This window comes from Nicotiana attenuata, unplaced genomic scaffold, assembly GCF_001879085.1.
Source record: "Nicotiana attenuata strain UT unplaced genomic scaffold, NIATTr2, whole genome shotgun sequence".
NCBI classification, from domain to species: Eukaryota; Viridiplantae; Streptophyta; class Magnoliopsida; order Solanales; family Solanaceae; genus Nicotiana; species Nicotiana attenuata.
Window position 1 is genome coordinate 36,077 of NW_017673674.1, and position 72,089 is coordinate 108,165.

At 38.3% G+C, this 72,089-nt stretch overlaps 1 protein-coding gene across 1 annotated transcript; it reads right to left on the reverse strand.

Moving 5' to 3' along the window:
* Positions 1–41,897: 41,897 nt before the first annotated feature.
* LOC109217016 lies at positions 41,898–42,311 on the reverse strand. The gene has a single exon (XM_019381244.1). The coding sequence runs from the start codon at positions 42,309–42,311 to the stop codon at positions 41,898–41,900; it is 414 nt and encodes a 137-aa protein (XP_019236789.1).
* Between the last annotated feature and the right edge of the window lie 29,778 nt (positions 42,312–72,089).

Sequence of the window (72,089 nt, forward strand, 5' to 3'; positions counted from 1 at the left end):
TCAGTAGCTAAACTCTGTATTCCATCATGTTCAGATAATGAATATTGGACTGTATTAGAGTTCTCTCTGCCATGTAATTCATTGGGACTGTAATAGCATGATTTGTTGTATTCGAATAGTATTTTATTTCCTGAAGTGGATAACTAAATGTTTCCTAAGTAGTAGTTAGTATACAGTCATGTTGAATAAGGAAAATAGCCCAGGCTATTACTTTAAGAGTCGAGCTATGCACTGATTTGCTCCTGGTTTGCTTGTAAGCATGTTTAAGCTGGGATTGAGGTTTAAATTCAGAATTGTTCACCTACAGTCTCATAAGGTTTGATTTGCATCTGTATGTGTTGAAGAGGGGTTTAATTAGATTTGAAATCTCACATAATTGTCTAATGAGTTAGCTGGAGACTGATTTAAATCTGATTGCATGTACAGTGGTGTATTGTTGACAGCCAGTTGGGTTCATGTTGATAACCCTGGTGTTCTGATGATTTTGCGTGCCCTGGAGACTCGATCTCGAGTCCTGCACTCTGTAATCCTTAGCTCTCAAAGATTTGGGTCATTCTTTGGGCCGATAAACTATGAGGCCACCTGAAATGAAATTGCAGGCCTCATTATGCTTGAGCCTGCCTTCTTTAATTTCTCCTTTGATTGTTGTTGATGGCACAAGCCATTTGTTAAATAATCAGATCTGTTTTCATCTTTAACGCAAAGCCTTTTTTTTTAAGTTAGTACGAACGTTAGTTTAAAAATAAAAATCCCAACTCCTTTAGATTCCGTTAATTAGATTTGAGGCGTGTCATATTAAGTAAGATATAGTTTATGGCCCTCAAAAGCTTAGTTCAAACATCCTTTGAAATTAGAATCGAGGTGTGACATTAGTTGAATTTTCCATGGCCCTCGCAAACTTGAAACTGTGTAGTTGCTTTAGGCGCTCTATTTTAAGAAAATAATTTCCTAAACTCAGGTGTGCATTTCATGTGACCCAACTCCAATTCTCAACAACGTTAGATAAAATGTGCCGTGGACCCCGGGTGCATTTCATGTGATGTGGTTCAAGACTTGTTTTAAATAACGTTGAATCTTCCTAAAAATATTTAAAAGCAGTTTAATAAGTTAAAAATGCACCATAGGCTAAAACATGTATTAAAATCAGATAATAGGCCAATTATAATAGTTTAAGCGACCGTGCTAGAACCACGGAATCCGGGGGTGCCTAACACCTTCCCTCGGGTTAACAGAATTCCTTATCTAGAATTTCTGGTTCGCAGGCTTTAAAAAATAAAAAATTCCTCGATTTGGGATTTTAAAATAAACCAGTGACTTGAGACACCAAATAAACTATTCCAAGTGGCGACTCTAATAAACTAAATAAAATAATCCTATTTCGGATAATGTCACTTAAATTGGAAAAACTCCCTTATATCACCCCTCTCGGGTGGTAAAAAAAGGAGGTGTGACAAGTACCATGCAACCTGACTATTTCCTTGATATACAACTGAGCATATTGTTCTGCTGTGTCGGTAGATTTGACTGGCAAGAAGTGTGCTGATTTTGTGAGTCGATCCACAATCACCCAAATTGAGTCGAACTTGCGCGGAGTGCGCGGCAACCGCACCACAAAATCCATGTTGACCATTTCCTATTTCCACATTGGAATTTCTATGCTTTGAGCCAATCCACCTGGCATTTGGTGTTCAGACTTCACTTGTTGACAGTTCGAATACCTTGCTACAAAGTCCGCCACATCCCTTTTCATGTTGTTCCACCAATAAACTTCCTTAAGATCATGATACGTTTTTGTAGAACCTAGGTGCACTGAATACCTGGAAGTGTGAGCTTCTGCCATGATCCTTTCCCGAAGACCGTCGATATCCGGAACACATAGGCGGCCTTGGTACCGTAGGGTACCATCATCCATGCCAAAGGAAAAAGCTGTGGTCTTGTGTTTATGAATCCCCTCTTTCAGCTGTGCTAATAATGGATCATTGAATTGCTTCTCTTTCACCTCCGCCACAAGCGACGATTCGGCTCTATTCTGCACAATTATCCCTCCTTCACTAGAGTCCGCAAGGCGAACTCCAAACTAGCGAACTGATGAACCTCCCAGGCCAACGGCCTCTGATATTCCTTCAAATGAGCCAAACTTCCCATGGACTTTCGAGTACGAGCATCTGCCACAACATTAGCTTTTCCCGGGTGATAGAGAATATCTATGTCGTAGTACTTGAGTAACTCTAGCCATCTTCTCTGCCTCAGATTCAACTCCTTATGTTTGAAAATATATTGAAGGCTCTTATGGTCCGTGAACACATCCACATGGACCCCATATAGATAATGTCGCCAAATCTTTAGCGCAAACACCACTGCTTCAAGCTCTAAGTCATGGGTCAGATAGTTCTTTTCATGATTCTTGAGTTGCCTAGAAGCGTAGGCTATAACCTTTCCATGTTGCATTAACACACACCCGAGCCCGATCCTTGAAGCATCACACCACAAACCCCTCTGTACCCTCTAGCAGGGTTAATACCGGTGCTGAAGTCAATCTTGATTTCAATTCTTGGAAGCTCTTCTCACAAGCATCTGACCACTGGAACTTAACTGCTTTCTGGGTCAATTTAGTCAATGGAGAGTCAAGAGTAGAAAACCCTTCCACAAAGCTTCTGTAGTACCCGGCCAAACCCAAGAAACTGCGAATCTCTGTTAGACTGGTAGGTCTAGGCCAATTTTTCACTGCTGCAACTTATTGAGGATCAACCATAATTCCTTCCCTGGAGACGACATGACCCAAGAACGCGACAGATTCAAGCCAAAATTCACATTTCGAAAATTTCGCATACAATCGATGTTGCCGAAGGGTCTACAAAACTGCCCTGAGATGGTTAGCATGATCCCCTCGACTCCGGAAGTACACTTGATTATAGTCAATGAACACTATTACAAAGGAGTCTAGAAAAGGCTTGAAGACTCGATTCATAAGATCCATGAATGCTGCCGGGGCATTTGTTAGCCCAAAAGACATTACCAGAAATTCAAAGTGCCCATACCGTGTTCTGAAAACTATTTTTGGAATATCCTGCTCCCTTATCTTCAATTGGTGATACCCGGACCGCAAGTCAATCTTCGAAAAACACATAGCACCTTGCAATTGGTCAAACAAGTCATCTATTCTGGGTAGAGGGTATTTATTTTTGATGGTGACCTTGTTAAGCTGTCGGTAGTCAATACACATCCGCAACGACCCATCTTTCTTCCTTACAAACAAGACCGGTGCGCCCCATGGTGACACACTTGGCCGGATGAAACCCTTTTCTAACAAATCCTTCAATTGCTCCTTTAGTTTCTTCAATTGTGCTTGTGCCATTCTGTAAGGTGGAATTGATATAGGCTGNNGCTCCGGACGAGAATCAGGCACGGTCATAGCAGGGCGATTATCCTCACCCGCAGTTTTAAATAGTGAATCATCGGCCACTCCTGGGATGGCACTGGCTCCTTGGCCAATTCTAGTTTTCTTCTTAGGTGCCATGTACTGAAAATTGAAGGAATGCACTAGTTGGAGGAGGAATAGTTTCACAATTGCCGCACGATCCAGAATATCAAAGAAGGGTGTTATTCCTAATGCCCAAGTAGCCCCCAACTTATAGATGTGGTCGAATTCACACCGATAAGAAGGACTCTACTAGACACGGCTCTGAGACGTCCTAGGACACTTTAAAACCTTTGGCTCTAATACCAAGTTTGTCACGCCCCAACCTCGGGAGGCGCCATCGGCGCTCAATCGAGTGAACCCAACTGAGCAAGCCTTATTGACACTTTCTAACCAACTCAATATGATTAAGGAATCCGGCTTTCGATTAATTAGACAATAGCAAACTTGAGCAGTCAACATTGTTAGTTCATTTTTATATCACAAATCTTAAATCATGGCTAAGTTTCCAAGATTTTATACAGTTACAATTTAGAGAAACCAGAGTTTAGAGTTACAACATAGTTTATAGACCCATCCAACACCCATACATATCCCCCACATACGTCTACGGAGCCTCTATGGGTACAAAAGACAAATTAAGACAACGCCGGCAACAAGGCCCCGGCTATACCTCAAAAGTGGAAGTCTACAACAAAAGATGTGCAACATAACCCCCTTGAAGGAAAAAGGGGCTCACCAATACTTCGAGAGGAGGACACTCCGCTATGCGCGATCGGCACTGTCTGCTATAGAGCCACCTACATTCATTTAAAAATGTAGCGCCCCCGGCAAAAGGGACGTTACTACCATGGAATAGTACTAGTATGTATAACTAAACACCATCTAGTTAGAAAGAACTTTCATACATTAAAAAGAAATCACAAGTATAACTCAAACGATCACCACATTATCAAATAAAAGAATCATACAACTTTCACATCATTTTTCCATAGCTTTTAGTTTGGGGCATTTCACACTATTCATCATTGTTCACAATACCACCGCTATCTTGAGCAGAGTCGGCTCTCGACCCGATCGGCTAGGTTGCCTCATTTGAGACATATACTTCAATCACAATCTCATTTTCCCTTTTTTCGAAATTTATTCACAATACCACCGCTATCTTGAGCGGAGTCCGATCTCGGCCCGATCGGCTAGGCCGCCTTACCAAGGCATTGTTCCCTTCTCATTAATCATTTTATTTCACATATATCATTTCATAGGCACTTGGGGCCACAACTTATCACATCATTCTTGGCACTAGGCCGCATTTTACATTGTTCCCAATTTCAATATTGGCTTTGCCATTTAGGACAGTAGGTGCACACAAGAGCAATTTAAATTGTAAGCATAGATAAGACTTCCTGTAGGTGGCACAACAATGTAACTTCAATCTAAATTTAAGGTCTAAGCATTTCAACGCATAATTCTTATCTTTGCCCCTTTCAAGTTATCAAGATAGCACGTTGATCATGTTGAGACACATCTTTCACGCATATAAGGTTACAACACCAATTCATGTAAAATAACAAGTAATGCAACAATTCAACTTTAATCTTACCATATCCACACAAACACCGATGAAGCTCAATTTCTAAAAGACGGGGTTTTAGCCATACATACCTCAATAAAGCTTTCCTTAATTCTTATAAAATTCCGGGACTCTTAGCACTTCAATCTATAGTATAAGAATTACAAATCGAACCAAGAATTAGAGACATGGTTAAGATTTTAGCTCGTTCAGGTATACTATCAAGCACCAAGTGTGCATTATAATCTTAGGTCCCTTTTTGAAAGAGATTTCTTCAATGTTATACTCCAATTGTTGTCTCTTTAGTTCTCATCCTCCCCATACCCCATTATCTCTTATGCATGCATGGTTATTTGATCTTTTTACCTAAGAACTCAATTGTTAATCACATAGTTTAAATAGAAATTTCAGAATTACAGATTATGAAACAAGTTCTTACATTTTTAGGGTGAAGACCTAGCAACTCTCTTGACAATCTTCAAGATTTTGGGGTAAGAGTTGGGTGGGATTAGATGAAGGTCACTCCCTCTCTCTCTAGAAGCTCCTTTTCTCACTCTAATTTAAGTAAACATAACATAGAGAAAGTCGGATGGGGTGTTTTTAATGGGATGGAGTCAGGTTTAAAAATTAGAAAATAGGAGCCCCGACTCAGATCTGCGATCGCATATGGGTGTTTTTAATGGGATGGAGTCAGGTTTAAAAATTAGAAAATAGGAGCCCCGACTCAGATCTGCGATCGCATATGCGATCGCATAGTGAACATGCGGCCCGCAGAATGGACCGCAAAGATGCTCCCCAAAAACTAAATAATCTGCCTGGGTATGCGACAGGAATGCAGTCCGCATACCTGTTCTGCGGTCACATAATGCACCGCAGAGCTGCCCCTTACAAAATGCCAAGGGAATTATGCGATGACTATGCGGCCCGCATATCGAGTATGCGATCGCATAATGAGCCGCATAGTTGACCTCAAAATTGACCAACACACTGCTTCACTCTGCGGCGACTATGCGGTCCGCATACCTATTATGCGACCGCATTCTGGACCGCAGAATCGCACTTTTCTAGAAAATATTATTCCTTGACTTTTTAATGCATAGGTCAGTCCAAAGGGTCCGAACCGGGGCGAGCAAGCTCTCCACGAAGAATTTTACAAATTTCGAACACATATTTCTAACTTGGCACTACGAGCTCTCGGGTTTTGAGTAGAAATTTTCACGGGGCCTTACAAGCAACTCTTACAACTGTTCTTTCCATTCATTAAACACTGCTGGAGCCATATGGTACAGTGGAATAGATATGGGTTGAGTGCCCAGCACCAAGTCAATATCAGAATCAATATCTTTATCGGATGGCATGCCCGGTAGGTCTGCTGGAAACATATCTAGAAACATCCTAACAATCAAAACTGACTCAATGATAGAAGTATCAGAACTAACATCCCTCAGAAAGGCTAAGTACGCCAAACACCCCTTCTTAACCATCTATTGAGCCTTCAGACATGAAAACACCCTACTAGGTGTATACCCTAGATAACCCTTCCATTCCAACCATGGCAACCCCAGCATAGCCAACATCACATTCTTAGCGTGACAATCAAGAATAGCATGATACAGAGATAATAAGCCCATACCTAGATACAAATAAAAATCCACCGTACTAAGCAGCAAAAGATTCGCATGGGTCTCATAACCCCAATAGTAACCAAACAAGACCGATACACCCGATCTACCATAAAAGAATCACCAACATGTGTAGATACATGAATAGGAATGTCACGCCCCAAACCTGAAGAGGCGTGGCCGGCACCCGGTGCTATACTCGGCCCAAGCCTACCACTCTGTAACAGTAAACTCTAGAGGGGTAACCCTCAACTTAGGTCGATGAGGCCATATTCTGAATCGTCTGAATATAATGCCCCTCTTATCTATGGGGTAAACATACCCAAAAGCTGATATATATAATTATGTAGGCTGACGAAGCCGCTATGAACATCTACTGATATACAAAATATACAAGACTCGTCTACAAGCCTCTAGAGACAACTGAACTGTACCATGGTCGGGACAAGGCCTCGACCTACCCATCAAACCTGTATATATAAAATGGACTCCAAGGTCTAGACCTGGTAACTCCGACAAAGTGGAGCATACCAACCAAGCTAATGTTTGACTCTGTCTGCTAGGAGGGTCTATCCAACTGTCAATGAGGACCTGCAGGCATGAAATGCAGCATCCCCGACAAAAGGGACATCAGTCCAAAATAATGTACCGAGTATGTAAGGCAACATAATAACTGAAAGCTGAAACTGAACTGATAATATAATAACTAAAAGTAACTGGGAGTCAAAGTTAATTTGAAGATATGCTTACCTTCTCATACTGACTCAACTCTCTCAATATGGTAAGTAAAATAGATGTCCGGCCTTATAAGGCTCGGTATGTGTAACTGCTCTATCGTAGTAGGCTCACTCATAGGCGCTCGGCCATACTAGGCTCTGTATCTCGGCCATTCTAGGCTCGCTCATAGGCACTCGGCCACAGTAGGCTCGGTATATAACTGACCATCTGATCAGAGGTTGCCCAATAGGGTCCTGCCCATCAATTATAGCTCAATGGTGGTGAAAATATTGTACTGTATATATATAGACTCTCTACTCTCTTGGCTGACAGAAGACAAAACTAAGCTGAATATGAAGTCCCGATAAGGGAAAACTCAACTCAATCTATCACAGCATAAGGAGATTCAAAATCAGTGCTGACTAAGGCTAAGTTCACAACTTAAACTAGTAGCTCATTTATGTAAATTTGGGCAGCATCTCCCCTGTAAAAAGGCCCTCCTCCAATACCATATACCAACAACACCAAGAACAAAACAATTACAACATGTATTCATCATTTTCCAACCTTATCTCCATCACAATATATCACAAAACAGCCCACACACCCTAATAACTTCATACATAAAACGACAAAAAAGTTGTGTCAAACAACCTAAAAATGTAATGGCGAATAACCAGCCCACCACTCCGTCATTATATGGTGTTTCTACACACCTTTTATCCTCCAAAACTCCACAAAACATCAACAAAATAGACAGACCAAAAGCAACACGAAACAGCCCACAAAACAGTCCACTACAAGTCGAATAACTCGAACTCACGGCTTTCGATCACCGTCCCGTGAGTTCTAACTATTAGGAAACAAATTAATAAACCTTCCTTGATATTTAAAGCTCAAATACAGAAAGTAGACGTTTTCTTAACTATAAAGTACCTTCCAAAACTCAAACTACAAAGAAAAAGAGAGGCGATATAGCGATACTTACGTCGTAGGGATCGTTCTAGTGTTATCGCTTCTTGATTTCGTACTCGGGATGTTAATATTCTTGGAAAACCTGGTCGTGGTATGTGGAAAAGTGATGAAAGAGACGATATAAGGCATATATATATATATATATACATATATATCCATTTTTGAAAAGTGAAAGAGGTGCTAGCTTGGCACCCTATTATTGGCTCTTCTTCAGGCGCTTAAATCATTTCATCCGGATGTCATATGAATGAACGGTTAAGAGCATTAGAAATTACATTACAAGACCTTCAATTTAGTATATAATAGTTCCCAAAACGACCTCATATAACACACAAAATGTATTTCTCAAAAAGCTTTAGTGGCACGCCTACTTGTCACCTATGCAGTCTACGCGGTCTCACGAAACTGCACATATCTCCCTACTCCTATGTCGTATCGAAGAACGGTTTAATGTGTTAGAAAATAGACTCATAGATATTCCATTTTGTAGGTAGATCCTCCCCTAATTCCAAGTATATTGGGATAAAATCGCATCTACATTTGACTTAATTTTCAGCATATTCATGAATGTAACTTGTGATGATCTTTGCCAACTTTTGTTCCACAACTCGCTTGACTTCAAAACATAACACAATACTATCATAAGACAAAAATAACTCATAACATAATCTCCTTATCATTTTTTGCACCCTAGTCTCACCTCAATAGTACATGTTATAACATTCCCAACTTGTCGACTTTCAACGAAACTTATTTTCTTCAATTGGTTTAGCTTCTAAGCCTTCCAATCCTCTTGGTACTTGCAGTCCATGATCATATATATTTGTAACCTCCAAGTTAACATGATTAACTTACTTTATGTACTTTCAAAGATGATCTCATTTCAGAGCTTACATCAATTGACTTACAACGTACTCTCACATACGAACATTCATCCTCGAATGTTGACTGATGCGCTTATTAGTCTCATAATCTATAGCTCTTACGAATAATTTAGTATTGTCCTTGACATATAGGCAACTATTTGTGAATAAATCCGAAGGCCAGGGCATTCCCCCTTTTAGGCCTCTTTCTCACACCACGACTTGTTGTCAGAATTCTTCCAATCTCGTAATTGTTGCGACCTTCTGTCATGCAGCATGTACGACTTTGTCCTTGTATGTGCGTGCGACTCTTCTGTCCTTTTTCCTCCAGCGTTTAGCCAATATCTAGGCCTCACTTTATGAACATATACAGAACTATGACAAGTTGTCCCTCTAGGCATCTATAGGTGTACTGAAGTTCTTCGCTCAGTACTTTGTCGAACTTAGGATTGTTGCTATATCTTGTTTCGTAGCCTTATCTATCCTTATGGCTTTACTACATCTAGGTAGTTTATACTATACCATAACACTTACTTCAGTTTATTATTACCGAGGTTTGCTACCCAACTCCAGGTTACTCTCTCGCTGTTTATCCTATATGTATAAATCTAAGTCCTTTAGTTCTTCCTGATTACTGTTCATCTTAAGAATGACGGCCTAATCTCATCTAATACTTTGGAATTTTTACCCGCCTATTGTTGATTCACCATATGTTGATCTATAATCTACCACTGATAACTTGAAACCTCTTACGTAATACATTATCATTAGGATTCACGTCTCATCGGGGAACATCTGAAGTTATTTGCCCGATCCACCTAGGGACGATATTAATCGTCAATAACCATATTTCATAGCATCCCAATGTGATTCATCTTATGGGGTATTCCAATCCCATGTAATTCATGAAATGAGTTCTCTTTGAATCATTACTCAATCGAAGGCCTAAATGTCATCCTCTATCATTTATCAGAATTACACCCTTATTCTACTACCAGGGTAGCATTCCCTCTTTTCTAAATTCTCCTAGACTTAAACTCCTCCGAGTCCGTTCAAGTTGTACTGAACTTTTTATAACTTACGGAAACCATCAGTTCTATTATTTCGACATGTTTAATCTCGAGGACTTACCTATTCTCGTCACCTTCTCACTCACCTTTTCTTATCCTTACTCCTATCTACCTAAAAACTTGTCGCTCTACCATAATTTAGCTTGCGACCTACTTATATTTATTTATACTACTCGTAACCTCCCTATTATTTGCTAGCACCACAGATTTCCTTATGTTATTCTGGAACCTCAAGCGAGACATCATATCGTCTCTAACTCTTCTTTACTCTCTTAACTAGACCTCTCTGTACCTGGAAACCATAGGCCGGAAAATATGTCATTGACGATACAACTATCATTTGTGGATACTGAATCACAGCGCTTCTAACCCTCTATTTGAAGTTTGGACTATTCACAACCTTCTGCACTTGAGTATCTCTACCTTCTTTACCTTTACCTTTCTTATCTGTAAATCTAGCATTGTATCTTCTGTCGCTTTCATAACCTTCCTTCCACATAGGTGGAATTCACGTCCACACCTTAACGCTCAACTATAGAACTTGCACCTCTAATGCATACAAATTCCGGCGGGAGCTTCATAGTGACTTCTTTGAGGCTGGTATCTTCTAGCTTCCTTTATCGTAGAGCCGTTATGGAATATGGTTGTTGTAACCTATGATATTAAGAGTGATTCTGCAATGTTCTGAATTACGATTTCTATAATTATCTAGATCTAATAATCAGACTCCTGATTTACTTAGCTGATGTAACTCTTTAGTTTCCTCTTCTCTCTCAGCCTTTAAGTAGGATTAAGCTTTCTTCCAATCTGTGGCTCAGGGTATTATTTATAACTTTCGCCTTTGGTGGATGCTATGGAACATCCATAATATAATCTTCTAACAATTCAAGCCTTTGTCTGTGAGGTGGACTCAATTCTTTCTTTTGACTTATACCGGAGTCTCCTATAGCTGCAGGAATGTCAACATATATGCTGCATGGATAATACTCCAAAATCTTAAGTGTGGTCATAACGTAACTAACTCCGGGTCGTAGATCGAATAATTCCTTTCGTGCCTTCTTAGCTTTCTTTAAAAGTAAGCAATTACTCCCCCTGGTCGTTCTGCCACTTGTTGCATGAATACTTAGCTTATCTTAATGCCAGACCTATTGGAATTTCGTGTAACCCATATGATCTCGAATATTACTTTTGATTTTACTTCTCTTTCCTTAGTCATGACAGGTGCCACTTTGTTATGGAGTGCATACACTGTCGTAGTGAGACTGTTGTTACAAGATCATTTCTTCTTTAGGTTACTATGCTTACGTTGAAGCCTTCTTCCTTATTTCCTCAGATAGCCTTTCGTGTAGTACTTAAGGAAGACCCTCTGACTCTTGTAAAGCTTCGAGCTTATTAAATTGTATACCCCACGAAATTTCCAATGTTCTTACTCGCCTACCATTATCCTTAGTTACTTACCTTCGCGCCCTTGTGCTCGTAGGTTGCTTCTAAATTGAAATTTCAGTTGTCTCCCTAGTTGCACTCTCTTTTATTTCCGTAACACTTATACTATACCTTCTACTACCCAACTCCTATCTGAATATTTCTCGAGGATTACGATGTCGTATCTGAGAGACTGAATTTCCTATGTTGGGTTTCACTAGGTTTATCTCGCATGATCGACTGATTTATCTGGGACCTCTTGTCTAGCCATAACCAAGCTCTTTCTGAATCAACTACTAACTACTCGCCAGTCCATGCTCATATTTATATTCCGTGTAACCTCTCTTAGGTTATGTCTTTTGTCTTAACTTGCCTTTCGCACTGGCTTCTAATGTCTCAAGTGTCCATTCACACTTATTTATCAATAACATCCTGGTCGGAACCCTTACTGCCTCTCCCCGACATCGTGCTTAAATAAATGTTATGGAGTCGTAACATATATGTAGGATCTTAATAAATGCAATCTTATTCCTTTTGCCCTTTTACTGTATTTTTTCTTTACTAATTCATAGCTACATGAACTACATCTCTCCAACTTAATACCAGATTACACGTCTTCCCCCCTTTAGGGGTGTACTAGCATTTAATGCTATGAAGATTTACCTCATCATTGGCGTCTTTTCATATCTTCACTGACTCTTACTCGCCTTGCAGTAACCCTTCTCTACCAGGGATAACTGAATTTCTTATGCGCGAGGGTGACACCAAGTGTAACTGGCACACTTAGTTCCTTAAGCTTAACTCTGCTCACAGTGCTTGCTTTAGGGAAGCATCTTACTGAATGACCTTTAAAGGTTATTCTTCTGTTGTCCATTATATCATTGCGGAAACGCGATCTCTGAAATTCTCACGATGATGACTAATATCATATCCTTCAGTCCCTAAATCATTCGGTTTTATCTTGTTTACTAGCCAATACTAATTTTTATTACTCCCGGGGTCTAACTTAGCCTGTTGGTAATCACGTGGGAGTCACTAGCTTATACTCTCTTATTGTCTCAAGGCCTGTCACCTCTTGTCTTTTCCTTCACCTGACTATAAGCTATGTCATCCTGTCATATTATGATTTGCCGTTATACCTTTTTATCACATCTTACTCGTAATGCTTCATTTACTCTCTTCTTATTCTCCTGCTAGTATTTTTGTCTATCACATTATTTTGAAAGCTTCAACAAAACCTTGTTTCGCTTTTAGCTCCCTGGCTCATTCCACCATTCTAGGTATCTCCTACCCCAGGTGGATCCTGATATCTCATAATTCTCTTAAACTATATATGTTAGCTTCCATTGGGCATAACTGATATGGGTGTGGCCAATTGTATATACTTCTATTACTGTTGATGGTAACTCACATACTTATATTTCTCTGCCTGAATTTTAAAAACTGATAAACTTCACTAACTGGGTACCTCATACCCTTCTCCACCTTGCTTCTATTATCTGTTGAAACTTATACTTTTACCTTCTAATGCTCTCACTGCATGCTATTCGCGGGGTATATTAGATATTCCCGTCTTAGGGTCTTAAGTAGGAAATTTGCACATCCGGTATGCACGATCGGGTAGGGCCTCAAACTGGGCCATACTGTCAATAATTCTCTCTCTACTAGTGCCTTACCTACTGTTGTATTAGCCCTCTAGCTAGCTGTAATTTTTCAAATTGCAAGCATCTCTATAATTAGCAAACATAAGTCTTGGCTCGAACTCTTATGACTCAGCTCTATAGCACGATGTGGATTTGAAAGAAGGGTAACATACTCCTAAATGCCTTGTAGCTTCCTGTTTATATAATGTGGTGCACAACACATCTATAAACAAGGCTCTACTAGACACGGCTTGTAGACTCCCTATGACAGAACTGCTCTGATAAGGAATATCAAGAGACTACAAGGCAAACCCAAATACGATATAAAGAACAATGGAATAAGAATTTGTAGAACCGGGATCAAATAGAACAGATGCATCCCTGTGACAAACTTAAACAACACCTGTGATGATCGCATCAAATCCTCCGCCTTGGTCCTGCCCGAAAATGCATAACCGTGGGACTGACCTCCGCCTCACTAACCTCCACATCTGGGGCATCCCCTAACTGCCTGAGCTCTCACTCTAGTTGGTAGGGCTAGTGGTGTAATAGCTAGAATTGGAGCCACTGTCTAAGAACCCTATTGTTATGCGCCTCTACCACATTTGGGAAATCCCTCTTGATGTGACATACCTCCCCACACTCAAAATAACCTCGAGCTGATAATGGTTGCTCAATTTGAGGCTACCTCTGACCCCGAATGTGCTCAGTCTTGCGTGTTGTATCTACAGCCTAAAGAAATGTAGTACCCGTCTCTGCCTCCCTGGCCACAACAATCTTAATACAAAAATTCAGCCCCTCAATGAACCTCATCACCTTCTCAGCCTTCGTGGGGATCAGAAAAGCTACATGACAGGATAGATCAGTAAATCTAATCTCATACTCGATCACAGTCGTGCGACCATGCTGGAGGTACTCGAGCTGACCTCGCATCTCCTCCCTCTGTATGAGTGGAATGAAGTTCTTTAAGAAAAGATGTAACGACCCGACCCGTCGTTACGGGAGTTACCGCCCCGTTTTCCCCGTTTTATGCTTCTATATGTTTCATTATATGTGTTTGGAGAATTTGAAGTAATTCGGATAGAGTTCGGTTGGAAATGAGACAATAAGTCTCTTTATGAGAAGGTTAGTTTGGAAAAGTCAACCGAATGTTGACTTATGAGTTAGAAGGCTCGGAATGGATTTCCGATGATTCGACTAGTTTCGGGGGATGATTTGTGACTTAGGAGCGCAATCGGAATTGAATTTGGAGGTCCGGTGTAGAATTAGGCTTCAATTGGCTAAGGTTGGATTTTGGCGAATTCCGGATGGTAGGTGAGATTTTGATCCGAGGGTCGGAATGGAATTCTGAAAGTTGCAGTAGCTCCGTTAGGTGATTTTGGATATGCGTGCAAAGTTTCAGATCATTCGGAGGTGTTTAGGTCGGGTTTTAGATCAAATGCAAGTTTCGGAAGTTTTAGTTTAACTTAGGCTTGAATCCGTGGTAATTCGATGATGTTGGTGTTTATGATAGTGTTTTTATGTTACGATCAAGTTTGAATGAAGTAATAGAACATATCTGTGCAATTGGTTGAGGTCCCGAGGGCCTCGGGGTGAATTCGGGTGGTTAAACGAGAGTTTTGAGGTGTAATTGCAGGTCAGATTTTTGCTGTCATTTGGTGTTTCCGCTTCTGCGGAAATGGACCGCAGAAGCGGGTACTTGGTCGCAGAAGCGGTCGTTGGCCGGCTAGGGAAATTTCGCAGAAGCGGAAGGTGGCTCGCACCAGCGGGTCCGCATAAGCGGACAAGGTGCCGCAGAAGCGGTCTTTGGAGGAACCGCAGAAGCGGACTTCGCGTCGCATAAGCGAAGTCCGGGCTTCTAAGTGAAAACCGCTTAAGCGGAAATGTGGCCGCAGAAGCGGTCCCGCATAAGCGAAAGCGGGACCGCAGAAGCGAAAATTGCTGGGCGACAGAAGGGTTTTAAAATAATATTTCATCTGCGACCCTTTCATATTTTTCCTCCATTGTTGACGTTCTTAAGAGCTTTGAACAAGGAAATTCGAGGGTTTTGACTGAGAATCACTTGGAGGTAAGTTCCTTGGCCTAAATATTCGAATTTATGGTAGAAATTACATNACGACGAAACCTAGAAATCGATCACTGATCCAATTTGAGTACCTCTGCAGGATAGACCTCAACAGAAAACTGAAGAGTAACGGCAGCAAGTGATTGAGTTCAGTAGTTCCTCATATAAAATTATTGACTCTAGAGATATAGTAATATGGAGAAGACAAAATTGTTTCAAGCACCGACAGAACCGGAAGCGCCCCTTCTTTCAAAGAGAGGAGGACGGGTTATTCACATTTCATTTGATGGTCAGAGGCGAATTGAAAGTTAAGCAGTGGGAATTCTAAAGATTCCCCGGGGGAAAAATAGAGATGTCTCCTACGTTACCCATAATATGTGGAAGTATCGACGTAATTTCATAGAGTCATTCGGTCTGAATGCTACATGAAGAACATAAGCCAGATGACGGAACGGGAAGACCCAGGATGTAGAAGATCATAACATGAGTGATTCGGCAGATTTGGATTCATATATATATCCACCCATGTGGTACTTCATTCTACGATATATATAAGATCCATCTGTATAGATATCATCATCTACATCCAGAAAGCCGTATGCTTTGGAAGAAGCTTGTACAGTTTGGGAAGGGGTTTTGATTGATCAAAGAGAATCTACTTCAACCGATATGCCCTTAGGCACGGCCATACATAACATAGAAATCACACTTGGAAAGGGTGGACAATTAGCTAGAGCAGCGGGTGCTGTAGCGAAACTGATTGCAAAAGAGGGGAAATCGGCCACATTAAAATTCTTCTTAATAAATTGGAAATTGAAAAATTAATTGAATCTGTTACGTGACTCATATGCATATTGTGGACTGAGTATGGATCGGGCTGCACGCTGCAGCGAATGATATGATTATATTGCGCTTGGGCTGAAGGAGCCCCTCCGGAGTCTGTACACACCCCCAGTGAGCGCCGTCGACGTTAAATGGATCGGGCTACGTGCCGTAGCGGTCATGTGCATTGCATTGCATCTTTACATTATACTTGTCTGATATATTTGAAGTTGTTCTGCTGTTAGTTCGTAGTTAGGTGTTGGACTGTTAGTTTTAGCTTTACTTTGTGGCATTTCGTGGATTTCTTATCTTCAGACATTTTATATGCTTATTACTCACTGAGTCGGTAGTACTCACCCCTACTCCCTGCACCTTGTGTGCAGATTCAGGTACACCGGAGGCTTAGCTGAGCAGTCTTTGTTTCCCAGAGCTTATCAGAGTTGTTGAGGTAGCTGCTTGACGTTCGCAAGACCTGACTACTCTTCCTATTTCAGTTTTATTTATATATACATTTCCAGACTTGAGTATTTTCGTTCAGAAATTGCTATTCAGATTGTTTTAGAGGCTCTAGACTCGTGACCCCAGGTCTTTGGGAGCGTTTTATCAGACTTCGTATTTCTCAGTATTATTCTTCGATAAATTATTGGATTATTATTCTAAGACTATTGTAATCTTTAGGTTGTCGGTTTGAGGTTTACGGTTAATTTGGGAACGATTGTGGTCTGGCTTGCCTAGCAATATTGTTGGGCGCCATCACGACCGGGTTTGGGGTCGTGACAAAAGATCTGAGAACTGACACAAAGTGAGTAGAAGTTACCCAGCTGGCCTACTACACTCATATGACTTCCACCATCTCTTGGCTGGCCCCTGAAGCTGAAAAGTAGTGAATGCGACCCCATTGGACTACACCAAACCAAGATTCCACATAATCTCCTGACATAATCTAAGAAATCATGCGCATCTGCCAAAGGATCACCATCATAACGTGGAGGACTCATCTTCCTCAACCGATCAAACCTCTTTTGTTCCTCCTCAGACATAACAACCTCCACTGCCAGCCTAACAACAGCTATGGGAGGACCTCCCCCAACTTGTACCCTTTCAGGGGCCTGATAACCAGCCATAACCTGCTCAGGAGTGTAAGTAGTAGGAGTTTGTGCCCCTTCCCGGGCTTGAGAAGTAGTCGATGCCACAGGAAGTATTCTGGTCTACGCTAGACCCTCCACAAGACCAACCAAATGAATAAGGGCATCCAGAAGTATCGGGGTAGCAATAAACCCTCCCAAGATGTGAGTTGGTCCAAATGTCTCACCCTGATTGAAAACCAGCTCCTCTACCGGAGCTACTTGTGGCTCCACGGTGGCACTGCCTCTTCCTCGACCATGGCCTTGCACCACCTTAGTTTGAGGAGCTAGTTCCTGACAAACTACTCCCAATGAACACATTCTCATCATCTACGAGAGAATCGAAAGACATGGATTCAAACTTCGGATCAATGAGTTGCACGATGAGTAATGAAAGAAGTGTAGTTTCCTAACATCATGTAGCCTCTCAGAGATAAGTACAGAAGTCTCCATACTGATCCAGAAGACTCTGCTGGACCTTCTCGTGATTTGTGAGACCTATGCAATCTATAGCTCTGATACCAACTTGTCACGACCCAAAATCCCACTTCAAGGCCGTGATGGCGCCTAGTCGAACTTTCTAAGCAAGACAACCCGAAGATAACGAATAAAGTCTATTTTTAATATTTAATAGAGATATAGCAATAAAATACGGAAATAATCTCAAAATCAATATCTGATAACACCATAATCAAGGCTTAAACACGGCCAATACTATACACCCACAAGACTAGGTTGCACAAAAACACGAGCAACTACAAAAAAGAGATCAAGTCTGTAAACATATCAAGTTGTGTGAAGTACAATAAGATAGAAACATAATAAGGAACAGGGACTTGATGATAGGCTATAATTACGTATTTTAGTCGATTATTACACTCTAATTTACTGCACTTTAATTGAGTTTGAGCTTTAATCGCTAGTGTTTTGCACTAATGGTGTGTTTTATGCCTTGTAGGAGTGATTCCGAGCTATGTAGATGATATGGAATGAATTCGAGTGATTTGGAACTTTAAAGTTTGAGTAAAAATTCAAGGAATTAAGCCGGGATCATGTTGGGGGTCAACGGATGATAGTTAGAGCGAACGAAGACTCCAGTAGGCATATTGCGCACTGTCTAGTAAAATAGATATAACGTTTTTCTCAGAAATCCATTTGGGCTGCACAATATACGGTTGGAAATCTAACTCAGAGGGCTACAACTTTCATGTTTTACGTTTTTCCAAATTCGAAACGGAACAGGGTGAAAAATGCGCGTCAATAGCGCAATCGCGCTCAGGTCGCGCTCGTCACGCAGAACACTGGGCCACTAGCGCGATCGCGCTAGTCAAACCCGGGAAAAATATCTTTTTTCACATTGGAGAAGGTATAATTGTTTGGGCCCAACCCTACTTGGTATATATACATGGAAAAACGGTATTTTGAGTGAGGAGGACGTTTTTGAGAGGAAAACACAAGCACAGAGCCGCCGTGGAGGCCGGGTTTCATCTTTTCTTCCACCAACTTAGTCTTTTTATGTTTCTTTGTATGATTTGTTGTTTTGCTACCATGTCTATGTGGAGCTAAGCTTCACGTTCAAGGGTAGTGGTTCTTTCATGACTATTGTTATTCGGATATTGATTTTGATTGCTTAGTTTATCATATTGGTTTATTTATTTAATCCTGCACTTAATTATTTGATTGCTTGATAACCAATTGAATACTATCTACGAATCTTGAATTGAACTCGAAAGTGGGAATTCTAGATTACATATAGAATTGAGTAGAGCAAGTTCTTGAACCTGGGCATCGGGGAACGGATTCGCGGTTAGGATAGACATATACCTAATTACCTTGCTTGGTTGATTTACAGGAATGCGTTCTTGTTGATTCTAACTCCATAGACGTATAGGCGTTAGGTTAGCTTGAATAGGCGAGTAAGAACTCGACAGATTCTTATGAGCAGTATTAACCCTGTCAACCAATAAACTAGATAAATTAATTAGACAATTCAATTGAAGAATACAATAGGAATGTTAGATAGCCCATAACCCTATATCGTTTTCATTACATTGATATCATAAAAATCTGCTCTTCCTCTGTTTAAAGTTCATTATTTATATTTCTTTATTTAATTAGTTTAGAGCCAAATACTTCTAGGTTTAATTCTTGTATAGATAATTAGGATAGTCTAATTTAGTTAATGGTTAATCACAAGTCCTCGTGGGATCGACATCCGACTTTTAGTCACTTTATTACTTGACGACCGCGTATACTTGCGTGTGCGTTTGGGAGCAACAAGTTTTTGGCGCCGTTGCCGGGGACTTGGAAATTAGCTATTTTTCTAGATTAGACTTTTAATTTTATTTTTTATTTTTTATTTTATTTTATTTTATTTTTTTTGTATATACTTTTATTTTTACAAATATTTGATATTTTTCTCTTAGTCTGTTCCTAGTTCTCTCAGCATGACATCTGGGGATGAAATATACGGAGGTAAGGCTATTGATGAAGACTCTTGGTTGACAAAAGACCTTTATGGCTCGTATTTTTGGTCTTGTCATGGCCTGACTTGTTGGAGATCTGAATTAGAATATGGGAGTAAGGGTTGGTATTGGGACGTATATTCTCGATTAGGCGAATATGCGGAACGATGTTGTCTTCTGACAACGTTGGTGAATGATTGGTCTAAGAGATGAACTTGCGCATAAAATTGATAATTTTTGCTTGGCTGTACATAACTTAGATGCAGATTTGAGTGCAAAGGTTGATGCGTGTAATGCCCAACAATTTAATAATGAGTTGTGTGAAGCTGAAAAAAATCTTCTAGACCAAATTGAGGAGCTAAAACGAGAATACCAATCACTAGACCCTGTTTTTCTTGAGGATGCCAATATTGAGAAGAGTGTTCTAGTGTCATGTGGGGGAATAGATAACATTACTTTGGGAGACTTGAGTGTGTGTAAATATGAGGATGCAAATAGTAGTAAAATTTATGAGCTAGAGCGCATTAGACGTCATTCCAATCATTTTTCCACATTGTGTTTAGATAGTAAGATAGTAATCGAGCCATCTGAGCCAATGAAGGGGTCAAAGAGTGAGGATGGGAGCACTTATATTCTTGAATTTGTTGTGCCAAAAAGCAAAAATTACATTCCTCATCTAAAGGCCGAGAGGTGAAGAGTGAAAAATTCATTACTTGGCCTGGTTATCTTTGTAACCCCACCAAAGGTGCATAGCCACAGACTGGATGCCATGTTAGGGGTACAATTCATAAGTTCAGGGTGGAGACAAAAATTGGTTCAAGTCGTGCCGCGACATTAAATTAGGCGCTTGTTGGGAGGCAACCCATCTTTACTGCTTTCTTTTATTTTTATTTATTTTTGTTTATTTTATTTTTCTATCTTTGTAGCATTTTTTTGTAGGATTATGAGCATAGAAGAAAAGCCACTGGAAGTGTGCAAAAGTGAGCTATGTGGTTGAAATAAGTGTGGGGTGACCGCACAAAGGATCGTACCTGGGTGAAGTTTGAGTATCCTATGAGTTGCTAATGCTTTGGCCTTTGGCCTACCAGGGAGTTTCGTTTACCCTCTTGTTAATTTTAGAGTGCATTGAGGACATTGCACAATTTTAAGTGTGGGGTGAGGAGATTGTCTGGGTGATTTTCTGTGCTATGTTAGCTTAGTCATAGTACTCGTTCTTAGTGTAGTAATTTTCTTTTAAGAAAAACAAAAATAAAATCGAAAAAAATCAAAAAATTTGGACTTTTCTCGACGATGGATTTTGTGGACAGCTTTCTTGAGGGATTAAGGTCCAATAAAAAAAATGAAAAAGGGGTGAAAAATAGAAAAAACACAAAAATGTGTCTTCTAGCTTTCTTTGGGTAGCACTATTCCCCCATGGTTTTTCTTTGTGCAATGGTTCTTTTCCATGGGATGTAGTTTGAACGGGGTAGTAGTATTTTTTTTTATTTTTAGAGTAGATTAGAATTTAGGGAATAAATGGAGGAAGAATGATGAACCTAGGCGCCCTTAACTTGTTTGATAGTAGCATATTTAGGCTTTGGCATGTATAGTATCTTCCCTATGATTTGAAATTATTGATGATGCCTTGCTTAGTTGGATAGCATGTCTTGTGACGCCTATGTCTCTTTTTCTTGACTTATGTTCACTTTGTGCTTCATGCTTAATATCTCGTGGCTCCGTGAATACTTGCATTTGTTTGAGAGTCAGAATGAGACCATTCTTAGTGAGTCATGTGTCATGTGTGGTGAGGTTTTTGTATAGTCTATGTATTTTACTTGTGTCTAGAACTTGCCCGGTTTGTGAGTTGAAGCGAAATTTTAGGTGATGTTCGGTTTGAAAAGTGATTTTAGGCTTTCTTTGATTTTTTTTAGCTTTGTTACTTATCACAAATAAAATTTATCCCTAATTAACCCTTTTGAGCCTATAGACTTTTATTTGGCACCCACATTACAAGCATATGCCCTTTTTGTTCTTAATTGACATTGTTTTGATCCTTTTACGTCTTAAAGCACTTTAATTGTGAGATGGGCGCTGAAAGAAGTAAGAAGGAACTAAGTGTCGGGTGGCTTTTGAGTGGAACCAATAAAAAAAGAAAAAAAGGTGCACTTCTTTTGTAAAATAATACACCACTAGCGGAAATTGAAAAAAAATAATAATAATCTGAAGAAAAAAATAGAGATGAATACTTTGTTGTCTTGTTCCTGCTAATGGGTATGAATTAATGTAGTGCTTAAAGAAGAAGGGAGCATTTTTGGGGTGATATTGTTTGTGTAATTGAAGTGGTTTTGAAGAATTTGCGCTTAAAGTTGATTATGTGTTGTGTTGAAGTGCTTAGGAGGGTTAGCCACTATTCCTAAATATATCATACCCGTCCTTTAGCCCACATTACAACCGTGAAAAATTCCTAATTGATTTTAGATCGAGCGAGCCGAGATTAGTAGAGATTTACATTAAGGGCAAGCCTATGGTACCAATTACATGCACATGACTTCTTTTGTGAGGGTGAGCGATATTTTCTTTTGATATATATGAGTCCTTAAAATATATTTGATCATGAGATTCGAATGTGTGGATTCAACTTACTCTCTTGCCTTGGTTGTGAGGGCACATGGTTTCACGAAGGATAGGTAACATTATTAGACTTCTCTAGGATGTTGGGTGTTCAAGCCATGAGTGCATTGTGACATTGAGTCGGTTTTTGAGGCTAGGANGCTAAACCCTCGTTTTGAAATGTTAAATACTGTCCAGACACTCAATGCATTGCGAACGCGGAGATTAGATCGCATTCGCGGAGAAGAAAAATGGAAGATGTCAAAAATGCCCTTCGCAATCGCAAGGGGTAGGATGCGAACACGAAGGCCTGGGAGTTAAAAGCTACGCGAACGCATGGCCTGTAACGCGATCGCGATTAAGGAAAATGCTGAGGTCCAGAAGTTGCTCTATGTGAACGCGTGTAAGCGCTCGCGAATGCGAAGAACTGACTGGCATAGGTACGCGAACGCGGCAAAGTTTATGCGAACGCGATATGGAAGTAAAAGGTGCTTCGCGAATGCGGATGGTGTTATTCGAACGCGAAGAAGGAACTGGCCTCCCTCCAATATTACACTATGCGAACGCGAGAGGGAGGCCGCGATCGCGTAGAGGAAAAGTCTGTAACAGTTGAGTTCAGTTTTTTTGATATTTTTAACAACACAAAAATGCTCCGTTGAGCATTCGAAACACAACCGAGGCCCTCGGGACCTCAACCAAACCTACGGACATATCCCATAACATCATTCAAACTTGTACCAATCCTTAAACCACCTAAAACAACACCGGAAACTCGAATTAAACAAGGATTTGAGCCTAAGAACTTCAAATTTCATCAAAATACACTTTCGATCAAAAACCTAACCAAAACACGTCCGAATGACCTGAAAGTTTGCACACACGTCCCAAATGACATGACGGAGCTACTGCAACTTCCCGAATTCCATTCCGACCCTCGGATCAAAAACTCACTATCAGACCGGAAACTTCAAAAATTCAAACTTTGGCATTTCAAGCCTAAATGAGCTACAGACTTCCAAAATACGTTCCGAACACGCTCCCAACCCCGAAATCACCTAACGGAGCTAACGGAACCATCAGATTTCTATTCCGAGGTCGTCTTCACATTGTTCCGACTATGGACCACTTTTCAACACTTAAGCTCTCATTTAGGGACTAAGTGTCCCAAAACTCTCTGAAACCCAACACCGAACGTCCCGGCAAACCAAAATAGCAGAAATGAACTTAGGGGAAGCAGTTAATAGGGGATCAGGGCGTTAATTCTTAAGACGACCGGCCGGGTCGTCACAATATTAAAGTATATGTTCTTTTAATGTGGAGTCATGGTTTGACTCTGAGAGTGTGTGAATTCTTTCTATATTGAGTTCCTAATTGTTCTTTAATTTTATTGTGTGTGAAACTACTCTCTTTTGTTGTGTGAGGGCACGTGATTCTTGAAGGAAAGGTAATGTCATTGACCTCCATGTTAGAGTAAGTGAGTGAGTTGTGAATAATGCATGGTACTTACGAGTCAAATTTTGAGGTGAAGATGTTACACCTTGGTTCTTAGACTATTTTAAACATTCTTGGTGTAATGAGTTAAGGGAAGTTCTTAAAAAAGGTTGTGTCTATAAGTTTAGTTTGATTGCTTGAGGACGAGCAATGTTTAAGTGTGGGGTATTGATGTGTGACTATAATTCCATAGTTTCGTACATTATTTGCCTTGCAATTTATATGCCTTAATGATAAATTACACTTTGCCGTAATGGAGTGTATTTTATGTGTAGGTGAATTGGAGATGAAAGTAGAGCAAAAGGGATACTTAAATTTTAAAAGTGTGCTCGAGAACAGTGAAAAGGAGAAAGATGAGAAGCCAGGCCTATAGCAGGCTTTATATCTGGCGAAGCCAAGCCTATAGCAAGCTTTATACCTGGCGACACCAGGCCTTTAGTTCGCGTTGGAGTTGGTGACGCCAGGCTTGGGGCGAGCTCAAGCTGGCAGTAGACCTCGCGAGGCCAGGTCTGGGGCGCGCACATTACGAGGTTTGAAGGCTTAATTCGTCTCCTGGTTTGACTAGGACTTGGACTACACGTTTAGGTCTTTCCCTACACATATAAATATACCTAAAAATGCCACTTTGGAGGGGAATTGGACAGCCAGAGACCGAGATTAGACCGAGGATTTTACCGAAGGAGGCAAGAACACACTAGGAGCAAGACAGAGAATTCTTCTACGAGTTTATCACTTCCTTTTTCCTATTTTCATTATTGGTTATGAATTCTAGTATTGTAGTTAGGATTGAGTAGAGCAAGTTCTTGAACCTGGGCATCGGGGAACGGATTAGCGGTTAGGATAGACATATACCTAATTGCGTTGCTTGGTTGATTTACAGGAATTATAAATGCGTTCTTGTTGATTCTAACTCCATAGACATATAGGCGTTAGGTTAGCTTGAATAGGCGAGTAAGAACTCGACAGATTCTTATGAGCAATATTAACCCTGTCAACCAATAAACTAGATAAATTAGTTAGTCAATTCAATTGAAGAATACAATAGGAATGTTAGATAGCCCATAACCCTAGATCGTTTTCATTACATTGATATCATAAAAATTTGTTCTTCCTCTGATTAAAGTTCATTATTTATATTCTTTATTTAATTAGTTTAGAATAAAATACTTCTAGGTTTAATTCGTGTTTAGATAATTAGGATAGTCTAATTTAGTTAATCGTTAATCACAAGTCCTCGTGGGATCGACATCCGACTTTTAGTCACTTTATTACTTGACGACCGCGTATACTTGCGTGTGCGTTTGGCCGCATCAAGTTTTTGGTGCCGTTGCCGGGGACATAGAAATTAACTATTTTTCTGAATTAGACTTTTACTTTTATCTCTAAAAGGTTTTTTGTCTTTTTTTTATAAATAGTTTTAATTTTATAACTGTTTGACTTTTCTCTTAATGTGTTTCTAGTTTTCTCAACATGACATCTGGGCATAAAATATTTGGAGATAAGGTTATTGATGAAGACTCTTGGTTGAAGGAAGACTTTTATGGCCCATCTTTTTGGGCTTGTCATGACTTGAACTCTGGGAGGTCTGAATTTGAATATGGAAGTAAGGGTTGGTATTGGGACGGATATTCTCGATTACGGGAATATGAGAAACGACGTTGTCTTCTAACAACGTTGGTAAATGATTGGTCTAAGGAGAGAGATGAACTTGCACATAAAATTGATAATTTTGGCTTGGCTGTACATAACTTAGATGCAGATTTGAGTGAAAAGGTTGATGCGTGTAACGCCCAACAATTTAATAATGAGTTGTGTGCAGCTGAAAAAAATCTTCTAGACCAAATTGAGGAGCTAAAACGAGAATACCAATCACTAGACCCTGTTTTTCTTGAGGATGCCAATATTGAGAAGAGTGCTCTAGTGTCATGTGAGGGAATAGATAACATTACTTTGGGAGACTTGAGTGTGTGTAAATATGAGGATGCAAATAGTAGTAAAATTTATGAGTTAGAGCGCATTAGACCTCATTCCAATCATTTTTCCACATTGTGTTTAGATAGTAAGATAGTAATCGAGCCATCTGAGCCAATGAAGGGGTCAAAGAGTGAGGATGAGAGCGCTTATATTCTTGAATTTGTTGTGCCAAAAAGCAAAAATTACATTCCTCATCTAAAGGTCGAGAGGTGCACAGTGAAAAATTTATTACTTGGCCTGGTTATCTTTGCAGCCCCACCAAAGGTGCATAGCCACAGACTGGATGCCATGTTAGGGGTACAATTCATAAGTTCAAGGTGGAGACAAAAATTGGTTCAAGTCGTGCCGCGACTTTAAATTAGGCGTTTGTTGGGAGGCAACCCAGCTTTACTGCTTTCTTTTATTTTTATTTATTTTATTTTTCTATCTTTGTAGCGCTTTTTTTGTAGGATTATGAGCATAGAAGAAAAGCCACTGGAAGTGTGCAAAAGTGAGCTATGTGGTTGAAATAAGTGTGGGGTGACCGCACAAAGGATCGTACCTGGGAGAAGTCTGAGTATCCCGTGAGTTGCTAATGCTTCGGCCTTTGGCCTACCAGGGAGTCTCTTTTACCCTCTTATTATTTTTAGTGTGCATTGAGGATATTGCACAATTTTAAGTGTGGGGTGAGGAGATTTCTGGGTGATTTTCTGTGCTATGTTAGCTTAGTTGTAGTACTCGTTCTTAGTGTAGTAATTTTTTTAAAAAAAACAAAAACAATCAAAAAAAATCGAAAAATTTGGACTTTTCCCGACGATGGATTTTGTGGACAGCTTTCTTGAGGGATTAAGGTCCAATAAAAAAAATGAAAAAGGGGTGGAAAATAGAAAAAATACAAAAATATGTCTTCTAGCTTTCTTTAGGTAGCACTAATCCCCCATGGTTTTTCTTTGTGCAACAGTTCTTTTCCATGGGATGTAGTTTGAACCGGGTAGTAGTATTTTTTTTATTTTTAGAGTAGATTAGAATTTAGGGAATAAATGGAGGAAGAGTGATGAACCTAGGCGCCCTTAACTTATTTGATAGTAGCATATTTAGGCTTTGGCATGTGTAGTATCTTCCCTATGATTTGAAATTATTGATGATGCCTTGCTTAGTTGGATAGCATGTCTTGTAACGCCTATGTCTCGTTTTTTTGGCTTATGTTCACTTTGTGCTTCATGCTTAATATCTCGTGGCTCCGTGAATACTTGCATTTGTTTGAGAGTCGGAATGAGACCGTTCTTAGTGAGTCATGTGCCATGTGTGGTGAGGCTTTTGTATAGTCTATGTATTGTACTTGTGTCTGGAACTTGCCCGGTTTGTGAGTTGAAGCGAAATTTTAGGTGATGTTCGGTTTGAAAAGTGATTTTAGGCTTTCTTTGATTTTTTTTTAGCTTTGTTACTTATCACAAATAAAATTTATCCCTAATTAACCATTTTGAGCCTATAGACTTTTATTTGGCACCCACATTACAAGCATATACCCTTTTTGTTCTTAAGTGACATTGTTTTGATCCTTTGACGTCTTAAAGCACTTTAATTGTGAGATGGGCGCTGAAAGAAGTAAGAAGGAACTAAGTGTGGGGTGGCTTCTGAGTGGAACCAATAAAAAAAAAGGTGCACTTGTTTTGTAAAATAATACACCACTAGCGGAAATAAAAAAAATAATAATCTGAAGAAAAAATTAGAGATGAATACTTTGTTTTCTTGTTCCTGCTAATGGGTATGAATTAATGTAGTGCTTTAAGAAGAAGGGAGCATTTTTGGGGTGATATTGTTTGTGAAATTGAAGTGGTTTTGAAGAATTTGCGCTTAAAGTTGATTATGTGGTGTGTTAAAGTGCTTAGGAGGGTTAGTCACTATTCCTAAATATATCCTACCCGTCCCTTAGCCCACATTACAACCATGAAAAAGTCCTAATTGATTTTGATCGAGCGAGCCTACATTAGTAGAGATTTACATTAAGGGCAAGCCTATGGTACCAATTACATGCATGTGACTTCTTTTGTGAGGGTGAGCGATATTTTCTTTTGATATATATGAGTCCTTAAAATATATTTGATCATGAGATTCGAATGTGTGGATTCAACTTACTCTCTTGCCTTGGTTGTGAGGGCACATGGTTTCACGAAGGATAGGTAACATTATTAGACTTCTCTAGGATGTTGGGTGTTCAAGCCATGAGTGCATTGTGACATTGAGTCGGTTTTTTAGGCTAGGATTGTTGTGAGCATATTGTCTTTGTTTGAATATTTTTGAAGAATGACATAAGTAAAGGGAAGTGTATGATGATTGCATATGCTAGAGTTTAATTGTTGCTATCAACCATAATCATTGGTGTAGGGTGCTTCAAATAATAGAGTAAATTTTTGGTTGACTCGAGCACGAGCAACGTTTAAGTGTGGGGTGTTGATGATAGGCTATAATTACGTATTTTAGTCGCTTATTACACTCTAATTTACTGCACTTTAGTTGAGTTTGAGCTTTAATCGCTAGTGTCTTGCACTAACTGTGTGTTTTATGCCTTGTAGGAGTGATTCCGAGCTATATAGATGTTATGGAATGAATTCAAGTGATTTGGAGCTTTGAAATCTGAGTAAAAGCCCAAGGATATAAGCCGGGATTGCGTTTGAGGGTCAACGGATGATAGTTAGAGCGAACGAACAATCGAGCAGGCATATTGTGCACTGTCAAGTAAAATAGATATAACGTTTTGCTCAGAACTCCATTTTGGCTCCACAATATATGGTTGAAAGCTAACTCAAAGGGCTACAACTTTCATGTTTTACGTTTTTCCAAATTCCAAACGGAACAGGGTGAAAAGTGCGCGCCCAGATGCGCGATCGTGCTAGTTTTAGCGCGCCCAGGACAGAAAGTTGTCCAACTAGCGCGGCCATTAACGCGCCCAGATGCGCGACCGCGCTAGTCAAACCCGGAAAAAATGTCCTTTTTCACATTGGAGAAGGTATAATTGTTTGGGCCCAACCCTTCTTGGTATATATACATTGAAGGAGGAGGACGTTTTTTAGAGGAAAACACAAGCATAGAGCCGCTGTGGAGGCCGGGTTTCATCTTTTCTTCCACCAACTTAGTCTTTTTATGTTTCTTTGTATGATTTGTTGTTTTGCTAGTGGAGCTAAACTTCACGTTCTAGGGTTGTGGTTCTTTCATGACTATTGTTATTCGGATATTGATTTTGATTTCTTAGTTTATCATATTGGTTTATTTATTCAATCCTGCACTTAATTATTTGATTGCTTGATCACCAATTGAATACTATCTACGAATCTAGATTTGAACTCGAAAGTGGGTATTCTAGATTGCATATAGGATTGAGTAGAGCAAGTTCTTGAACCTGGCATCGGGGAACAGATTAGTGGTTAGGATAGACATATACCTAATTGCCTTGCTTGGTTGATTTACAGGAATTATAAATGCGTTCTTGTTGATTCTAACTCCATAGACACATAGGCGTTAGGTTAGCTTGAATAGGCGAGTAAGAATTCGACAGATTCTTATGAGCAATATTAACCCTGTCAACCAATAAACTAGATAAATTAGTTAGTCAATTCAATTGAAGAATACAATAGGAATGTTAGATAGCCCATAACCCTAGATCGTTTTCATTACATTGATATCATAAAAATCTGCTCTTCCTCTGTTTAAAGTTCATTATTTATATTCTTTATTTAATTAGTTTAGAATAAAATACTTCTAGGTTTAATTCGTGTTTAGATAATTAGGATAGTCTAATTTAGTTAATAGTTAATCACAAGTCCTCGTGGGATCGACATCCGACTTTTAGTCACTTTATTGCTTGACGACCGCGTATACTTGCGTGTGCGTTTGGCCGCAACATGTTTTTGGCGCCGTTGCCGGGGAGCATTGGTAATGAACGCCATTTAATCATGCCTTTGCAAGTTTCATCATAAATACTCCCTCCGGTTCACAATAAGTGTCCAATTTGCTTTTAGCACGCCCATTAAGAAAATACTAAATTCTATACAAAAATACCTACTGTGACTAAACTACCCCTAATTAAACACTTAATGTGAGGAGTAAGAAAACTTTTTAGGGATATGGACATAGGGGTTATTTTGTAAAAACAAATTATATTCTTTCTTGATTACATAACTGGACACTTATTTTGAACTAAAATAAAAAAGCAAATTGGACACTTATTGTGAACCGGAGGGAGTAATGATTTGCATTGTGCTTGGTAGTTTCCACCGCCTGTCCAGGGTTGAGCCTTGGGATTTGACGGCGGACTTAAAAGCCACCTACAGACGCTTTACGCCCAATCATTCCGGATAACGCTTGCATCCTCTGTATTACCGCGACTGTGCAACTTAATGACCTGACAACATCAGCGACCTAGGTTTGCATTGTTCGACTCAAAGTCTGCTTGGCCAAGCTTTTGGGAGGCCAAAAGTACTTTTTCATCCAAAAAAGTACTTTTTTAAAAAAATTGAGTTGTTTGACCAATACAGAAAAATACTTTTTGCCAGCAGCAGAAGCAGTTTTTCTACTTTTGGGAAGAAGCAGAAAATTCTAGCTTCTTCCAAGAAGTAGAAGCTGAAGTAAAAAATTAATTTATTCAAGACAAAACTATCCTCACGATAAATTTATATTTTCCAAATTATCTAATTTAAGTTTTTTCTTTTTATTTTTGATTCTAGTTTTTACCATCCTATTAAAATTAAAGATATCATATATATGAATCATATTGTAAATTTTCAAAATTTTTATTGACTTTTCTTGTTATTGATCTTTTCTTTGTGTAATGTCTCATAACTTTCTAAATTATCTTCTTCTTTTTTTCACACTAAAGCAAATTATATGCATCTTCTTTGGATTATCAATTTTCTTTCTACAAATAATTATTTATAATTTCTTCTATTATATGCTATTAGTTCCCAAATCTTTAAAACAATTATCAAATCTGATTTGTGAAAATGACCTATGAATAGATAATAAATTTACAATTGCATTGCATAATCTATCTATATATTATTAAAAGAAACAGAAAATGCATCCATATTTAGTCAAGTGGCAGCCTCACAATAGGCCACTTGGCATTTTAAGACAAAGTTAGTAAGATTAGGTAATAATTAGTTTCTTTTTTAATTTAATTTTTAAAAAAAAAATTAAATCATACATTATGTGTTGTTAATAATTAGTTACTCTTTTTGAATTAGAATTTAAACATACTTAACTATTTCTTTTACGATTTTTTTATATACATAAAATTATTTTTATTTAAGCTCAATGCCATCTTTCAAGTTTGACACTCAAAATCATCTAGTTACAACTACCATGGTTATACATGATTTCATCCGATAACATTCTTTTACCGATAAAGAGTTCAACTACTATGCTAATGAAGACATTACTCCAGAGATTGATGAAGGAGATCAGCCTTCTGATATTCCTTTAGAAATGCGAGGCAATTCTTCTACTAATATGGAAGCGTTGTGTGTGATAGAAGTAGAGATGAAATTGTTGGGAAGTATTATCATGTGTGAGTGACTTTACTTATTATTTTATGATGGATTATCAATATATAGTAATTTGTGGATAAACTTCTACTTTGTGGTCAGGGTTCAAGCCATGGAAATAGCCTCTTGCAGAAATGCAGGGTAAGGCTGCGTACAATAGACCCATGTGGTCCGGCCCTTCCCCGTACCATGTGCATAGCGGGAGTTTAGTGCACCGGGATGTTATTTTAATTATTCAAATCATCATAAAAGTAAGTAATTATACTAGATAATATCATATACTTTAGTATAACTATATATGTAAAATTGATTTAAATCTTTAATATGTTTGTTTACTTTATCTTTTATATTTTAATTAAATAAAAAAAATAAAAAAGTCTCTTACGATAATTATTTAAGTTTATTTTTATATTTAAAAGAATTATACGATATTGGTACTATCCATTTTGGTAATTTGACACTAAAAGTACTTTTTGAAATGATTGACCAAACATAAATTATTTACCAAATATTTCAAAAAGTACTTCTTAAATGAATTGGCCAAACACAAATAATTTATTTTTGTTAAAAATACTTTTAAAAAAAGTACTTCTAAAAAAAATAATTTTCAAAATAAGCAAATTTTGCCAACTTGGCCAAATGGGCTCTCAGTGTCGTACGTTGAAAAGCTTTTTAAGAAAGTAGAATTAAAACGTTTAAATGCACCGAGAGAACAACAAGTGCCTCGAAATAGCAACTTGGATCTATACATGTTTATAATATGAGTGATGCTAAACGGTCCAATTTTAGTGATCCAATTTTGGCCACACACGTGAAAAGACATCAAAGACCCCCTAACTATTTAACCTACAATTTTTCCTCCAAAATACAAAATTAAAAATGGAGAAGTTCCAGGGTAGGGGTAAGATCTGCGTTCATACTACCCTTCCAGACCCCACTGATGGATTATACTGTAGTGTTATTGTTGTTGTTATTGTTGTATTTGGTTTAGCTATATAAAATTGTAATATTTAAAGAAAAAAAAGAGAAATAGAGATTTCAGTGCGTCTCTGAAACAATAAACCAAGACCCCACTTGTGGGATTTCAACTTGAGGTCTTTCGGAAACAACCTCTCTACTCCTCCGGGTAGGTTGGGTTGAGTCATTCCTATTTTAATTTGATTATTATTTATTAAGTTGAAAATAAGAAAATAAAAATCTACAAAATAAGAAAATACTATTGAAAGTTTATATTTTTCGATCACTGTAATTTTTGTGAGTTAGTAAAAGTTTTATGATTTTTGTGTGAGAAAATATAATTATATGATTTTGGTAAAAAGAAAAAATCATAGTTATATTTTGTGAAAAGACAAAGTTATATGACTTTAGTTAAAAAAAGTCATAGTTATATGACTTTTTGTGGGAAAAGACAAAGTTATATGACTTTATAGAAAAAAAGTCATAGTTATCTGACCTTTATACGAGAAAACAAAGTTACATGACTTTAGTAAAAAAACGTCATAGTTATATGACCATTTGTGAAATTAACCCTCAATTTATTAAGAAACTTTAGTCGAATAATTAATTGTTTGATTGCTAAATATTTTCTCTTTCAATACGTTTTAAGAACTTTCCAACAGGTTTATCTGCTTTTCTAAAAACCTGTAATTGGATTTATTACTTAATTAACTTTATTAACTATAGAAAGTTGTTGACCAAAATCTTGATATTCCTAACATTTATAACATACACGTGCCTTAGGGTTACATTTTTTACCACAAACAAGAGATCTCTTAGGATTAAAATTTGGGGTATTATCCTAGCACGTGCCAAAAATATTTATATTCAGTAGACACGAAAAAATATATTATAAGATTTGTATAATATTTATATATAACATGTAAATTAAAATGTATATATGTACAAAAATATTCGAGAGCAACAATGTCATTTTCCCTTTAAAAATTGTGAAATTACGTTGGTATCTTCGCTACAATATTCTTAAATTTTCCGAAATTTTGTACATTATCTCTTTCTTTAAAATTATCTTCTTCCCAATAACTATTGTATTTTTCTTAAAACTCTTGTACGTTACTATTTTCCATAAAGAAATTCTTTAAATTAAAGTATTATCAAAATTAATAATTGTGTAGGGATATTATTCGAAATTGAGTTCGTATGTGCTTATTAAACTCAAAACTTTCTTTGTGATAAAAGATGAGCTAATTACTTAAATAGTCATCTAATAGGATATAAAAACAAAACAATATAAATACTGTTGTACTTTCTGTAGCAATATAATCAGTAATATGAATACCCATTATTCTAGAAAATAACTCTATAGAGTGAGACTACCTAATTATGCTTTACTTGATAGTTTTGTACATTTTTAGTGGGTGTTTGGACATAAGAATTGTAAAATTCCAAAACGCGGGAAAAAAATCACGTGAAAATGATATTTGAAAATTAGAGTTGTGTTTGGATATGAATTAATTTTGAGTTATTTTTGAATTTTTGTGAGTATTCTGAGTAAAACATTTGAAAAATAGCTTTTTGCGATTTTAGAATTTTTTCAAAAAAATTCAAAATACATCTTAAAATGAAAATAACAATATTATAGCTAAATATACTCATTTCGAAAAAAGTGAAATTTAAAAAAAATAATAATAATAATAATTCATGGCCAAACGGCTCTTAAGACCCGTTTGGCCATAGATTTTACCAAAATAAATTTAGGTTTTATTTGGCAAACACATGTTTGGCCATAGATTTTTATGACATTTTGAAACGGATATCCAAACACATTTTCATCTTCAAACCAAATTTCACCCAAATAAATTTTTCAAAATAAATTTAAAAATTTATGGCCAAATGGTAGCTTAGACTTTATAAATCTTGCTTGCATTTTATCTTTATAATAGTTGACAAAACAAATATTTTGATAAAAGATACTAAAGGTTCAAAGGATAATAAATATGAGAATATTGTAGAATCTCCTCTAAAGGTTGTAACTATCCTCTTTTCTCATTCCTCTGATTACCTTTTTTTTATAAAGTTAGGCACACAAAAACGTGAAAATGCTTTCATTTACCTTTTTACTTGTATATTTTATGATTCAAAGGATTAAAAATCACAAGTCATTAATCACTTAAAATATTGTGGATATTACATAGGTAAGCATGTTGATTTTTTTCAAAAATTTTATCACCTTTTTTCGAAATAAGTTTTTTGCCATAAAATTTTCAATTATTACTTGAAGATGAATTTTGGAAATTTTTGAAAAATTGAATAACTCCAAAAAAGCTGTTTTCAAAATTCACTAAGATCACTCATAAAATTTTAAAACAACCCAAAATTATATTCATGTTCAACCACAACTCAAATTTTCAATTACAATTTTTACTTAAAAAAATATTAGACTTTGTTTTTTGGAATTTTACAATTCTTATGTCCAAACGCCCACAAAGTAATACTAATACCGAAAACAAAAATCAGGATAGAGGTAGTAATATTCAATTCTCATATATTTTGAATATTAAAATACTTTAGTTAAATTCCTTAAGAAAGTTAAGCGCCAATTCTAGTGTAAACAAAAGTGGTGGGGGCCATGTATAAAAGGTTGGAATGAACATGAATTGATTTTAGCAACAGAAAATAGCCTTGGTGCAAAATGCAGACAAAGCTAAAAGATTGACCGCCTCTGTTTGTTCTTTTTTGTCCTTTTGTGAGCATTTCTGTTTAGGCGCGTGGCACTATGGTTTTGCATACACAACGTACGGATAGCCGTGTGCATTAAATGCTTTAAATCTTAACAAGCAAAACAATTTGATTGGGTGGCAAAAAAATATATAATTTGCTTTTGATTAATTATTTTTATGAACGAAAAACAGTAGAATTTCTTCAAGTTATAAAGTTATTAAATGTATTAAATGTTAAATTTAAAATCCAAATTTCCTTCGGATGAGGTTGTCTTCTAAAATTAAAAAAAATAAAGTTTAAATCCGAACCGCTACTCTGTATTCAATTTATGGTTGAAACAACTTGACTAACTATAAAGAAATTTACTACACCATATATGTTAGCGCTAGCTAATTGTAATGGATAATACTACTTAAGGGTATTCAAGTCGAACCGGAAAATCGTATGATACTCAAACTAAATCAATTAAAAATCCGATTAGGTTTGATTTGATTTGTTTGGTATTGAGTAATAAAACCTGAACCAACCGGCATATAAATATATAACTTTTAATATACTTCTAAGATTTTATGTAGAATTTTTTTAAAAAAGATTTAGAAATATTTGGGATCCTCTCATGGGATATAATATTTAGATGAAATGCATTTTTTTTAATTTACTTTCAGTAATGGTTGTATCACTTTCTTATCAAGTGTTATTAAAATGGGTCATATCTCTTTGTTCTTCCATATTCATATGTCAATATTTCTTATATCTTTTTCGAATTTGAAATAGTATTTCAATAATTTAAAATTAAATAGAATATATCATTATTTAAGTATCATATTCATTTTTATGTTTAATTACTAAATTTGGTTAACATTGAAAGTGTACATCAACAACACATATTGTTAGACGCCTAAGAAAATAACTATAGATGTGTTATTAAAAATCTCTTCCATAAAAACATTTTAAAAACATCATATATTTGTCAATTTTTTTCACTTTTTACCAAACATATATAGTTATCAAAACTTTATCTATAAATTTAACAAAATAAATATTGACAAATGTTTACCTAACAAAAAACCCAATTTTTTTTAAAAACCCAATAAAACCAAATCAATCCAAACCTATATGTTAATTGGCTTGATTTTTGATAAAAAACGAACAAACACAATCCATATACACTCCTAATTGCTACTAGAATGAGAATGCAGAAAATGACAAGCTCAATGATGGGGGATAAGTATTTTATAGTGCAGTTATTTTCTTTATCCAAGGAAGTTGTTACACGTGACGTTTGTTATTCCCAGTGAACCCCTCAATGAATATCCAATATCCATTATATAAATGCATGCATTTTAACAAAAATCACGTTTTTTCTATAGTTTTTTTTTTTCCTTTTCTTCCCACAATGCTAATATAACGCAAAAGGTAAAAGCACATTTTAAAATCCATATATAATCAAAATAATATGGTTTGAGAAATGAACATCAAGAGTAAATAACATTTTTTCTCATCATTGGCTAATAAATTATCTCAAAAAATTTATTGGACTTTTTTGGACAAGGTTGATGTCAATATATCCAATTATTCTTCATTGAACTATATAAGTGGAATTTATGGGAGAGAAGATGACAAAATTACACTCTCAAACCTATTTGAATGAGTGGATGGGGGAAACCCCAAATCTTCAGTATGACAGTAAAAAGAGCTGTCAAATCGGATGCGGACAATGATGACATTTTCTGCCCAATCTTTTTGTAAAAGTGAACTACCTCTTTTCTCACTTCCTGAATTATCTTTTTATGAAGTCAGCCACCCCAAAACCTGGAAATGCTCTTGCTCATTCTATTAATTTTTAAATTAATAAAATAGCAAATAAAAAATATATAAAGTACACGAAAACTTAAAAAAATTAAAAATTTAAAAACCAACAAAAATAAAATATATTAGTATTACTTATAAGTAAAAATAATGCAATAATGTTAAATTGATTATAAGATAAAAATCAGCTATAGCCTTATCTCACAAACGAATAAAATATCATAATATTATACAAAATTATACTCCCTATTTACCTCTCTAAAAGCTGTTAATCAATAAACTCCATCATTATTTCCCGTTACGATAAACTCATATTGAGGAATTTTGGGACCACACAGATTTTCCCTCAAATCCTATTTTCTTGCTCACAAAGGCACACACCCTCCTGCGTGTAGATACACACACAGGGGAAAAAACAAAAAAAGCAGAGGACGGCTTCACCCCAAAAAAGCTAAAAGTGGTTCCATCTCTGAGCAGCGGCACCTCACCAATCCCGGTCGCTTTTATTTCATTCTTACATAGCCAAATTGACATCCAAAACAACAGATACTGAAGTCTTAAGAAGCTAATATAGTTGTAAAATATATATCTTTGGGATGACTGATTTGGGCATGCTATTAGGTGTTCAATTTTGGGTTCAAAGTTCAAAAGGGCACCCTACATCAATTATGTTATGTAATGAGTAATTTCACAACACTAGAACCCGAAAACAATTCACGTGTTCGCGTCACATGCTTATGATTCACAAAATAAACTAAGGTACGCGTTCACGCGACTTTGACCAAATACTTTAATATTAATTACGTATACGTACGCGTGACATGATTTTTAGCGCTCTAAATAAAATGAGCACACGAACACGTGACTCGTTTCAAGATAATTCAATAATCACGAATAATCGAGTAATTAGAAGCAATAAAAGGTAAAATACAAATGTGAGCATGTAATTTTTATATAGGACCAAAGGCGGATCTAGAATTTAAGTTTTATGGGTTCAACCTGTAAAGTTAATAGCATTAAACTCGTTGTATTCAACTAGAATTGCTCTCCTTCAAAATGAACAAAAAGAAAAAATAAGGTGTAGTGGCTGCTAATAGCCGAAAAAATATATAAATTTTATATATTATTTGTATGTTATACAGGGGCGGCTCAATGATGTTTGTGGCCTAAAGCGAATTTTATTAAGAGGCCTTAAGAAGCCTAAAGCAATATTTATATTTATTTATTTGTAATTTTTTCTTATAACTTTTTGACATACACAATTCTTCTTTTTCTTGGATTTCATTACCATCTAACTCAATAAGATCGGAGACTTGTTCATTTTAAAAACACTTTCCGATACCTTTTTATTAAACTTTATCTATTGTTTGAAAGAAATTTATTAGCAATACCTTTTTGAGGTTGTATTGAAATGTTACTCATATTTTGTTGTTGGCATGTTTAACTTCTAATTAAAAAAAAAAAAGTTAGAACGACTAAACCTGATTCCGAAAGTTGATAACTTGATGATTGATTTCAAAATAAACTAATCCATGAGAGAGTTTCGTTTCTTCAATTTGCTAATTTAAATGCTTGAAAACATGAGAAAGAATGTGAAAATAAAGGTGCAATTCTAATTATACAAGATAATTTTTTTTTTACAGAATATGCCTATGCATAGGAAGAAAATAACACAGAACATGTATTAATATGAATTTTGAAGTCATGGTCTAGAAAAGATATATGGCTTGTTAAAAATTATATATATATATATATATATATATATATATATATATATATATATATATTGTGTGTAAAGAAAAAATATTATTAATCTCAACCAACCAAATATACAATTTCTGTAATCTGTACAAACTAGAAGCAAAAGTACTTCTAGTCGCAAAATCCCTATCTAGCTTCCTCTATGATATACTAGAAAACAACTCTTCTATCCATTTCCTTCTACCATTCCCCTCTTTCCTAATATTTTGTGTATTCATTCGTATTTTGCATTCCTGCTGAATTTGTCGACATATCACCTGCGGTTTGATAACTTTATTATTCCATATCGCATCATTTCTGACTTTCCATATTTTGTATACTAATGCTGCCATTGCTGCACTTATAATTCTCCTGCACATTTTTCCTCTTACTTTCCTCATCAGTTTTCTCCATATACCAACAATATCAGGTTCTTTTATCTTCAATCCCATCCATTCCAATAAGATTCCCAAACATTCCTTTGAGAATTGACACTCAAAGTACAAATGTTGTATTGTTTCTTTGCTTCCTCCACAGATTTCACATCTTGTTTCTGAGCATACACCTATTCTTTCCAATCTTTCTCTCGTCAGTAGCCTTTTGTGAACTGCTAACCAACTAATAAAACTATGTTTTGGGACATTAACAGGGTTCCATATCCATCTAGCCCATGGCCATTCATTCAACTCCCCTTTCCTCCATTGGGATCCTTTTTGTATGGAATACCTCCCTCCTATATGCTGCCAGTCATTTCCTCTATATCTACCCTTAAACTTTTCCTTAATATGACAGATTCTCTTCCAGTACCAACTACAGTCATTAGGTGGTACATATTGATCCCAGCTGCCTTCTTTAATATACACATGATTCACCCATTTCACCACAAATTATCAGCCTTTTGAGATACATTCCACACATATTTTGTAATAGCAGCCTCATTCCATATTAAACAGTCCCTTATCCCTAGCCCTCCTTTACATTTTGGTCTGAAAACTATATCTCATGCTATTAAAGGGGCTTTGTTTGTGTGTTCCTTTCCATCCCACAAGTAGTTTCTGCATATTGCAATAAGCTTTTTCATCACAGCTTTGGGCAGTATAAAGATGGATGACCAGTAAGTATGAACCTGCAGCAACACAACATTTATTAATTGTACCCTTCCAGTATACGACATGTTCCTCGAGCTCCATGTCCTTATTCTGACTGTCATCTTGTCAATTAAGACTTCACAATCCATACTAGATAGTTTCTTTGCTGAAATTGGAACCCCCAAATATCTGAATGGTAATGTCCCTTTCTGATATCCTGTAGCTTCACATAAATCTTCCAATTCTTGCTTTGGCATTAGGAATGGCAAGCGGGGCGGTGCGATGCGGGTGCGGGGCGGGTTCTGTCTGAACCCGCGAAATTTAAACCCGCCCCGCCCCACATAGAATTTAAACCCGCATTCACCCGCCCCGCACTCCACCCGCGCTCACCCGCTCCGCCCCGCACCCGCATTTTTTTTGTTGTAAAAGTGGCACTGTAGTCATTCGGACGACTCTAACAATTAGCATCCCATTCTTGTGGGGTTCCAAATTTCAATTTTAGACCGTAAATGCGAAAGATCTTTGTTTCAAATTTGAAGAAATAAAAAAATTCATCCCACTTTAATATATTCATTTAATATAGTAGTATTATTATTAAAATAAATAAATAGGAGCAGCAGATATATTCATTTAATACTTGTGTGAACATTAATACACTAAGTCAAGTATCAAAAATATAATTTGAAAGAAAAATTATCGATAAAAAGAAGTGAAACAGGAAACCAGGAAAAAGCAAAGCATCAACTAAGCTGAACATTAGCAAAATTAAATCCCCACCCGCACCCGCACCCGCACCCGCACCCGCACCCGCATTTTTTTTAAATTTAAAAATTGAACCCGCCCCGCCCCGCTAACGTTCAAACCCGCACGGCCCCGCACCCGCACCGCCCCATTGCCATCCCTATTTGGCATGTTGGCACTGAATATGTTAGACTTTCCTGCATTAGTAGCCAGCCCTGATGCATTTGTGAAAGTTTGAAGACCCCTCAACATCAACATTACTGATTGGTAGTTCCCTTTACAGAATAACAGAATGTCATCTGCAAAACATAAGTGATTTAGCTTGATCCCCCTACATTTCGGATGATATCCAAACTCCCTCATATCAGCCACTTTGTTCAGAATTCTAGTTAGGTACTGCATACAAATTACAAAGAGTAGTGGTGAAATGGGATCCCCTTGTCTTAGCCCTCTTTTCCCTGTTATGTTCCCATACAGTCCTCCATTTATTGCAATACTATATTTGGTGGTTATTATGCAGGCCATTATCCACTTAATGAATCTCTGAGGGAAATTCATTGCGTGCAACATCTCTTCCACAAACAACCACTCTACACTATCATATGCTTTCCTCAAGTCAATCTTGATTAAGCAGCTCTGAGTAGTATTCTTTCTTTTGTACAGTCTTACCAGATCTTGACATATCAGTATATTTTGTACTATTGTTCTTCCTGCTACGAATGCACTCTGATTAGCTGAAATCAGAGTAGGTAGTACCCTTTTTAATCTGTTGCACAACATCTTCGATATCACATTGTAAATTGTATTACATCCTGCAATAGGTCTGTTTTCTCCTACATTAGTTGCATATGAACTCTTCGGGATAATTGTGATTACTGTATGGTTCAGAACTTTCATCATCTCCCCTGTTCTAAAAAATTTCATTACAGCATCTACTACATCTTTCCCTGTGATCTCCCAACTATCCTTGAAGAACTTACTTCTATAACCATCTGGCCCTGGTGCTTTGTCTCCATTGATTGCCCATAGAGCTGTTTTTACCTCCTTTTCTGTAAATTCCTCCTCTAGCATTCTTCTTTGTCTTTCTGTAACTGTTGGCCCTTGTTGTATCAGTCTGCTATTGACATGATCCCTTTGTCTGTTGTTGGTGCCCAGTAGGTTGGTATAAAACTCAGTAAAAGCTTCTGCAATTTCCTCCATTTTAGCTCTTTGGATTCCTTCTGCATCTGTTATTGAAAACACCCTGTTCATGTTCCTTCTTGCTTTCATCATACTGTGAAAATATTTGTTATTGAGATCCCCTTGCTCCAGCCATTGCACTTTGCTTTTCTGTCTCAAAAATTGATTCTTTGCCTCATTTAATCTCTTTGTTTTCCTGATTAGTCTAGCTTCTTCCTTCTGTAGGTCCACATTCAGTAGTGTTTGCTGCATCCTTTGTTTACATTGCATTAGCTCCTCATATGCTTGGTCAACATTTTTCTCTATTTGGCTAAATTTCCCTGTTCAGCTGCATTAGTTTCCCCTTCAAATTATTTAACTTCCCCACTAGCTCATACATTTTGGTCCCCTTCTTATTGGTTTTCCGTCCTTGCTTCACTGTCTCCTTATAACTTGGTGCAATGCTCCACATATTAAAATATCTGAATATGTGTTGCTTCTTCTGAAGTTCAGCCCATCTGATTATTGCAGGGAAATTGTCATAGGTCCCCTCACTCCTGTAGAACACCTCTGAGTCTGGCATTGTTAATATCCAGTCATTGTTGATTAGCACTCTATCAATCCCGCTGTACACTCTATCTGCACCTCCCTGCTTATTGTTCCAAGTATAGAATGCCCCAGAAGATTTCATTTCTTGTAGTATACATTTTGTCACACATTCCTTAAAATCTCTTATTTCTGCCATTGTAATTGGACTCCCAATCATTTCCTCTTTATGCAAGACACATTAAAGTCTCCCATTATTGCCCATGGTTCAGCCATCTGATCATTTATCTCCTTAATATCTTCCCAAAGTTTCCTTCTTAAAGCAGCATCATTGAATGCATACACCATTGTTACTGAGAATTTCCTGCCATCTCCCTTATGATGAACTCTACAGTGGATTAACTGTTCTGTTACTTTACAAATACTTATGTCATATACCATCGGTTTCCATAATATCCATATTCTTCCTCCATTATGCTGACTTAAATTTGTACTATAACTCTATGCATTGCATAGGTTAAGAGCAGCCTTTTGAGCTTTAGCTCTCTTAACCTTTATTTCCAAGAGGCCAAATAATCCAACCTGGGAATTATGCATAAACAGATTTATATCCTTCTGTTTATCTGGATTATTTATCTCCCTGGTATTCCAAAATCCAATTTTATCCATTCTTTGGTGGGCTTCCCCCTCTCTTGTCTTCTTCAATCCCTTTTTTCCCTACCACTCCCTTTTCCATTGTTACCACCTGTTGTCCTGACTGACTTGTGCTTGCCATATCTTCTGCTTGTTGTTGCCCTAGTGTATCAAATGTATTTCCTATCTTCAATGGTACTTCTTGCACTACCACTGCTTTCCTCACATATTTCCCCCTCTAAATTCAAATTTTGTTCTAGATTCTTGCCCCTTTTTGTTTGCTTGTTATTCCTAGGGCTGTCAAATTTGGCCCAAGCCCAAATGACCCGTCCAAGGTTGGGTTGGTTATTGACCCGCCCATTTATTGAACTTATCCCATCTTGACGCAACCCATCTCAACCCATTTAAAGTTGTGCTAATTTTTAGCCCAAATAGATCCATGAGTAAGTTTGTCAAAATATCTTAGAAATAATTTTATTTTTTGTTCAATATTTTAAATATGATCATAACAAAAGCAAAAAAGCCTTATTTAGTAATTATACAATTTATAAGAAAATAACACATTAATTAAAGTTTAACAAGAGTTGGGCGGGCTGGATTATGACCCGAATTTTAACCCATCTTGACCCAACCCATCTTAGCCCAAGTAACTTTTAGGCGAGCCATTTGACCCGCCCAATTATTGACTCAACCCATTTTGACCCGCCCAAAATTGACCCAACCCGCCCATTTGACACCCCTAGTTATTCCCCTGCTTTTCTTGCTGTTGTTGTTCTGTTCCTTTCTGTTGTGCTTGATTATTCTGACTGTGTCCCTCTTCTTTTTGTTGTACTTTCTGCTTCTGTATTGTTTGCTGTTTCTCTTTTTCCTCCTGTATATATCTCCTACACTCATACATGTCATGTCCATAGTTCTTACATTTTCCACATAGAACTGGTTTCCATTCATAATGAATCTCCTATTCAATTATTTTCCCTGTCTCATTCTCAAATCTTATGCTTGTTGGATACTGCCGATTCAATTTTACCTCAACTAGTACTCTTGCATAGGCCAGTCTATCTCTGTTAGTGGTAGCTGCATCTGCCTTTTAATGGTTTTCCAATCAACCCCGCAATTTTTGTAAGTGCAGCTTGCCCCCAATATTCAATCTCACCCAAATTGGAATGTTCTCCATCTGCTCCTTTTTGATTTCCATATCTGGCTTCCATGGCTTAACTATCACTGGTTTTCTATCAAACATTTGCACTCCTTCTTCCACTGCTTTACTTCTACTCTCAATACTGTGAAATCTCACAAGGAACACTCCCCTATTGAGTTGTGCTACCTTGTCTATCCCCAAAGCTCCCCAAATTCTCCTGAAATACCAATCAATTACTACTTGTGGTGGATTCGATCCTAGAACATAACATACAACAGTTGTTGTCCAGTAATCTACCTCATCTTTGATATCCGCCATTGTTGTTTTTACATTTTGCTCTGTAACTTCCGTCATTAGGTCTAAACCTTCCTCTATCGGTATTGTACCCACAATATTACTCCATGTTTTAGTACTTGAGTCTAGGGTTTTAGTCAAACCTGTACTTTTGCTCATCTTTTCTTCCTCATCAGCTCGATCTGCCCATGACGCCCTACTCGCCATTGTTATTTCCTCGCTCGCTCCCTTTGGTGTGGTAGGATTTGAGATCTGATTGACATCCAAAGGTATTATTCCTTGGATCGAATTAATGCTTTTCACTTTCCTCGCCTCTCCGGACTGTGGAACTCCTATGCACACTGAATTCGATGTCTGACTTCCATGGATCTGCTGACTTCCGCCTCTATTCCTCGATTTTCTCGCCATTTCAGCTGCTGCTGAGAGAGAATCGCATTCTAGAGAGAGAAAGTTCCGAATGACAACCACGACTATCTGCCACGTATTCTTGGACGGTTGTCGGCTTTACAAGTAGAAGCTCATTGCCCATGTCTCCTTCTTTAAGTTATTTTTTTTTCATATTTTTTCACAAAGAATTAGTGATTTTTCTTACAAGATTCAGTTTTCTTTATGAAAATATTAGAGACATAAAAAAAAAATTACTAATAAGATTTGGGGGCCCCAATTTTTGAGGGGCCTAAAGCAAGGGCCTCACTTGCTTGACTCTTGAGCCGCCCTTGATGTTATATACGAAAATTATATAAGATTTATACATTTTTCCAGTGACAAATATAATTAATTTTTGGCACGAACTAATATAATACTAATACCCACAAAAAATATTATAGTGTATTTTACTAAAGATTGGGATAAAAAATCTCATCATTACCTTTTATTTAATGCGAAGCCGATATGACTGCTACTTTTGTTGTCATAGCAAAATTTTGGGGTTTCCTAAAGATTTTAGTTTACTCGATCCTTCTCTATTTTTCATTATTATCTTGTTTGATTTGATTATACTCTATTGAATTATTTTCAATATTTTTACAACAATAACAGCCATGCATGCATTGTTAGAAAAAAGACATTAGTAGGGAAGTTAGTTCATAAATAGTTCATATCCATATGCATTGCAAACTACCTACTTCATCAATTTGTTATTCAGACAATAATTAATTCATTCTTTGATTGTTAAATATTTTCTCTTTCAATACGTATTAAGAACTTTCCAACAGGTTTATCTGCTTTTCTAGAAGGCAGAATAGCCTAGGAGACACCTGTACTTGTTCCGGTTTGTCATCCCGGTCCCTACACTCCATAAAGTTTCATCCAGGCACTTCAACTTAATCAAAACAAGACTTTTAAACACCTCCGGAATCGTGTGATGCTCACTTGCTTGACGTGGATGACAAATCAGCATCCACATCAGATTCTACGCCAAAATAATATTATTTAACAAAATTTTAATTTCATAAACAAAAAATAAAATAAAAAAGCAAAAAATTAAAATTAAAATTAAAGAAAACCCCTCCTCCCTTCTTCAAAATAACCCACCTACCATGGCTCCTCCACCATGAATACCACTACTTCCTTCACTCCTCTTTTAAAGAAAGTTATCTATCCATGAAAAACACATGAGTAAAAGAATTTAAGTCTTTTGAATTTTTGACTTATTNGAATCGTGTGATGCTCACTTGCTTGACGTGGATGACAAATCAGCATCCACATCAGATTCTACGCCAAAATAATATTATTTAACAAAATTTTAATTTCATAAAGAAAAAATAAAATAAAAAAGCAAAAAATTAAATTAAAATTAAAGAAAACCCCTCCTCCCTTCTTCAAACCCCACTCAACCTTCTTAAAAGAATAACCCACCTACCATGGCTCCTCCACCATGAATACCACTACTTCCTTCACTCCTCTTTTAAAGAAAGTTATCTATCCATGAAAAATACATGAGTAGAGAATTAAGTCTTTTGAATTTTGACTTATTCCTCTACCCCAATTTGGAAGGTCTGTGAAAAAATTTGAAAGCTAAAATCACCGGAAAAAATAGAGGAGTCATAAAGAAGGGGAAGATGACATGATGGAAGAGGAAATACACACCAAGGAGAAAATCTAATAAAAGAAGGGATAAAGAAAAAGGGGAAGGGAGGGGATCTAAAGAAGAAGATGAGGAGAAGAGGGGGGGTCAGAACGAAGGGGGAGGGGGGCTGAAGAAGAATAAGAGGGGGGAGGGGGGGCAGAATGAAGGGGGAGGGATGCGAAGAAGAAGAGGAGGGGGGGGATGGGGTGCACAACGAAGGGGGAGGCGCTGCTAGTGTATTTTTATTTATTTATTTATTTATTTTTATTTTTTTAATAAAAAAGAATCATCAGCTCACGCACCTAATGTGCGTGTAAATCACTCATTTTGTCCACTTCAGCCATATTAATGCCACATAAGCTCGGTCAACGGTCAGAAGGGTTTAAAAGTCTTGTTTTGATTAAGTTGAAGTGTCTGAATGAAACTTTATGAAGTGTAGGGACCGGGATGACAAACCGGAATAAGTACAAGTGTCTCCCAGGCTATTCTGCCTTTCTAGAAACCTGTAGGCTGTAACTGGATTTATTACTTAATTAACTTTATTAACTATGGAAATTAGTTGTCGACCAAATTCTTGATATTCCTAACATTGATAACATACACGTGCCTTAGGGTTAAATTTTTTACTACAAACAGGAGATCTCTTAGGGTTAAAATTTGGGGTATTACCGCTCCTAGCACGCGCCAAAAACGATTTCTATTCAGTAGACGAAAAAATATACTATAAAATTTGTATAACTTTTGTATATAACATACAAAACAAATTTATATACCAAATATATATATTTTTTGGCTATTATGCGAGAGCAGCTATATAATGTAATTTTCCCTTAAAAAATTGTGAAATTACGTTGGTATCTTCACTACAATATTCTTAAATCTTTCGACTTTTTGTACATTATCTCTTTTCTTTAAAGTTATCTTCTTCCCAATAACTATTGTATTTTTCCTAAAACTCTTGTACGTTACTATTTTCCATAAAGAAATTCTTTAAATTAAAGTATTATCAAAATTAATCATTGTGTAGGGATATTATTCGAAATTGAGTTTGTATGTGTTTATTAAACTCAAAACTTTCTTTGTGATAAAAGATGAGCTAATTACTTAAATAGTCATCTAATAAGATATAAAAACAAAACAATATAAATACTGTTGTACTTTCTGTAGCAATATAATCAGTAATATGAATACCCATTATTCTAGAAAATAACTCTATAGAGTGAGACTACCTAATTATGCTTTACTTGATAGTATTTTACATTTTTAGTGGGTGTTTGGACATAAGAATTGTAAAATTCCAAAAAAGTTAAAAAGAAAATCATGTGAAAATGATATTTGAAAATTAAAGTTGTGTTTGGACATGAATTAATTTTGGGTTGTTAATGAATTTTTGTGAGTGATTTGAGTAAAAATTTTGAAAAACAGCTTTTTGCAATTTTTCAAATTTTCGAAAAATTTCAAAATTCATCTTCAAATAAAATTAGAATTTTATAGCTAAATATTGATTTCGAACAACAACAACAACAACTACCCAGTAAAATCCCACCAAGTGGGGTATGGGGAGGGTAATGTGTACGCAGACCTTACCCCTATCCCGATAGGTCAGAGAGGCTGTTTCCGATAGACTTCAAAAAGACAAAAATAAAAAACAAGAAAAGACAATTCCTTAGTAACTCCAGTAGAAACCGTAATAGTAACAGAAGCATAACAACCAAAAGATGAATGACATGCAATAACAGTAACCAGTATCTAAGGCCCGGGGCTAAGATAAACAGCAAGTATAGTGTGGATTCAACATAAACTGCAAGCCATCTAAGATTAACCCTAATCCAACCCCGCCTCACCCCCGGTATGAAGTAAGGAAAGTTCTACTACCCCCTAACCTACAACCCTAATGATTGACCTCCAGACCTTCCTATCAAGGGCCATGTCCTCGGAAATATGCAGTCGTACCATGTCCTGCCTGATCACCTCTCCCCAATACTTCTTAGGCCTCCCCCTACCTCTTCTCGTACCCACCACGGCCAACCGCTCACACCTCCTTACCGGCGCATCAAGGCTTCTCCTCTGCACGTGCCCGAACCATCTGAGCCTCGCTTCCCGCATCTTGTCATCCACAGGGGCCACACCTACCTTCTTCCGAATATCTTCATTCCTAATCTTGTCTATCCTAGTGTGCCCACACATCCACCTCAACATCCTCATCTCTGCTACCTTCATCCTCTGGATATGGGAGTTCTTAACCGGCCAACACTCTGCCCCATACAATATTGCCGGTCTAACCACAGCTCTATAAAACTTACCTTTTAGTGTCAGTGGAACTTTCTTGTCACACAAAACTCCAGATGCAAGCTTCCATTTCATCCAGCCCGCCCCTATACGGTGAGTGACGTCCTCGTCGATCTCTCCGTCCCCCTAAATCATCGACCCAAGGTACTTGAAGTTATCTCTCTTCAGGATGACCTGTGATCAAAGCCTCACGTCCCTGCCTACTTCCCTCGACTCAACGCTAAACTTGCACTCCAGGTACTCTGTCTTAGACCTCCTCAATCTGAAACCTTTAGACTCGAGGGTCTATCTCCAAACCTCCAATCTCTCGTTAACACCGACCCTCGTCTCATCAATTAGAACTATGTCATCAGCAAATAACATACACCATGGCACATCCCCTTGAATATGGTGTGTCAATGCTCCAAGTCGCCTCCCACAGTCCTAACCTTAGTCTTAGCTCCATTATACATGTCCTTGATCGCTCTTATGTAGGCTACCGGCACGCCCTTTGCCTCAAGACATCTCCAGAGCACCTCCCTAGGAACCTTGTCGTACGCTCTCTCCAAGTCAATAAATACCATGTGCAGATCCTTCTTCTTATCCCTGTACTGTTCCACCAACCTTCTAATAAGGTGCATAGCTTCCGTAGTGAAGCGACCCGGTATGAACCCAAACTGATTGTTGGATATAGACGTCGTCTTCCTCACCCTCACCTCCACCACCCTCTCCCAGACTTTCATGGTATGGCTAAGTAACTTGATACCCCTATAATTGTTACAACACTGGATATCACCTTTGTTCTTGTACAATGGTACCACTGTACTCGACCTCCACTCATCCGGCATACTCTTCGTCCTAAAAATTACATTGAACAACCCAGTCAGCCACTCCAATCCTGCTCTACCCACACACATCCAAAACTCAACCGGAATTTCATCTGGCCCGGTCGCTCTACCCCTAATCATCTTACGCAAAGCCCCCACGACCTCCTCCACCTTAATGCGCCTGCAATACCTAAAATCTCGAAGACTCTCCGAATGTCCCAAGTCCCCTAGCGCTATATCTCGGCCCCCCTCCTCGTTTAGAAGGCCATAGAAGTACGTTTGCCATCTCTGCTTAATCTGGGACTCTCCCATCAATACTCTACCATCCTCGTCTTTGATGCACCTTACTTGGTCCAGATCCCGGGCCTTCCTCTCCCTCGCTTTAGACAGCCGAAACAACTTCCTTTCCCCGCCTTTCTCCCCCAACTCCTCGTATAGACGACTAAACGCTGCATTCATTGCCTCCGTAACCGCCAGCTTTGCCTCCTTCCTAACCACGTTGTACCTCTCTCTATTCGCTCTCCTCTCCTCCTCGCTTGTGCTCCTTGCCAACTTCGCATACACTACCTTCTTCGCCTCCACTTTACCTTGGACTACGTCATTCCACCACCAGTCACCTTGGTGCCTGCCAGAAAAACCCTTTGATATACGTAGCACCTCTATTGCCGCCTCCCTCACACAGTTCATTGTCGTTGACCACATAGTGCTCGCGTCTCCACTGCTCCTCCAAGCTCCCATATCGGATAATCTCCCCTCCAACTCATGGGCTTTATCCTTGGTTAAAGCTCCCCATCTAGTCCTCGGTCGTCCACGAGCATACCTCCTCTTCCTCTTCATTATAATGTCGATGTCCATCACTAAGAGCCTATACTGAGACGCGAGGGTCTCTCCCGGGATAACCTTGCAATCCTTGCACAACCCTCTATCACACCTTCTGAGGAGAAGGTAATCAATCTGAGTCTTCACCGCCAAACTTTGGAAAGTAATCAGATGCTCCTCCCTCTTCGGAAAAGTCGAGTTCGCAATCATTAGCTCGAAAGCCTTAGCAAAATCTAACAGCGAAGTACCTCCTCCGTTCCTATCCCCAAGGCCAAAGCCACCATGCACCTCGCCATAACTACCAGCAGCCGACCCAATATGGCCATTAAAATCCCCTCCAATAAATAACCTTTCAGTAGGTGGAATACTACGCACAATCACGTCCAAACCCTCCCAAAAGCGCCTCTTAACCTCCTCATTCAAGCCCGCTTGCGGCGCGTAAGCGCTAACTACATATTGATTTGAACAAAAAGTAAAAAAATTTCTAGAAAATATTGATTTGAATAAAACGTTGCAGATTTCTAGAATTTTAATACATTAAGTTTACTTAACACTTCGAATTAAATAATGATATGATTTTTCCTGTAATTGCTAACTTTTAAGGACCATTTGCAATTTCTCGCTAGATACAAGTCATTAATCACTTAAAAATATTGTGGATATTACATGTGATGACCCAAATAGTAATCACTTGTTTTCTCTCTCTTTCCGTGCTTCCGAGGCCTTGAAAACCTCATTTTTAGTTGCCTCGATTTGCGTGCGCAGTCCGGGCGAGTAGCCGGAAAGCTTGTATGTGAAATTCTGTGAAAAATGCCAAAATTTGGTATTAAAATGAGTAAAAGTTGACTTTGGTCAACATTTTGGGTAAACGGACCCGGACCCCTAAATTGACGGTCCCGGAGGGTCCGTAGAAAAATATGGGACTCGGGCGTATGCCCGGAATCGAAATCCGAGGTCCCGAGCCTGAGAAATGAATTTTTTAAAAGAAATTGTTTTTGTGAAATTGTTAAGGAAATTTGAAATGAATATCGATTAGAACGTGTTGGTATCGGGCCCGTATTTTGGTTCCGGCGCCCGGTACAGGTCATATATGTGATTTAAGATATTTCTGTGAAGTTTGGTTGAAATCGGACGTCGTTTGACGCGTTTCGGACTATAAGTTCTAAATTTGAAAAGTTTATGAAGTTTGAAGAAAAAACTATTGATTTTGAGGTTGGATTCATTGTTTTTGATGTTATTTTGGCAATTTGATCGCACGAGTAAGTTCGTAGGATGTTGTTGAGTTAGTGTATGTGTTTGGTTGGGAGCCCCGAGGGCTCGGGAGTGTTTTCGGAGGTGTTCGGGGTAGTTTGAACTTAGCAAAAGTTGCAGAAAATTTGCAATTTATGCACAGGCATTTTCCCCTTCGCGTTCGCAGCCTTCAGCTCGCGTTCGCAATGCCTTTCATGTTTCCTTCTTCGCGATCGCGGTCTTCATCACGCGTTCGCATGGTTTCAGCCCTTTCATTCATCGCGTTCGCGTGTGAACTCACGCGTTCGCGTAGAGTAAATCCCTGGACCCCAGCTCTTCTCTTCTACGCGTTCGCGATTAGCCTTCCGCGTTCGCAATGCCTTTTCCTGTTTACCCTTCACGAACGCGATCCCTATTCTGCGAACGCGAAGGGCAATTTTGCCAATGATTTTTTTTTTAAGTTTTTAGAAACAGTAGATACGGGTTATTTCAACATTCACACGAGCTCTCTTCTTCCCCAAGCACTTAGGAGTCCATTGAAGCCCCCATTCTTCAAGACCACTTGGGTTAGTAAATTCCCACTTATTTTCTTCATTTTCCTTCATTAATTATTGAATTCCTAAGCTTAAATCATGTAATCTAGGGTTGAAAATGGGTAGAGTTAGGGCTTTTCAATTTTTCTTAAATTAGACCTCGTTTTGGGGTCGAATTTGAAAACAAATTGTATATTCGGGCTCGTGGGAGAATGGGTGATATGAATTTGGTTCGAACCTCATGTTTTGACCAAGCGGGCCCGGGGTCGATTTTTGGAATTTTGGGAAGAAAGCTTGGAAATCCATATTTAGGCATTGAGTTTGATTTGTTTAGCATATATTGACAATATAAAGTCATTATTGTATAGATTTGATTGAGTTGGAGCCGAGTTCGAGAGGGAAAGCGGTTATTGTGGATTGATTCGGCCGTGAAAGTTGAGGTAAGTGTTTGGTTTAACCCTAGCTTGAGGGAATAGGAGTTGAGTCTTGTTTTGCTACTTGCTAATTGATCGAGTACGATGTATAGGCATGGTGACGAGTATCTATACATTGGTGTCTAGAATGATTGTGAGTCTTAATTTTGTTAATTGTGTACCCTTGGTTGATCCTATGAAAGTTGCGACCGAATATTGATATTTGTTGTGCCAAGGAGAAGTTGAATAGGATTGGTTATAGCTGACCCTACCTTGCCGGGAAAACATTATATTATCTTGTTCCCTTGCCGGGATTTTCTTTGTGATACTGTGTTGGATCGAAATGGGAGCGGGTGTGTAACGACCCGACCGGTCGTTTTTGGAATTTACGCTCCGATCCCCTGGCAACTGCTTCCCCTAAGTTCTTTTCTGCTATTTTGGTTTGCCGTGACGTTCGGTTTTGAGTTTCGGAGAGTTTTGGGACACTTAGTCCCTAAATGAGAGCTTAAGTGTTGGAAAGTGGTCCGTAGTCAGAACAGTATGAAGACAGCCTCGGAATGGAAATCCGATGGTTCTGTTAGCTCTGTTAGGTGATTTCGGGGTTGGGTGCGTGTTCGGAATGTATTTTGGAGGTCCGTAGCTAATTTAGGCTTGAAATCCCGAACTTTGAATTTTTGAAGTTCCGGTCCGATAGTGGGATTTTGATCCGAGGGTCGAAATGGAATTCCGGAAGCTGCAGTAGTTCCGTCATGTCATTTGGGATGTGTGTGAAAAATTTCAGGTCATTCGGACGTGGTTTGGTTAGGTTTTTGATCGAAAGCGTATTTTGAAGATTTGGAAGTTCATAAGCTTGATTTTTGGTTTGATCCGTCGTTTCGATGTTGTTTTATGTGATTTTAAACTTCGAGCGAGTCCGCGTTAGGTTATATGGCTTGTGTGTGTGATTTGACGGGGTCCTGGGAGCCTCAGGTGTGTTTCGGATGGGCTACGGGTCATTTTTCCCTATGTTTGAACTGCTGTTCTGCTATCTGGTATTCCTTCTGTGCGATCGCATTGCTGGTCCGCAATCGCATTGCACAAATTTGGGCATCAATATTTTCCGTCTATGCAATCGCATTGCTTGCCCGCGATCGCATAGCACAAATTTGGCATCAATATTTTTCCTTCTATGCGATCGCATTGCTTGTCCGCGATCGCATAACACAAATTTGGGCATCAATATTTTCCTTCTATGCGATCGATTGCTTGTCCCGCGATCGCATAGCACAAATTTTGGGCAGCAGTATTTCCTTCTATGCGATCGCATTGATTTGCCCGCGATCGCATAGCACAAATTTGACATCAATATTTTTCCTTCTATGCGATCGCATTGTTTGTCCCGCGATCGCATAGCACAAATCACTGGGCAGACAGAATTAAATCCCAAATTCGAGGGTTTCACCATTTTATCACATTTTGACTTCTAGAGCTCGGCTCTTGGCGATTTTTGATGGGATTTTCACCTGGGTGACTTGGGTAAGTGCTTCTCACTCGATTTAGACCAATTTCCATGAATCTCCTCTTAATTTCATCCTTTAATTTCAGATTTTTAATGAAAAATGGGTAGAACTTCATAGACCGAATTATTGAGTTTTGAGGGGGTGTTTGACCTTCGATTTGCGAGATATTTATATTGTTAGACTCGTGAGAGTACGAGGGTTCTGAAAATATAAAAAATTTTCGATTCCGAGACGTTGGCCTGAGGGGCATTTTGGTCATCTTGCCTAATTTTGCGCTTTAGCTTTGTATTAAATAGTAGAATCCGTTGCTTGAGATGTTATTTACAATGTGTGATTTAATTGAATAGATTTGGGCCATTTGGAGTCGAGTACTCGTGGGAAGAACGTGGTTGCTAGTTGATTTTAGCCGGTTCGAGGTAAGTATCTTGCCTAACCTTGTGTGGGGGACTTCCCCTTAGGAATTGAGTCTTCCTTGCTGATTGTATTCCTTGTACGCGAGGTGACGAGTGCGTGCTCGGATATATTTGTGGAAAATTGCCCCTTTTAGGCTCTTAGATCCTTATAATCACCGAATATGAAGTTGTTCTTGATACGATTGAGTTCCATGTTATTAGTTTCACCTCTACATGACTTACTTGGAATTTATTGCCCTTTTTGGTTATTCTTGTTGCCTAATTGATTTTTACTTGTTTAACTGTGGACATTTACCCCTCTATAGTCATACTATCTTTCCTAACTGCTTGTCTTTATTTGGAAAGCATCATTTCTATCTCTCGTGTAAATAATTGGTCTTAATTGGAAAGAAGTTGGATATCCTATGTCTAGTTGATTTTTTTCCTTAATTATAATTTATTGATTCATGTTAACTTCCTTGTTGTTGAACTGAGTATTATGGAATCATTGTTTCGTATTATTTCTCCCTTGTCGAGTTGTTCTTATTGCGCTTAGTATTTCCCTATTACGGTTATTCCTTGTGAGTAAGTTGTACCGTCTTTTGGTGAACGGAATTTCTTGAGTTGATTCTCTTGCTTTGTTCCTGTATATATTGTCATTTGTTGTGTTGTACTTGAGATTCTGATGCACGAGGTTTCTGCCGTGCGGTTGTTGAGATTGTGATGCACGAGGTTTCTGCCGTGCGGTTGTTGAGATTGTGATGCACGAGGTTTCTGCCGCGCGGTTGTTGATATTGTGATGCACAAGGTCTTTGCCGTGCGGTTGTTGCTACTGTGATGCACGAGGTTTCTACCGTACGGTTGTTGTTGAAGGGTTGCACGAGGTCTTTGCCGTGTCGTTGTTGTTATTGATGTTTTGCACATGCGGCGTAATAAGGCGGGATATGTTATATGCTTATATGTGGGTTGCGCATGTGGCGGAATAAGGTGGGACATTGTTATGCACGTGTGAGCGGTGCCTATTATACTATTTATTGCACACGTGGCGAAATAAGGTGGGCTATGTCAGGGATTGATTGTATAGAGTTGTGACGGCCTGTGGAGACATTCCTATTTGTTTTATATTGTGATTGTGGGTTGTTTTCCTGTATGAGCGTTACCGCTTGGGAGTTGTGAGGAAACATCGAACGTGCGGTCCGTTCTCCTTTTCATGTTTGCTAGCTGGTAGAATTTTGTTAGAAACACTTGCACAAGCGTACACGTAGCTGAACACTCCTATTAGAGGTGAATTCCTCCTGATTTTGCTAAGGGTGGAGGTACGCCATCGTTTATCCATTATATTTGTGAGAGTGGCCCTAGTTAGCCAGTAGTTGTCAGTATGACCATGAGATTGATGGAGCACAGGATGCCAATTGTTAGATTTCAGATGCTGGGTCTTCGCGAGTTGTGGTTTGTCCGAGACTTGGTGAAATTGTGGAAAGAGTTGAATAATACCTTTGTGAAGGTAATTGTAGGATATGAGTTATTGACTTGTTTTCCCCTTGCTGTGTTTTGACCTTAGGATTTGGATTGTGATTCTGCCGTCATTTCGTATCATCATTTATTATATTCTCGTTGTTACTTGTTGTATTTTTCCCTTATTGTGAATTGTAGCATTCTTGGTCATTCATGCAGTCTTTACATATTTATATGTCGTTTCCATTATTCCTATGATTATACTGTTTATTGACCGGTAGGTGTCTCGACTGTTCCTCGTCACTACTCCACCGAGGTTAGTCTTGATACTTACTGGGCACCATCGTGGTGTGCTCATGCTACTCTTCTGCACATTTTTGTTGTGCAGATACAGGTACTCCCACTCAGTTCTGTCAGCCTTGGAAGGAGGCGTATCGGTAGAGACTTCGAGGTATATCTGCTACGTCCGCAGACCGAAGAGTCCCTTTCAGCTTTCTGTAATAAGTATAGCTCTTCCAGTATTTCTCACTTATATAGATATTCCTGAGTCAGAGCCCGTTATGTATCCCTTAGCTTGTGATTTGTGAGTTTCCGGGTTTTGGGAATGTGTTAGCTTCGAGAATTGTTGTGGTATGTGCCGAGCGGCACCTTAAAGACCATTTTATTTTTGCTAGTTCAGTTTTATTTACTTTCTTCCGCAATTATGGCTTATCTTCCACATTGTTAGGCTTACCTAGTCGTAGGGACTAGGTGCCATCACGACATGTTCACGGAGGCCGAACTGGGGTCGTGACAAGTTGGTATCAGAGCTCTAGGTTCATAGGAGTCACAGATCACAAGCCGGTTTATTAGAGTCTCGTGGATCGGTACGGAGACGTCTGTACTTATCTGCGAGAGGCTATGTAACCGTTAGGAAAATTCCACTTCATTTGATTTCCCTGTCGTGCGAGATTTTTGACATCCACAATCCTAAACCTCTGTCTTCTACTCTCTCACAGATGGTGAGGACACGTACTACCCGAGGTGATCAGGCACCCGCGCCCCCTGCTGCAGCCGTCGGAGGTCGGGGCCGGGTAGAGTTCGAGGACGCGCACGTGGTGCAGCGAGAGCGCCTGCGCGAGCTGCCGCCGAGGTACCACCAGCAGATCCAGCCGGAGTCCAGGCACCTGACACGCCCACTGCTACTACTACCCCAGCCATTCAGGAGACTTTGGCACAGTTCATGAGTATGTACACCACTTTGGCTCAGGCAGGATTGCTTCCCCTTGCTGCAGCCACATCCCAGGCCGGGGGAGGAGCACAGACTCCCGCCGCCCGCACTCCTGAGCAGCGAGCGCATGTTGAGCAGGTCCCAGAGATTATTCCTGTGCCGCCTGTGGCACCAGTTCAGCCCGAGGGCATGGCAGCGGCTTCCGAGCAGGAGAAGATGAGACTAGAGAGGTTCAAGAAGTATGATCCTCCGGTATTTAGTGGATTAGCATCAGACGATGCCTTGGGGTTTCTTGATGAGTGTTACCGTATTCTCCGTACTATGGGTATCTCTGGATCGAGTGGGGTTTCTTCACTACTTTTCAGCTTCGAGGAGCCGCCTATGATTGGTGGCGTACCTATGAGTTAGGCAGCCCAGACGATGCAGCTTCACTGACTTGGACCCAGTTTTCAGATATGTTTCTGAGAGAGTTTGTTCCTCAGTGCCTCAGGGATGCATGGCGCGTGGAGTTTGAGCATTTACGCCAGGGTGCTATGACCGTCTCGGAGTATGCTGTCCGTTACACCAGTTTGGCTAGACATGCCTCAACCTTGGTTTCTACTGTTCGCGAGAAGGTTCGCCGTTTCATTGAGGGGCTTATTCCTAGCATCAGGTCCAGCATGGCTCGTGAGTTAGAGATGGATATTCCGTATCAGCAGGTGGTGAACATTGCTAGGAGGATAGAGGGTATGCATGCTAGAGAGAGAGAGGGTAGGGTCATGAGAGAGAGAGTAGCCGAGATCAGGAGAGAGAGTTTGAGGAGGCGAGGAGGCCTCGTAGACCGGGGAGATATGTTGGTCCTTATTTTGGAGGCAGGGTGCGTCATGGTAGAGGTTTTGCGGGTCAGCCAGTTCAGTTCACGCTTCAGACTTTGCATGGTGACTCAGGTGCTTGTGGGTCTCGGAGTACCCGCATCGCACAGTTCCCACCGCCTCGTCAGCAGAGAGGGTGCTTTGAGTGTGGAGATACTAGCCACATGATGAGAGATTATCCCAGACTTCAGACCGGTGTGTCCCAGCAAGGTATTCAGGCAGGTAGAGGGCGCCAAAAAGGGGGAGGCCCGGCTCGTTGATGTGTTTCATACAGTAGGCTTGAGGCCGGTGCGCCAGTTGAATGTCATTCAGGTACGGATTCGGTTTGTTAAAGAGGAGCACTATCTGTAGTTCATCTCAGTTCTACTTATCAGGGTGAGTTTCCCTTAATTGTTGTTCCATTCATGAGCGCGTTTCATGATTTGTACTCTAATTACGTGATTATTCTGTTGGGAGGTTCTATGAGTGATAACCGTGTCTAGCGTCTGTTTCTAGCTGTTGTCGAGGATTATGAGGCTAGTAGTAAATTCATGTTGTCTGTTTCGGTAGGTTTGATGTGATCACTGAGTATTCTTGGTTACGAGCTGTGATTTCTGTGCTCCACCGGTGTGGGATTAGCGACCAACTTTGGTCTCTAAGGTAAAAGGACCAAATATTCCGGGTAAACAATATACTGACCAACAGCCTGTGTTGTAATTTGTAAACGGAATTGATCTAGTGAGAGTCTCTAGATGGGTTGATGTGTGCCCTACTTGCAATTCAGTGTTGAGGGCGGGACCCTCGTGATTTCAGGTGATTTGATATATTGAGACCGGGCTGTGTACTGCGGTGAGAGTTATACCAGTATGAGACCCTTGTGAGTCTTTTATATGCTTTCATTCCTTCTTGTTAGATATTTTTGTCGATGTGTGTTTTAGAAGAATTTGTGCTAGTTTGATTTGCTTGTTAGTTCCCTTATGTGTTTCCTTTCTCATATTCAGTCATTTCCGTTCTATGCTTCTTGAGTTTTAGCTTGTGGGGTGTGTACCCGTTGGTGTTGGCTGAGACTTGGTTATTCGGGTGTTTGTTATGCAGATTTCGTGGTTATTGTATCATCGCCACTGTTGTGGAGGTTTGAAAAGAGTTCCTGTTGAATATGAGGCTTATGGCCGCTACGGATTGATCTCAGGCAAGTATTGCTATCAGAAATGTTATTGTGGGCCTATGTGTGATGTGTCATGTTGTGTGGTTGTACCCTGTGTGTTTTGGCTTGTATTGAAATAGCTGGTTGAGACTGATACCGGGCATGGATTTAGGATCGGCTCTTTTGAAAACGGATGGAAGGTGAGAATTCTGGCTTGAAGGCCTATTGGTATTGCTAGAAAGGCTAAATTTCAGTTGAGATGGGGTCGTAAGTCTTAAGAGGATTGGGGTGACGTGGGATCACCCGCGGGTGTATGTTGGAAGTGCGCACTCAGTGACTTGAAGATTCAGGTGTGTTCTCTATGCTCGTTCGAGGACGGACGAATGCTTAAGTGTGGGAGGATGTAACGACCCGACCGGTCGTTTTTGGAATTTACGCTCCGATCCCCTAGAAACTGCTTCCCCTAAGTTCTTTTCTGCTATTTTGGTTTGCCGGGACGTTCGATTTTGAGTTTCGGAGAGTTTTGGGACACTTAGTCCCTAAATGAGAGCTTAAGTGTTGGAAAGTGGTCCATAGTCAGAACAATATGAAGACAGCCTCGGAATGGAAATCCGATGGTTCCGTTAGCTTTGTTAGGTGATTTCGGGGTTGGGTGCGTGTTCGGAATGTATTTTGGAGGTCCGTAGCTAATTTAGGCTTGAAATGCCGAACTTTGAATTTTTGAAGTTCCGGTCCGATAGTGGGATTTTGATCCGAGGGTCGAAATGGAATTCCGGAAGTTGCAGTAGTTCCGTCATGTCATTTGGGATGTGTGTGAAAAATTTCAGGTCATTCGGACGTGGTTTGGTTAGGTTTTTGATCGAAAGCGTATTGTGAAGATTTGGAAGTTCATAAGCTTGATTTTTGGTTTGATCCGTCGTTTCGATGTTGTTTTATGTGATTTTAAACTTCGAGCGAGTCCGCGTTAGGTTATATGGCTTGTGTGTGTGATTTGACGGGGTCCTGGGAGCCTCGGGTGTGTTTCGGATGGGCTACGGGTCATTTTTCCCTATGTTTGAACTGCTGTTCTGCTATCTGGTATTCCTTCTGTGCGATCGCATTNGTGGTACGCCTACCACGAGATATGAGAAATGGGATCAGGTTGCACGCCTGCAACAAGATGAGTTGAATATGAAAGTTGCCTTATCTTTTCATTATTGTTAGAAGTTAAACTGTAGATGTACGTACCATTATTCCTGATATTTTGTTTCTATCGGTCACCCCTAAAGCATGCTCCCTTCCCCAGCTTAAATTGTTATTTTCTTGCTATTTTTCCGTTGTACTTGTATATATATATCTGCACAGGTTTATCTGGAGTCTGGTCCTAGCCTCGTCACTACCTCGCCGGGGTTAGGCCAGGCACTTACCAGCACATGGGGTTGGTTGTGCTGATACTACACTCTGTGCTCTTTTGCATAGATCCCGGTGTTGGAGCAGCATTTGAGCAGCAGCAACATTAGTACGGGAGCAGGCCTTCCGTCAAGCGAGACCCGAGGTAGCCTTGCAGACGTCCGCAGGCCCGGCGTCTCCCTTATTCTCTCTTTTTAGCCTGTTGCCTCATTGTCTTCGAGACAAACAGCTTATATTTTTCTTTCAGACCTTTGTATTTAGAAATTCTTAGCAGTCCGTGAGTATTGTGACACCAGTCTTGGGTAGAGGCTTATATTGACTATTCCGCATTTTTATTCAGTTTCTATAATTAAGACTTCCGCTACTATTTAATTCGCTGTTTTTATATTGTTGCTATAAATTGTTGAAAAGGGATTATGTTGTAAACGCAAAGTAGCTAAATTTGGCTTGCCTAGCTTCTACGAGTAGGCGCCATCACGACTCCCGAGGGCGGAAAATCCGGGTCGTGACATTACAACTATAAATAATCACTATTTTTCATAGGTAAGCATGCTGATTTTTTCGAAAATTTTTTCACTTTTTTTCGTAATCAGTATTTGGCTATGAAATTTTCAATTTTCATTTGAGGAAGTATTTTGAAAATTTTCAAAAATTTGGAAAACTCCAAAAAATTATTTTTCAAAATTCACTTAGATCACTCACAAAACTTTCAAAATAATCCAAAAAATTATACTCATGTTCAAACACAATTCTAGTTTTCAAATACTATTTTCACTTTAAAAAATTTAGACTTTTTTCTTGGAATTTTACAGTTTTTATGTCCAAACGCCCACAAAGTAATAGTAATACCAAAATAAATTAGGATAACGGAAGTAGTATTCATTTTCCATATATTTTTAATATTAAATATTTTGGTTAATCAATATTTTTTTTATCGTTCAAACTCCTTTGTGTTTAAGAAAGTTGTGCACCAAATTCTAGCAAAAATAAACGTTGTGGGACCATGTATAAAATGTTGGATTTAAGAGCAACACAAAATAGCCTGGTGCAAATGCAGACAAAGCTGAAAGATGCACGGTCTTTATTTTTTTTTGTCCTTTTGTGAGCATTTCCGTTTAGGCGCGTGGCACCATGGTATAGTATATACAACGTACAGATATTAAATACTTTAATCTTAACAAGCAAAAGAATTTGATTGAATGACCAAAAAATATATACTTTGCTTTTGATAATTATTTTATGAACAAAAAACAGTAGAATTTCTTCAGTTTATTAAATGTATAAATATTAAATTTAAAATTCAAATTTCCTTCCGATGAGGTTGTCTTCTTAAATTAAAAAATATAAAGTTTAAATCCGAACCTCTACTCTATATTCAATTTATGGTTGAAACAACTTGACTAACTATAAAGAAATTTACTATAGTATATGTTAGCAAGTCGAACCGGAAAATCGCACCATACCTTAAATGTCAAACTAAACCAATTGAAAAATCCGACTATGTTTGATTTGATTTGTTTGGTATTGAGTAATAAAACATGAACCAAACTAACATATAAATATATAATTTTTAATATATTTTTAAGACTTTATATAGAATTTTCTTTAAAAAATATTTAGAAATATTTGGGATCCTCTCATGGATGTAATATTTATATGAAATGCATTCTTTCTTATTTACTTTAACTAATGGTGTGACGACCCGAAGGGTCATCACTTATTTTCTTACTCATTCTATGCTTCTGAGGCCTTGAAAACCTCATTTGGCGTTGCCTCGATCTGCGTGCACAGTCCGGGCGCATAGCCAGAAAGCTTAAATATGAATTCTGTGAGAAAAATGCTAAATTTTGGTATTAAATTGAATAAATTTGACTTCGGCCAATATTTTGGGTAAACGGACCCGGACCCGGACCCGTGATTTGACGGTCCCAGAGGGTCCGTAGGAAAATATGGGACTTGGGTGTATGCCCGGAATCGAATTCCAAGGTCCCAAGCCCGAGAAATGAATTTTTGTGTGAAATTATTTTTTCGAATTAATTAAGGAAATTGGAAATGAAATTCGATTAGGAGACTATGGTATCGGGCCCGTACTTTAGTTCTGGCGCCAGGTACAAGTCTTATATATGATTTAAGCACTTTCTGTAAAGTTTGGTTTAAAACGGACGTCGTTTGACGTGTTTCGGACTTAAAATGGAAAGTTTGATGTTTTATGAAAATTTGGGAGAAATCATGGATTTTGAGGCCTAATTTGGTGTTCATGATGTTATCTTGGCGAATTGATCGCACGGATAAGTCCGTAGGATGGTTTTGAGGTAGTGTGTATGTTTGGTTTGGAGCCCCGAGGGCTCGAGTGAGTTTTGAGTAGGTCTCGATATGCCTTAGACTTAAAATAGCAGATGTTGCAGGTTCAGAAAATGTTGCAGGCCTCTGAACCCTCTAGCGCGGTCCGCGAGAAATCGCGTGCGGCCGCGGTCGCCTTTGCGCGGTCAGCGGTGGGTGATGTGCGGCCGCGGTCGGCTTTGCGCGGTCCGCGCAGGGCTAAGATCCGCAGGTCTAGGCCAGGCCAGCGCGGCGCGGTCACATTTGCGCGGTCCGCGGTGGATGCAGCGCGGCCGCGGTCCCTTTTTGCGTGGTCCGCTGGGACTTTAGAGGGGTATATATAGACGGGAATTTCAGTTATTTTTCACTTTTCAAAAATCCAAAACATAAGAAACGATTTTCCAAACGATTCATCTTCTTCAAAACGATTGGTAAGTGATTTCTAACTCATTTTCTTCACTCCTTAACATCTTTTAACATAATTTCAACTTCAAAACAAAGATTTTAATGGGGAAAATTTGGGTATTTTGAGTAGAACCTAGGTTTTTCTAAAATTGGGGATTTGGACCTCAATTTGAGGTCCGATTTCAAAATAAATTATATATTTGAGTTCGTGGGAGAATGGGTAATCGGGTTTTGGTTCGAACCTCGGGTTTTGACCATGTGAGCCCGGGGGCATTTTTGACCTTTTGGGCAAAAATGATGAAAAAGCTATAATTAGGTATTGGGTTCGTGTTGTTTAGCATTTATTGATGTATTGAAGTCATTATTGTATAGATACAATTTGAATTGAAGCCGAATTCGAGGGAAAGGCGGTTATTAAGGATTGAATTGACCGTGGAAGTTTGAGGTAAGTGTTTGGCTTAACCCTAGCTTGAGGGACTAGGAGTTGAGTCTTATTTGCTACTTGCTAATTGTCGAGTACGATGTATAGGCATGGTGACGAGTATCTATACATTGGTGTCTAGCATGACCGTGAGTCTTCATTTTTCGAATACTTTGGTTTTGTTATACCTTCCATGATTAATTGATGATTTCTATATGTTGTAAAGAGTACTTGAAAGGAATTGTGATCTTTAAATTTCGTGGAGCGTTGGCTCGAGTTGAAATACAATTTGTGAAGGTATATGAGGTAAGTAAAACTTTGGAGCATTGGCTCAAGTTATAATGTGAACTATGAGGTGAATGTGAAAGAAGAGAAAGAGTATTTAACTCGCTCCCTTGTTGGGATATTGTTGTTCATTGGGTATTTTTCCCTTGCCGGGGCGTTGAGATTATTGATGTTGTACCATTGCCGGGTTTTAACTGTTTGTTTGTGTTCCCTTGCCAGGATTTCCAGTATTGTTTTATTATTCCCTTGCCCTTATTTGTGATTGTTGTTTGGGTGAGGAAGAGTGTTAAAGCACGAAGGGTGATGCCGTACATTGTTTGTTCTTGTGAGGAAAGAGTGTAAAGCACGAAGGGTGGTGTCGTGCATTGTTTGCTTGTTGTGAGGAAAAGAGAGTAAAGCACGAAGGATGGTGTCGTGCATTGTTTGCTTGTTGTGAGGAAAAGAGAGTAAAGCACGAAGGGTGATGCCGTGCCGCACGATGTGCCATTCCGTGCCAATTTTATTGATTATATATGAGAAAGGAGAGTAAAACCACGAAGGGTGATGCCATGCACGTTTGTTATACTATTGCTTGGTGAGGATGTGAGTAAAAGCACGAAGGGTGATGCCGTGCACTTGTTGATCTCTGTTCCGTATTGTTGTATGAGTTGTGCTTTTCCTTCGTATTAGTCAATTTTTACTTGAAACTGTTAGCTCCCTACAACATGCTTTCCCTTCCATATTGTTTACTTGTCTTGTATTTTGGTCCCGCCGTATATATATAATTGCACAGGTTTATGTGGTAGTCCTATCTAGCCTCGTCACTACTTCGCCGGGGTTAGGCTAGACACTTACCAGCACATGGGGTCAGTTGTGCTGATACTACACTCTGTGCTCTTTTGCACAGATCTAGGTTTTGGACAGCAGCAACAGCAGTAGTTCGGGAGCCCACCTTCAGTCCACGAGACTCCGAGGTAGTCTTGCTGGCGTTCGCAGGCCCGACGTCTCTTCTATCCTTTATTTTACCCCGTTCTCTCATTGTACCCGAGACAAACAGTTTTATTTTCATTCAGACTTTGTATTTACCACTCTTAGTAGTTCGTGAGTGTTGTAACACCAATCTTGGGTAGAGGCTATGCTAAATTTTTATTCTGCATTCTATTCGGTTTCTATAATTTAAGACTTCCGCTTATCACTTGATTTCGTTGTTTTTATATTATTGCTGATAATTGCTAAAAGGAAATGATGTTAATTATGAAAAGGTAATTAGATTTGGCTTGCCTAGCTCTTATTAGTAGGCGCCATCACGACTCCCGATGGTGGGAAATCTGGGTCGTGACAAATGGTTGTATCACTTTCTTATCAAGTATTATTAAAATGGGCAAGTTATCTTTTTGTTCTTCCATATTCATATGTCAATATTTCTTATCTTTTTTGAATTTAAAATAGTATTTCAATAATTTTAAATTAAACAGAATATATCATTATTTAGGTATCATATTAATTTTATGTTTAACATTAAAAGCGTACATCAACAAAAACTTATTGTTAGACACCTAAGAAAATAACTATCATGTGTTACAAAAAATCTCTTCCATATGAACATTTTAAAACATCACATATTTGTCAATATTTTTACTTTTTACTAAACATATATTCAGTTACCAAAACTTTATCTATAAATTAACAAAATAAATATTAAAAAATATTTACGTAACAAAAAAATCCGATAAAACCAAACCAATCCAAACATATATGTTGATTTGTTTGATTTTTGATAAAAATCGAACAAACACTATCCATATGCACTCCTAATTACTACTAGTGTGAGAATGAAGAAAATGGCAAGCTCAATGATGGCGGATAAGTATTTTATAGTGTAGTTGTTTCTTTGTTCAAGGAAGTTGTTACACGTGACTATTGTTATTCCTAGTGAACTATTTAAATGCATCCATTTTCATAAAAACCACGTTTTTTCTTTAGCATTATTTTTCCCTTTTCTTCCCACAATGCTAATATAATGCAAAGGTAAAAGCTTAACATTTTAAAATCCATATATAATCAAAATAATATGGTTTGAGAAATGAACATCAAGAGTAAATAACATTTTTTCTCATCATTGGCTAATAGATTATCTCAAAAAATTTATTGGACTTTTTTGGACGAGGTAGGTGTCAATATGTTCAATTATTCTTCATTGAACTATATAAGTGGAATTTATGGGAGAGAAGATGACAAAATTACACTCCCAAACCTATTTGAAAGAATGGCTGGGGGAAACCCCAAAACTTCAGTATGACAGTGAAAAGAGCTGTCAAATCGGATGCGGACAATGATGACACTTTTTGCCCAATCTTTTTGTAAAAGTGAAACTACCTCTTTTCTCACTCCCTGAATACTTTTTTTATGGTCAGCCACGCCAAAACCTGGAAATGCTCTTGTTCATTTAAATTGAGCCCGTTTGGACATAATTTTTTTTCAAACTTTTTTAAAAAAAAATTCGAAATCAATCATTTGGAATTCAATTGAAGATAAATTTTAAAATTTTTAAAAATTTAAAAAACTTAAAACAATTTATTAATTTTTAAATTAATAAAATAGCAAAATAGTCATAAAAAATATATAAAGTACAAAAAAACTTAAAAAAATTTAAAAACTAACAAAAATAAAATATATAGTATTTTTTATAAATATAAATAATACAATAATGTTAAATTTACTATAAGATAAAAATCAACTATAACGTCTTATCTTTCAAACGATTAATATATCATAATATTTTTAAAAATATTATACAAAATTACCTTAAAGTTGATAATCAATAAACAAACTCCATCAATATTTCTCCTTAAGAAAAACTCACATTGGAGAATTTTGGGACCACACGAATTTCCCTCAAATCCGTTTTTCTTGCTCACAAAGGCACACACCCGCCTGCATATATATATGATATATCACACACAGGGGATAGAACCAAAAAAAAAAGAACGCCTCTGCATAAAAGTGGTTCCATCTCTGAGAAGCGGCACCTCACCAATCTCGATCTCAAAACAACAATGTGCCTGAAAAGTATTATGCTGTCGCTCTTCGTTTTATTTTACCTAATGAGTGCTTTCATGCTGTTACTCGATGGAAATTTGGCTGAACAAAAATTGTGTTGATGGTTATTATTTACAGTGCAGTTCAACTATTTCCTGCTGAGCTTAAGCGTAAAATGGTGGAGGGTCCAGGCATAATTTCACCCATAACTGCGAAGTTGTTGAATCCTATTGGGCCTCTGGTGGCTATGATTGTGGCTATTATGCTGAGCTTCAGAGAGCCTAGTATATGGTTATATAGATTTTTTCTTACCGCCCCTATAAGTGTTTTCTTCTACACTATGTACCTTATTCCAGTAAGCACGGATTTGGGGTGTTTTTACCCTTTGTGTGGGCTGGCGGTGAGCATGTCAGTTAGGGATTACGGCTGCTCAGGAGACACATGGGTCACTATTACTGTTTGTGCTACTCTTATGCTGTTAAGAGCTTATTTTGAGTCACAGGCTTTGGCTACCGCCTGTGAGAGGTATATTCTGTACAATAACATTTCTGGTTTCCCTATTTCATTTGAAGCTGATTTTTTTTTTTTTTTGAATTAGGAAACGTGCACTGGTCGCCGCAGCTAGAGTGGCCTCGGCGGAAGCTTCAGCTTCTGCTGTCTCTGCCATCACCGTCGCCAACGCTGCCAGGTTTTTTATCTATTTTAGATTTTGTAGGTTTCTTCTGTAGAATCAGATTAGTGGCTATTGCTTAATTTTTATTTTTTTTTGGATTCACTTGCAGGATTCGAGCTCTTCAGGTGAACTCGCATACTACTTCTGCTGAAGCTGTTAATACCGTTTCCGCCGCCGTCGCCCAAGCTGCTGCCGCCGTCTCAACCGCCGCCGACGCCTCCTTTGCCGCTGCCGACGCTGCCGAAGCTGCTTTTGCTGCTGATGCTTAGTGAGGTTTTTCTATTGTTCTAGTAGTGACTAGTAAAAGTTGGCCCTGCTTTGCTCGGGCCCAAGCAATGGATTGTATATTGTCAAATTTTAGTATGAATTTCGATTATGTGTTAATCTTGTGATATTATTTAGCTTGTGTTTGGTTCTAGTTGTCTTTGTTTTAAATTGCTAATCTAATTTGGACATTATAAATACATTTACGATTTCAATTTGTTATTCGTTTGATACTAAAATTTTGTAAAAAACTTAAAAATATGAACAATACAGTCTTATATTCTCATTTCTAGGATATTTTGACTAACTTGTTTTTTCCCAATGGCTTCATTTCTCTCATTCGTTATTGTATTATTTTTGGTAATGTAAGATCTTCTTAGTGTTGATCGTGCCAGCTTTCCTTCTTCTTGTTTTGTTTTGAATTAGACAAATATTTAATGGCAGCAATCCAACGTACCAATAATATCAATCACCATAATATAAACAATAGTATCATTTTAAATGTAAAAGTTGCATATTAAAGCTTGAATTGAGGCTTTAAAAGATATTCTCATGTAAAAAACTTTTACTGTACATTAATTATAAAGAATGCAAAGGTTTATCAATATGATTGTGCTCACATTCTAATCAATTATTCGGAATTTATTTTCTATTTCTAAATTACTTTCTCTTAAGTTAGAGTTATGGAAGAAGTGCTTCAATATTTTAATAAGAAAATCTCATTCCATGTGTTTCATTCAAATAAATGCCTACAACATAAATATATTATTTTTTCTTAATTTTAAACTTGTCTCGAATATTAATAAATCGTATTTACAAACCTATTTGATGTTCAAGAACCACAAAATATTGGATAATTGAAGAGAAATTATTATTATTTTTTTATTATCTCAGCAAAAATATATAAGCAGCAAATGTGATAGTTTCAACATGTAAAACAAATAGATTTATTGATCTTTTATAAATCAATATGCAAACCAACTAACTAAGACTACCTAATAATGATTAATTTTTTTCACAATGAGTTGTTTGTTCTATGTGTCTACTTTGATTTTTTTATTCTCTAAATTTCAAACAAAAATGAGATATTAGAAAAGGGGACATAAGTACCTCTCTCTCTCTCTCACCCTTTTTATTGTTATTTTTAAGTTTTAATCACTTTAAGCTCAAATAAATAAACTCTAAATTAATAAGAAAAATATTCTCCAAAAAGGAGCTTTCATTTTACTTTTTTTAGTTTTGGTCTTCGTAAATTCTAATCATAAACCCTAAAGCTTAAAGTTGAAAAAATGAGATAGTTAGAGAAGAAAAACATGTTTTAAAATAGTTTTGTTTTACTTTTCTTTTTTCTTCTTAAAATGATCACTACATTATATGTCATTTGTACCTTACCTAAGTATTTTTAAATTATTGGACTTGACGTGTTTATTCTACATCATACAGATTTTGTTTTACTTTTTGTTCTATATTACATCCATTAACTCATTTTATGTCAGGACCCGAATTTTCCGTCATCGGGGTCGTGATGGCGCCTACTCGTGGTAGCTAGGCAAGCCTACTCAATTATCTTCCTACTCAAGTCTTTTAACAATTTATAACATCAATATAGAACATGAAATTTAATAATAATAATAGCGGAAGTCTGAATCATAATCTGAATCAAAACGCGGAACAGTCAACAATAGCCTCTACTCAAGACTGGTGTCACATTACTCACGAACTGCTAAGAGTTTACTAAATACAAAGGTCTGAAAGAAACATATAAACTATTTATCTCGAAGACAAGGAGGCAACAATATAAAAGAAGAAATAAGGAAGAAACGCCGGGCCTGCGGACGCCTGCAAGGCTACCTCGGTCTCGTGATAATGAAGCCTGCTCCCGTGCTAATGCTGCTGCTGCTGCTCCTCAAAACCTGGACCTGTGCAAAAATGCACAGAGTGTAGCATCAGCACAATCGACCCCATATGCTGGTAAGTGTCTAGCCTAACCCCGACGAAGTAGTGACGAGGCTAGAATGGACACCACATAAACCTGTGCAATCGTAAATATACAACGGAATCGAAATACCAGACAATTAACAATATGGGAGGGGAAACATGCTATGGGGAGATAGCAATATTAACATTAATCCAGAGTAACAATCTAAAGCAGCCTAAATTTACGGTGAACAAGGAACCAATACTCAATATAAACACATTTTTATCGATAACTGTTGCGGCGTGCAACCCGGTCCACAATTTCCATTGTTGCGGCGTGCAACCCGATCCACGAATACCACTGTTGCAGCGTGCAACCCGATCCATATCATTTATCATTTAGCATTGTTGCGGCGCGCAACCCGATCCTCAAATATCATTGTTGCAGCGTGCAACCCGATCCACGAATACCACTGTTGCGGCGTGCAACCCGACCCATATCATTTATCATTTATCATTGTTGCGACGCGCAACCCGATCCTCATATCTCATTTAGCATTGTTGCGGCGCGCAACCCGATCCTCAAATATCATTGTTGCGGCGTGTAACCCGATCCATATCATTCGATAGTCTAGCTCCCCAAACAATAGTCACAAATAAGGGGCATAAAATAAACAAATATTGGAAGAAATTCCGGCAAGGGAAAAGAAATCAACAAGTTCAATAAAACGTCCCGACAAGGGAAATACCAACAACGCTTTCTCTTTCTTTCTTTTCTTACGTTATAATCCACTTTACTATTTTGAGTCAACGCTCCAAAGAATCAAGTCATTTCATATACTTTCAATATTCGTATCACAACTCGAGCCCATGCTCCTAGGAATTCAAATGATCATATTGTCGTTCCCATAATATTCACAACATATAGAAATCCTCCAATAAGTATGGAGATTTCAACCACATCATGGTAATCACATTATGAGGACTCACGGTCATGCTAGACACCAATGTATAGATACTCGTCACCATGCCTATACATCATACTCGATCATTTAGCAATTAGCAAACAAGACTCAACTCCTATTCCCTCAAGCTAGGGTTAAACCAAACACTTACCTCAAAGCCTTGAATTCCACTTAATCCTCACTATCGCTTTACCCCGCGATTCCGCCTCCAATTCGCTCGAATCTTATCACAAATTGCTCAATTACTTTAATAAACTCTACATGAATCAATTCGAATGCATAAAAATGAATTTCCCAAGTTTTTCCCAAAAATTCCAAAATCGTCCCGGGCCCACTTGGTCAAAACCCGAGGTTCGAACCAAAGCCCGATTACCCATTTCCCCATGAATTCAAATATGTAATTTATTTTGAAATCGGACCTCAAATCGAGGTTCAAATCCCCAATTTTTAGAAAATCTAGGTTCTACCCAAAAACCCCAATTTCACCCATGAAAATCCTTGATTTTAGGACCGAAACATGTTAAATGATGGTAAAGATTGAAAGAATTGAGTAAAAATCGACTTACAAATGACTTGGGATGAAGATTGTTCTTGAAAAATCGCCTATGGTGTTTGGGTTTTGAAAGAATGGTGAAAAGTGATAAAAATTTGACTAAGTATAAAATTTGCTGGGCCTCGGATATGGGAAATGCGAAGTTGGGTTCGCAATTGCGAACCCTGCAGGCTTGGGAAATGCGACATTTCTGTTCGTAATTGCGAACTCAGGTCTACCAAGGGACCTTCGCATTTGCGAAACTGGTCTCGCATTTGCGAACCAGTGACCATCGATTTGCGAGGTTTGGCTTCGCATTTGCGAACCTTGGCCTGCCTGGGCTGGTTTCGTATTTGCGAACCAGCCTTCGCATTTGCGAATCCAAGCTTCGCAAATACGAATCCTGCAGATAGCTGATACCAGGTCTTTCCAAAAGTGAGAAATGCAATCCGACACCTATCCAAAACTCACCCGAGCCCTCGGGGCTCCAAACCAATTATGCACACAACCTCAAAAACATCCTACGGACTTATCCGTGCGATCAAATCGCCAAAATAACATCATATACATCGAATCAATCCTCAAAACTCATGTTTTTCTTTGAAATTTTCATAAGGCATCAAATTTCCATTTCAAGTCCGAAACACGTCAAACGACGTCCGTTTTCAACCAAATTTTACAGAAAGCGGTTAAACCATATATAAGACTTGTACCGGGCGTCGGAACAAAATACGAGCCCGATACCACAGTCTTTTAATCAAATTTCATTTCCAATTTTCTTAATAATTTTAGAAAAATAATTTCACAGAAAAATTGATTTCTCGGGCTCTAGACCTCGGAATTCGACTCCGGGCATATGCCCGAGTCCCATATTTTTCTACGGACCCTCCGGGACCGTCAAATCACGGGTCCGGGTCCGTTTACCAAAAATGTTGACCGAAGTCAAATATATTCATATTAATATCAAAATTTAGCATTTTTCACACATAATTCATATTTAAGCTTTCCGGTTACGCGCCCGGACTGCGCATGCAAA

Coding starts and splice junctions, on each gene's coding strand:
- LOC109217016 (XM_019381244.1), bottom strand. CDS start 42,311: ATGGCAGAAATAAGAGATTTTAAGGAATGTGTGACAAAATGTATACTA.